Raw genomic sequence first — 71,479 nt, 5'->3', positions numbered from 1 at the left:
CTCGGATCCCAAGTTACTGTGGCTGTGGCATAGCCAGCAGCTGCAGCTCCAGTTCGACCCCTAGCCTGAGAACTACCATTACCACAGGTGCAGACCTAAAAAGAAAAAGGAAAGAAAAGAGATAAACAACAAGGTCTTACTGTGTAACACAGATATTCAATTATCCTGTAATAAACCATAATGTAAAAGACTATGAAAAAGAGCACATGTATATATGTACAACTGAATCAATTTTCTGTACACCTGAAACTAAAACAACATTGTAAATCAACTATACTTCAATAAATAAATAAATGGGAATCTCAAGCTAAATGTAGAGATTAGGAAAATTTATCTCATGAAAATTGTATATTTTAAAAATGTAGAGATTAGGAAAATGTATTTTATGCAAGGCCTCTGAGCCAGTACCAGATGTCTAACTATACTGGGCTGAACAGTTTGAAGTCTGAATGAAGGCATTTTGTTATTATGTGGAGAGCCTGCCCTTACTATTCTCAGAATAGCCAGCAGAGGGCGTCCAAGGTAAGCTCTCTAACAGATGAGGCAGTAACGGGCTTTCTAGAGTCAAGTCAATCAAATCAAATCAGTCCCAAAAGTGAATTTTTAAACATTAGAATTAAAAGTGAATATATGGTCCAATAACCCCATTTCGCAGTTGAGAAAACCTCAGGTCGGTGGGTATACCCGTCTCAGCTACAAGGAGATTTCCTGACTTAACCCTCTTTACATTTAAGTGATGTCACATTTAAAAAAAAAATTTATTAGAGTATAGTTGATTTACATTGTTGTGTCAGTTTCTGATGTACAGTATATTGACCCAGTCATACATATATATACATTCTTTTTCTCATACTATTTTCCATCACTTTCTATCCCAAGAGATTGGATATAACTCCTTGTGCTGTACAGTAGGACCTCATTGCTTATCCATTCTAAATGTAAAAGTTTGCATCTACCAACCCCAAACTCCCCGCCTATCCCACTCCCTCCCCTTTCCCCTTAGCAACCACAAGTCTTTTCTTCATGTTGTGAGCCTGATTCTATTTTGTAGATGGGTTCATATTTTAGGTTTCACATGTAAGCGATAACATAGTATTTGTCTTTCTGTTTCTGACTTAGTTCACTTAGTATAAGAATCTCTAGTTGCATCCATGTTGCCGCAAGTGGCATTATTTTGTTCTTTTTTAATGGCCAAGTCGTATTCCATTGCATATATGTACCACGTCTTCTTTTAATCCATTCCTCTGTTAATGGATATTTAGGTTGCTTAGGTTGCTTCTATGTCTTGACTATTGTGAATAGTGATTCAGTATATCTTTTCAACAGTTTTGTCATGATATGTGCCCAGGAGTAGGATTGCTGGATCATATGGTAGTTTTATATTTAGTTTTCTGAGAAACCTCCATGCTGTTTTCCATAGTGGTTATACCAATTTACATTCCCATCAATAGTGAAGAGTGTTTCTCCACACTCTCTCCAGCACATTTTTTAAAAAAGAAAATAACTTTATCTTAATTCTTATTACCAAACGGTACATGAATTATTAAAAGCTCAAAGAAAAGCTAGGAAATAGGAAGTAAATCCCACTCCCAGAGAAACAATTGCATGACTAATTTATAGACATCTTTCTGTGCATGTGTGTATGTGTCGTGTGTTTGTACAATTTTATATAAAGAGTCATGTAGTTCTGTAGTCTGGTTTTGTCCCCAGACATGGAATGCTTGTAATGAGACTCCTTCCACTCACCCAACTTTTAAAAAGTTTTGATTCTTTCCTTAGTATAAATTCAGATACACAGGGTTGTAACTTCATAGAATATGCATGTTGTCACATTGTCACTCTCAGCTAAAATTCCCTCCTAATGGGCTGTACTTTGTGTTCCTTCTACTGCTAGTGCACAGGAATACTGGTTTCTCAAACCCTACCTGGGCACCTGTTTTTTAAGTTTTTTTCTTGCCAATTTTGGTATATTAAAGAAAAACTTCTTTTTAAAAATACTAATGAAATTGAATGTCTTTTTATATAATGATTAATGTTTTAAATTTCTTTTGTGACTATTTGGTTTACAGTTTTGCGTGGTTTTCTGTTTGATTATCTTTTTTCTCAGGAATATGGAGGGCTTTTTCTGTATATTTACTGTCTTTAATATATCACTATGAATAGTTCCCAGTTTGTATTTTCTCTTGTTTATATTTTGCCATAATAAAAATTTCAAAAATTGTCATAGTTATTATCTCCTTTATAACTTCCAGAATTTATATTAAAAAAACCAGCCATTGCCAGCCACATAAGATGAAAATATATACCCCTATTCTCTGTTTTCGTCCATCAGGCAAATTACATTAGTGTATGCATTGGACTGGGTCCAAGATTGTCTCCCCAATGGTTATTAAGATGCGTAATTCATTGATTTCTGATTTGAGCATGCATTATGATCCCCTAATCAGGATACATGTTCTAACTCTCAAATAACAGATTGCTTGATGGAAATAATGAAACAGAATATTTGAAATGGAAACTTTCCTGGGAAAATCTAAAGATTAGATCCATGCTAAGTTTTCTTTGGACACCCTAACACAGTGTTCATAAAGAGAGAAAATAAAGAAAGTTTCTTTTTTGTTTTTATTATGGTAAAAACTTTCCAATTAACTCCTCTGAGGGGCCCCTCTTCTAAAATCGATAGAGTTATTTTCAATGTCCTGCACCCCATCCCCTCAAAATGCAAATAGTAAAAACTTCTGTCAAGCCAACTGTCTGAGGGAAGGTGGGTACAGCATCCTTTTTAATGCATTAGTCATAGTCACTCTTAGCTGCAGAGGATAAGTTCCAAGAGCCCCAGTAGATGCCTTGAAACTGTGGGTAGTACAGAACCCTATTTTTACTGGTTTATTTATTTATTTATTTATTTATTGCCTCACTAAGAGTGGGGTTTTGTTTTGGGTGGGGGGGATAGGCTGGACCAAGGTCTGACAGCTCCAGGGTGGGAAGAAGCAAGACTGCACTAGATTTCATCATGCTGCACAGAACAGAGCCTGGCACAATTTATAACTTTCAGTTTTGGAGTTTTCTGTTGAATATTTTCTGCTCCCTGTTGGCTCATAGTAACAACCTTTGGAGAGTGACTGAGGATAAGGGGGAACTACTGTAATCTCTAACTGAATCTTCATGAATGCACGTTCACTGAGGGCTCCCACGTCATCCAATTTAATCCTCATAACGAGGCTGGACTGCAGGTATCCTTATCTTATTTTATACAGGAAGACACTGACATTCATGGAGATCAAGTTTCCATCCTACAGTTTCACAGCTGCTAGATTGCAGAGCCATGATTTAACCCAACATTATTTGACATTAAAGCCAATTTATATATATATATGGAATATATATATATATATATATACATATATATATATATATATATATGGAAGGAAGAAAATAAGTAATTATATATATATATATATATGGAAGGAAGAAAATAAGTAATTCAAATTAAACAAACAGCAATACAAGGATGACTGACATCATGAGAGCTATAACTTGTTCTTTCTGGCCCAGTTAATAGCTGGCAAAGGAAAAGATATGTTCAAAGAAAGCCCTCTGCCCTTAATTGCATGGAGGATTACCTGGTTGGTATTCAAGGCTCTGAGGATCCCTGCCTTCTTCAGTGTCCTTAGATGTCCTAGGCAATTTCCAAAGCTCTTATATCTTATTTCCTCAGGAGTTATATGACGTTTGTTTTAATCACACAGCGGCAATGTTCACAAATAATAATCATCCATAAAATCTTATCTACAAAGAGAACTGCATAAGAGATGAAGCGAGAACATATCTGTGTTGTGTTTTATTAGCCCAAAGAGCCTCTCCCTATTTGCAAATAGAATCTTTTCTTTACATCTCATGTTAGCAGGGTTAGCAATATCCTGTTATTTATGATGGAAGACATTTTCAGGTACTGAGGTATAGAAAAGTCATTCTGGCTTATACATGATTTAACTTGAACTTTATGCTAACTAGAACAGCTTGTTTGTGGCCTATGAAACATTGTGCATCTGCCTTCACCATTAAAGAGAAGAATGGTGGTTCAGGCATCTAAAATGGAGCTGGGTAGCCATCACGGATGTGGTTTCAGACGCATTCCTGTATTACCATGAACTTGAATTTTCTGCACCATATCAGAATCAAGGACAGCACCAGCTGCTCTCGAAACCATATCTGCTGGCAGCCGCCAGCTGCAACGTTATGGTCTCAAAGTCTTCCCTTGGAACTATGCAACCATTTAGGACCCCAGCCAATTTTTGCATAACAAATATCCATACTTCTTGGGGTTTTTTTGTTTCTTTTTTTTTTTTTTTTTTTTTGCTTTTTAGGGCTGCACCCTCGACGTATGGAGGTTCCCAGGCTAGGGGTCCAGTTGGAGCTACAGATGCCAGCCTATACCACAGCCACAGCAACGCAAGATCCAAGTCGTGTCTGTGACCTACATCACAGCCCACGGCAATACCAGATCCTTAACCCACTGCGCGAGGCTAGGGATCGAACCCTGCCGGGGCCAGCTCAGCAGGATGGGGCTGAAGAACGGGTACTGTGGAACTTAAGGAAAAATAGTTAACATAAAACAAGACACAGAGACATTTATCTTAGGTAAAGGTGGGAGCCCGGGGACTCAAGGTCTCAGGGACCAAGAGCTGGGACTCAAGGTCTCAGGGACCAAGAGCGCCCTGCCTCAAGAAACCACAATGCTTTTACTGTGAGATCAAGTGAGGAGTGGCTATGGGTGGATGATACAGGGTTTGTTTACTATTATATAAGTTCTTTTACTATTTAAAAAGCCACTTAGGTGGTAAAGGGTTAAGCTCTTACTCTGACCTCTAGGCACATAACAGTTCTTAAGCTTAAGTCACTTATGCCTTTAGGTCTTTGTTCTTAAGCTTAAGTCATTTACCAGCACTGTGACTGTTTTTCCAAGCAGGAAGATGGGATAAAGTAAGACAAGAAGATGGGATAAAGTAAAGAAGGACAAGATGGAGTTTTCAAGGAAACATGTCTTGCAACAGAACCCAAAGCCTCATGGTTCCTAGTCAGATTCATTTCCCCTGTGCCATGACAGGAACTCCAAATATCCATACTTCTTACAAGCTCTGATTATAATTCTGGAAAAACAACTTATGTAATTTTGTAATATTTTCCTTTACAAGCTCCCCCCTTTGGTAGTCCACAAGGACATATTCAAGTGCTTCTTGAATCTGTCCCTTGGGCTATAGTCCTAAAATTGGCTCAAATAAAACTCTTTTCTATTCTTACTGTAGGTTACTTATTGAGGGTTTCCATTAAAATCTATTATAAGCCCATCTTCCTCTCCCTTTATTTATTTTTTCTTTTGTCTCCATTTTTATCTTTTTGTATTGTTGATTTCCTTTATTTCTCCTTTTTCTTCTTGTCTTCTTTTTTTTTTTTTTTCCCCCTGTAAAGATGCCCTGCTTCAGTTCCTGTCATGGCTTGGCAGAAACAAATCTGACTAGCATCCATGAGGAGGGTTCAATCCCTGGCCTTGCTCAGTGGGTTAAGGATCCAGCATTGCCATGAGCTATGTGTAGGATGCAGATGCAGCTTGGATCTGCCACTGCTGTGGCTGTGGTGTAGGCCAGCAGCTACAGCTCTAATTCCACCCCTAGCCTGGGAACTTCCATATGCCAAAGGTGGGCATTAAAAAAAAAAAAAAAAAAAAAAAAAAGATGCCCTGCTTCAACTCTGGAGAATCATGGTGTTTCTAATCCTTGCAGAAAGTTTTTGTCATTAGAGCTGGACCTAAGTTATGTGCCCTTGAATTGTGCTTGAGGAGTATTTTAACTCTCTAAAGCACCAACCCCATCCCCCTCAGCATGCACTTTGTTCCTCAAATATGTACTTGAGCTCCTCTTCCTTGTTCCTAAAGAACAAGGCACCGGAATCTTATTCTAATGCAGAGCAGTTCTATCAAAATAGCTTGCATCAATACAACATTTTACAATACATTGTTTTCACCTAAGTCATCAAATGAAATCCTAACAGAATCCCTGGGAGTGATGTAGGGCACACACCCCGTTTTATTTCACACCCAAGAAGCCCATCAGGAGAGATTAGGAAGCCTGCCCAGATTCAAAATGATACTCAGTGGGAGAGTTGGACATTGACCCCAAGCCTTCTGACTCCCAATCTAGCTTTCCATTTGTCGAATCACAGTCTTTTTTTTTTTTTTTTAATAGCCTATTTGGAAAGTGTCACAAGATTTGCTCTTCTGGTGTAAACAGCTAAAGGACTAGACTATGTTGTAGGTGTCAGTGATTATTCAAACTCAACTAGACTAGAACTTTGATAGACTAGAACTTTAAGGCTGGAAAGGATAGTGGTGGTTATCAGGTCTCTTACTCTTTTGCGCTACTGATGAGGATCCAGAGGCCCAGGGAAGCTCTATGACTGGTTCAATACACAGATAGTTGGAGTGAAGCTGATAGCAGAAACCAGACTTCCTTGTTCTCAGGCCCCAACCTGCTTTTTATGATGCTACTCAGCCTTTGTCACTGGGTTTCTTCCAGCCTGTGTATAAATCCATGGTAGGACAAAAGAAAGTAATGCTTTCATGGTTCCCAAAGTATGTTTTAGAGAATCTCTGCCATTCTGATGATGCTCTGGGGAAAGAACACAAAGTTTGGCTTCCAAAGGATCTTGGTTCAGGTCCTAATTCTGTTCTCTACTAGCTGGGTAACTCTGGGCTTGCTCTTGAACCTCCTTGAGCCTGAGTTTATAACTATAAATGGTAGGATAGTACCAGATGAATTTTTTTAATTTTTAATTTTTGAATTTTATGGCCACATTCACAGCATATGGAAGTTCCAGGGCCAGAAATTGGATATGAGCCACAGCCGTGACCTACTCCACAGCTGTGGCGGTGCTGGATTCTTTAACCCACTGTGCCTGGCCGGGGATCGAACCCATGCCTCCACAGCGACCAGAGCCACTTCAGTCAGATTCTTAACCCCACAGCTGGAACTCCAGACGAATTTTATTTTTTACATCACCCCTTCTCCTTTAGACAGCTGAGTGGGAATCAACATCATTTCATGGCACAACAGAGAACGAAGATATTAATCCAAGGATTTAAAGTTCAAAAGCACTGGTCCTGATATAAGAGAAAAAAGTTTAGACAAAATATATGTTTAGATCGGGAGTTCCCATCATGGCTCAGTGGAAATGAATCTGACTAGCATCCACGAGGATTCACTTTCAATCCCTGGCCTCGCTCAGTGGGCTAAGAATACGGTGTTGCTGTGAGCTGTGGTGTAGGCCAGTGGCTATAGCTCCAATTCAACCCCTAGCCTGGGAACCTCCATATGCCACAGGTGTGCCCTCCCTTAATCCTCACTTCGCTATATCCATGTCACTGAGTAAAGATTTTAAGTGTTGAGAGAGGAAAGAAAAGGAGATTAGATAAGAGAATTCTATGCTCATAGGCCTTTAAGAGGTCTTTCACCTAGCCACCCCCCAGTTAGTTAACTCCAAAAGTGGTTATTGAAGGACCCCAGAGAAAAGTCTGAGATGTAAGAAAATAGAGAACTGGAGAAAAATCTGAATTGGAAAGGTCCACTGAATAGTGAGTATAATTATTTGAAAATTTTCTATGGTTCGACATCCATTTTCTACATGAAATTTAGAAAGAGATAACTCTAGCCATGCAGAAGAAATAAAAATGGGAGGTAATTTTCTTTTTAAATTTTTTAATTTTATTACATTTATAGTTGTACAACGATCATCACAACCAAATTTTATAGCATTTCCATCCCAAACCCTCAGCCCACTCTCCTACCCCCCAACCTGTCTCATTTGGAAACCATAAGTTTTTAAAAGTCTGTGAGTCAGTATCTGTTCTGCAAAGAAGGTCATTGTGTCCTTTTTTTAGATTCCACATGTAAGTGATAGCATATGATATTGGTGTCTCACTGTCTGACTGAATTCACTTAGCATGATACTTTCTAGGTCCATCCATGTTGCTGCAAACGCCTTTATTTCTTTCCTTTTAATGGCTAATATTCCACTGTATATATGTACCACATCTTCTTTATCCACTCCTCTGTCGATGGACATCTAGTTTGCTTCCACATCTTTGCTATTGTGTATAGTGCTGCAATGAACCTTGGAGTACATGTATCTTTTCGAGTCATGATTTTCTCTGGATAGATGCCCAGGAGTGGGATTGCTGGATCAAATGGTAGTTCTATTTTTAGTTTTCTGAGGAATCTCCACACCGTTTTCCTCAGTGGCTGCACCAATTTACATTCCTACAAACAGTGTAATAGGGTTCCCTTTTCTCCACACCCTCTCCAGCATTTATTGTTTGTAGACTTTTTGTTGATGGCCATTCTGGCTGATGTAAGGTGGTGCCTCAGAGTGGTTTTGATTTGCACTTCTCTAATAATGAGTGATGTTGAACATCTTTTCATGAGTTTTCTGGCGATCTGTATGTCTTCTTTGGAGAATTGTCTGTTTAGATCTTCTGCCCATTTTTTGATGGCGTTTGTTGATTTGGCATTGAGCTGCAGAAGGTGTTTATAAATTTTGGAGGTTAATCCCTTGTCAGTCGATTCATTTGAAAATATTTTCTCCAATTCTGTGGGTTGTCTTTTTATTTTATTTAGGGTTTCCTTTGCTGTACAGAAACTTTTAAGTTTAATTAAGCCCAATTTGTTTATTTTTGTTTTTATTGTCATTACTCCAGGAGGTGGATCTAAGAAGATATTACTGTGATTTATGTTGGAGAGTGTTTGGCCTATGTTTTCCTCTAAGAGTTTTATAGTGTCTGGTCTTATATCTAGGTCTTTAATCCATTTTGAGTTTATTTTTGTGTATGGTGTTAGGGAGTGTTCTAATTTCATTCTTTTCCATGTGTCTGTCCAGTTTTCCAGCACCACTTAGGTAATTTTATCTTTAAAGTGTGAAAGGGATCAACCTGCAACCTGGAATGTGTAACCCAGGCAATCAACTCCTAAGGGGGAGCTTGAAAAAAAAGACATGTTAAAAATCATAAGAATTTAGAAAAGTATTGTCCATGATACTTACTGAAATTACTCTTCAAGCATGTCCTTTGGCAGAAAATGAAATGATTCCCAAAGAGGAGGATGTGATATGATAATGAAAGATGTGTTGGCTGTAAATAATAATAATGTTTAGAATATGATTAATGACTATTATTATTATTATTGTTATTATTATTATTTGTCTTTTCTAGGGCCGAACCTGCGGCATATGGAGGTTCCCAGGCTAGGGGTCTAATCGGAGCTGTAGCTGCCAGCCTACATCACAGCCACAGCAACATGGGAATCCAAGCTGCATCTGTGACCTACACCACAGCTCATGGCAACACCAGATCCTTAACCTACTGAGCGACGCCAGGGATCAAACCCGAAACCTCATGGTTCCTAGTTGGATTCGTTAACCACTGAGCCACAGTGGGAACTCCTGATTATTTTATTGATTAAATGCAAACACTAAAACACAAGGTAATAGCAACTAGAGTTAGAGATTTAAAAGAAGTTAAACTGTCCTAAGATCTGATTCTGATTAAATTTAGACATTATTAGAGAATTTTAATTTGAGTATATGTATTTCCAGAGAACCATTTGTATAATGTAAACTTGATGCGACATTTATAATGGTTAAACATGACCAAGTCTAAGCTTTTAGTAGGTTAGGAAAAACCTTCTAAATCTTAGATTCCTTCTGTTACCCTAGCCTCCGGCACTGACGCTCCATCCACCCAAATTCGTGCTGCATCTGCATCACGTGCTGATATTTCCTGGACTACGCTGTACAAGGTCATGCTTCTATGACCTTTTCTCATGTCACTTCTACTTGTGCAATGTTCTTCTCTTTCTTTGCTTGGTTATGTTTAGTCATCTTCTAGTGAATTAATTCCATAAATATTGAAGGCTGTTAAGTGCAAAATGTGTGTGTGTGTGGGGGGGTGTACAGTAGGAAAAGGAACAAGAGGTAAGAAAAAGTCACAGAGGATCAGTTTGGTCCCCATTCCAACAATGACTCAGCTTGGTTTGGTTCACGACCTCCTTTGGGAAGTGTTCCTTATTCTCTTTGACAGCAGAGATGCCTCTCCTCGTCCTCACGCACCACATGCTTGTATTTAAGTCCTGTTTTCTGCCTGTCCTCCTAATAAATCTCTCGGCTAATTCAGGTCTAGGATCACACATATCTCATCTCTGCAACTTTATGCTCAGGAAGTTTTTGTGGGAATCTGACCAGCAACCTAAGGGAGTGTAGTTGCTTCCAGACCTGCTGGTTTTCTTATTAGGTATTTCTTTTAGGGAACAAGTAAGCTCCCTCATATCTTTCTTTTTCCCACATAAAACCTTCATTTAGCTTTTTTTTTTTTTTTTGAGAAGATATTCACTTCTTTCTTGGGGAGAAACATTTTATTTCCTCTCTTGGAAGAATTTATGCTCCAAACCCACTTGAAGCATCTTATCATCACCTATATGATGTTTCTATTTGGCTTCCTGAAAAACTCCTCCAAGTGGAAATATGTGCATTCATATATCTCTGTAGATGGATGGCACATTTCTGAAAGGAGAAGTGTGGTTAAAAATGCTTAGATTCAAGTGGATTTTCTTTTCTCCCCCCCCCCTTTTTTGGTCTTTTTAGGGCTGTACCTGTGGCATATGGAAGTTCCAAGGCTAGGGGTTGAATCAGAGCTATGCCACAGCCACAGCAACGTGGGATCCAAGCCGGGTCTTCGAACTACATCACAGCTCAGGGCAACACCGGATTCTTAATCCACTGAGCAAGGCCAGGGATCAAACCCGCATCCTCATGGATACTCATTGGTTTCATTACCACTGAGCCACTATGGGAACTCCCCAAGTGGATTTTCTGATGGAAGGTAAAAATACAACCTCTTGACATATATCCACATATATTCTGAGAGCTCTCATCAATGCATGACACACTAGCACAAGTACCCAATAAAATTTTCTTTGATGATAGACATGTTCTAATCTGTGTTATCAATGTAGTAGTCACTAACCACATATGGCAATCAAGCACTTGAAATATCACTTGTGAGAATGAGGAGTTGAATTTTAAATTTAATTTAATTTTTGTCAATTAAATTTAAATTTAAGCCACTACATGTGGTTAGTGGCTACCATACTGGACAGGAAAGACAAAGAAGATGGGGGTGGATTTCTTATAGAAGCAGATTGATAGGAAACAAATGTGCATTTGTTCTTATTTTTGAGGGACCTTAGAAACACAGAGAAACTTTGTAGAAGTTAAGTCCTGAGAACTTGAAGGAACTGTGAGTAGTTTTGGAGGAAAGCTGTTGAATTTGGATTTGAGTCAAACTTAATTAGACTGCCAAGCTGACACCTAGGTTACACATCAGTAAGCCATCTTTGTCATATCTGCTGGATGTTTTCTGATTCCACTTTCCCTGACTGAATTTTGGATGGCAGCGAATCCTTTGCCTTCCCCTTCAAATGACCAATGACCTCTATTTTTCATCAGATAGTAGAGCTTTTCACTGCTTCATCATTTGTGGTCAAGCATGAATTATCTCCAGATTTAGTATGGTAGCAACTCGCTTGGTATCCATTTTAACTGGTGAGTAGTTTTATATTTTACTCTTGGTGCCTATTGAAAGTTTTTTGAAAGGATCAATGACTTTTTGACTGCTAAACATACCAATACTATCATATAGGCATGAACAAAGAACCTCAGTCAGGCAGGGGCAAGGTGGGGTGGGGGGGTAGCACAGGGGGAAAGCACCTAATGGAATGGTGAGAGAAAGAGATCAAAGGAAGGTGCTTAAGAAGAATGTGAAAAAGAAAGTCTGGTAGAGGGATTGGGGAAAACCCCGAAAGGACCATGTAATGAGAAAGTGAGTCTTGCAATGTTTTCCAAAGCTAAATCCTAAGAAAATAGTATAAACCACTCATTAATTTAAAAATCTATCAAAGAGTTCCTCCTTGCCTCCCAGGGTAGAAATTTTTATAGTCCTGGACTTCATCCTGTTATATGTGATGGAGATATTGGCCATGAGTACTGCTGCAAGCAAGCCCTATAATATCCCGTGATACTGAAACCATATCAGTGGGCAGAGGAAATGAGTCACTGAGGAGGTGTTCATTAACTTTTATAGCCAGGAGAAACTCTTGTCTTGAGGTCAATAGAGTTTATGGCCACTCACTCAGCCCCAGTGTAGGGGACAGGTGGCATAGAGCAACCTCCCCCTCGCCACATTTCCTGATGTCAAGTATCCATATTTGTGAAAAGCTCTGCCAGCCAAAAAGTATCAGTTGATTTGCTCAAGAAGCACCATGAACGTTATGCCACCAAATTGTAAGCTGAAGAGTCTATACATGGTTACCTAACTGTCTTCATCCTTCTATATGCTCAATCCAGGCTTTATCTCCGCCACAAACCCTGCCCTAAACCAGCCCCTCCTTTGTAATAACATCCCCCTCATTATATGGAAATTATTTGTTTGTGGGCCAGGCTGCCAGCTCTCAAGAACAGGGATGTGACTTCATCTCTATATACGTGTCTGGCATTGGGTAATGCTCAAAATGTGTTTGCTAGGACCAAACTCAATATATTAAAATCTCCAGGACAGTGCTCGACATACAAAAAACACACATTATATGTTAGCTTCCATTTTCTATATTTTATTCTAAAGATTTTCACTAATGTCATTGGGCTTATTATGTGAATAACCTATGCATATGTAGAAGTGTGAAAAGTAGGTATTCTAATTCATTTTTGAGGGGGTTATCTTCAAAGGCAGTACCCTAATAAGTAAATTGGGGTGGAAAAGAAGAACTAAGAACACTGATTAGTAGGATGGAAGCATAAAACCTGTTAAAGCACTGGGGAAAGAAAGACAGGTGACTGGAGCAGTGAGATCTCAAGCAAGATTTACTTTTTTTTTTTTTTTTTGTCTTTTGTCTTTTTAGGGCAGCACCTGCAGCATATGGAGATTCCCAGGCTAGGGGTCCAATCAGGGCTGTAGACACCAGTCTACGCCACAGCCACAGCAACACAGGATCCGAGCTGCGTCTGTGACCTACGCCACAGCTCATGGCAATGCCAGATCCCAAACCCACTGAGCAAGGCCAGGGATCGAACCCACATCCTCGTGGATACTTGTCGGATTCATTAACCACTGAGCCACGATGGAAACTCTCTTCAATCAAGATTTACTGATCAGCAGAGTGGCCAGGAGCCCTGAGCAAGAGGAACTCAGAGCCCCCCACCATTGGGAGAGAATCAGGTTTTATAGGCAGGAGGTCAGGTGCTGAGTTCTATAGGTCCAGGATGGTGGTTGAGATCATGGTATAAAAATTTAACTTTCTCCTTATGGCTGTCTTTGTTCTTGGGAAGTCAACAACTTCATGGCCTTGGCTGTTCTGCCTATGGAGGTCCAAAAAAGTGGACACTGCCAGTCTGGGTCTGGATGGGTCAATGAGTCATGCGGACTTAATCTTTAGACCTTCATTTTAGTGTTCATCTACAGGCATACCTTGGAGATACTGTGTGTTCAGTTCCAGACCACCACAATAAAGTGAATATCACAATAAAGTTGCAAGAATGTTTCATTACGCAGTGCATATAAAAGTTATGTTTACACTATGCTGTAGTCTATCAAGTGTGCAAAAGCATAATGTCTGAAAACCAATGTACATACCTTAATCAAAAATGCTTTGTTGCTTTAAAAATGCTAACCAGTACTTGAGCATTTAGCAAGTCATAATCTTTTTGCTGGTGGAGGGTCAATATTGACGGCTGTTGACTGAGCAAGGTAGTGGTTGCTGAAAGCTAAGTCCACTGTAGCAAGTTTCTTAAAATAAGGAAGAATGAAGTTTGCCACACTGACTGACTCTTTCACCAAGCATTTCTCTTATAGCATGTAGTCCTATTTGATAGTATTTTAACCTCAGTAAAACTTCTTTCGAAATTGGAATCAATTGTCTTAAACTCTGCCACTGCCTTATCAACTAAGTCTATGTAATATTCTAAACCATTTGCTGTCATTTCAACAATCTTCATAGCATCTTCTCCAAGAAGAGTTTCCATCTCAAGCAACCACTTTCTCTGCTCATCCGTAAGAAGCAACTCCTCATCCATTAAAGGTTTATCATGAAATTGCAGCAATTCAGTCACATCTTCAGGCTTCACTTTTAATTCTGGTTCTCTTGCTCTTTCCATCACATTTGCACTTATTTCCTTCACTGAAATTTTGAACTCTTCAAAGTCACTCATAAGTGTTGGAATCAATTTCTTTCAAACTTCTGTTAATGTTAGTATTTTGACTTCTTCCCATGAATCATGTATGTCCTTAATGGCATCTAGAATGGTGAATCCTTTCCAGAAGATTTTAAATTTACTTTGCCCAGACGCATCAGAGGAATCACTATTTATGGCAGCTAGAGCTTTACAAAATGTGTTTCTTGAGTATAAGACTTGAATATTAAAATTACTTCTTGATCAATGGGCTACAGAATGGATTTTGTGTTGGCAGGCATGAAAACATCGTTTATCTCCCTGTACCATTCTATCAGAGCTCTTGGGTGACCAGGTGCCTTGTCAGTAAGCAGTAATATTTTGACAGGAATCCTTTTTTCTGAACAGCAAGTCTCAATAGTGAGTTTAGAATATTAACTATATTGTAAATAAATGCGTTGTCATTCAAGTGTTGTTTAATTTATAGAGGAGAGGCAGAGTAGATTTAACATCATTCTTAAGGGCCCTAGGATATTTGGAATGATAAATGAGCCTTAGCTTTAACTTAAAGTCATCAGCTGCCTTAGCCTGGAACAAGAGTCAGCCTGTTCTTTGAAGATTTGAGGGTAGGCATTGACTTTTCTGTAGCTAAGGAAGTCCTAGCTGGCATCTCCTTCCAATAAAAGGCTGTTTCATATACATTGAAAATTTGTTGTTTAGAGTGGCCAACTTTATCAGTTATCTTACCTACATCTTCTGGATAATTTTCTGCAGCTTATACATCAGCACTTGCTGCTTCACCTTGTACTTTTATGTTTTACAAAGAGCTTCTTTCCTTAAACCTCATGAACAAATCTCAGCTAGATTCAAACTCTTCTTAGGCAGCTTCCTCACTCTCTCAGCCTTCAGACAATTGAAGAGAATTAGGGTTTTGTCTGGGTTAAGTTTTTTTTTTTTTATTTATAATGATTTTTTATTTTTTCCATTATAGCTGGTTTACAGTATTCTGTCAATTTTATACTGTACAGCAAGGTGACTCAGTTACACATACATGTACACATTCTATTTTCACAAATTATCATGCTCCATCACAAGTGACTAGACATAGTTCCCAGTGCTACACAGCAGGATCTCATTCCTCATCCATTCCAAAGGCAATAGTTTGTATCTATTAACCCCAAGCTCCCCAACCACCCCACTCTCTCCCCCTCCCCCTTGGCAACCACAAGTCTGTTCTCCATGTCCATGATTTTCTTTTCTGTGGAAAGGTTCATTTGTGCCATGTATTAGATTCCAGATATAAGTGATATCATATGGTATTTGTCTTTCTCTTTCTGACTTAACTTCACTTAGTGTGAGAGTCTTTGGTTCCATCCATGATGATGCAAATGGTATTATTTCATTCTTTTTTATGGCTGAGGAGTATTCCATTGTGTATATATACCACATCTTCCTAATCCAATCATCTGTCGATGGACATTTGGGTTGTTTCCATGTCTTGGCTATTGTGAATAGAGCTGCAATGAACATTGGGTGGTATGCCTGCATCTTAATGTTTCTGTTTGTGAGCAATAAATATGAAATTTAGTGGAGGGGAGCAGAAAAGAGAAGGGACGAACCTATATCTCTGTGTAATAATAACCCAAATCAATACACACAGCATTTCCATTCCCTCAGAGAATCCCCTATGCCCCTTCCCCATTTAATCCCCCCACCAGCTATTCTGCTTCTATTACTATAGATCGGTTTCATCTTTTCAAAAAAACTTTGTATGAATGAAATTATATGGCATGTACTCTGTTGTGTCTCTATTTTTTCACTTGACATGATTTGTGGTTCTTCAATATTGTTGCCTACATTAATAATTTGTTCTTTTGTAATGGTGAGCAGCATTCCACTGCATGAATAGAGCACAGGTTATTTGTTACTATGATTACTCTGACTAAAAAGCTGCTATGAGAATTCTTTGTCTCTTGGGGGACAATTTTCATTCTGTTGCTAGGAGTAGGATTGCTGGGTCATGGAATGGGTATATGGTTAAATTCCTTAGGAAGCATCAGTCTTTTAATACTTTCTTCTTCTTCTTTTTTTTTTTTTTTTTTGTCTTTTCTATGGCCACACCCATGGCATATGGAGTTTCCCTGGTTAGGGTTCTAATTGGAGCTGTATTCACCAGCCTACGCCACAGCCACAGCAACTTGGGATCCAAGCCGAATCTGCAACCTACACCACAGCTCATGGCAAGGCCAGATCCTTAACTCACTGAGCAAGGCCAGGGATCAAACCCGCAAGCTCATGGTTCCTAGTCGGATTTGTAAACCACTGAGCCACGATGGGAACTCCAATACTTTCTTCTTAATTCACAAGGCAAGATATTCATTTCCTGTGCTGTGACTTATCATGCAGGAGAAAGAGATTAAAAACTATCCAGAGAAAATGACCCAGACTTTAATGAAAGGAGAATTCATCTGGGAGAGAATCGTTATTACTACTTTCCTGGGATCATTATTATCTCTAAAGTAATGGCATTGGAATGAATGATTTGTCTTTTTTTTTTTTTTTTTTTTAGGGCCACATTCTTGGCTTATGGAGGTTCCCAGGGTAGGGGTTGAATTGGAGGTGTAACTGCTGATCTACGTCACAGTCATAACAATGCCAGATCCAAGTCGCGTCTGTGACCTACACCACAGCTCTTGGCAATGCCAGATCCTTAACCCACTGAGCAAGGCCAGGGATTGAATCTGCGTCCTCATGGATAGGAATAGCCAGGTTCATTAACCACTGAGCCATGATGGGAGCTCCATTTTTTTTTTTTGTCCCTTTATTTATTTTATTTATTTTGATTTTTAAAATTTATTTTATTTTATTTTTTGGAGTGACTGATTTCTTTTTTCTTTTCTTTTTTTTCTTCCTTTTTTTTGCCATTTCTAGATCCCTTTCTATGGCATATGGAGGTTCCCAGCTAGGGGTCCAATTGGAGCTGTAGGCACTGGCCTACACCAGAGCCACAGCAACTCGGGATCCAAGCCGCGTCTGCAACCTACACCACAGCTCTTGGCAACGCCAGATCGTTAACCCACTGAGCAAGGCCAGGGATCGAACCCACAACCTCATGGTTCCTAGTGGGATTCATTAACCACTGAGCCATGACAGGAACTCCCGGAGTGAATAATTTCTAAGGCAGATAATGGCTTTGGAGGGAGACAGGTGTAATAGTCTAAGCACAGCCTTGGCTCTGCTTTTTATTATCGAGGGGATTGGGGTAGATCCTTAGCCTCAAGGTGCTCTTTTCTTACTAATAAAATCACAAATGAATTGTACATCTACCATAAGGAGGTTTTGAACATTACATGAGATAAAGAATCCAAAGAGTTTTACACAGTGCTTGGTACATGGTAAGAACTTAATAAATACCAGATTTTTTTTTTAAAGAGCACTTTTTAAAGTGTATTCTGGGTGAGAATGTGGTGTTCTAATGACAATAGTCAATCTTTCGTGAGGCTGACATGATGTGGGTGGCATTTTCCCTCCTTGTGGGATCTCCAAACAGTTAAAATATTTCACCATGACGAAAAATTTCAAATGTAAAACAAAGTGAAAGACTTTTACAAAGGGGTGTACTTCTACCTGTATGCTCATTACTTAGATTCTATCATTAGCGTTTTACTCTCTTCATTTTTTGTTTTTTGTTTTTGTTTTTATCTTTTTGCCTTTTCTAGGGCCTCTCCCGCGGCATATGGAGGTTCCCAGGCTAGGGGTCTAATCAGAGCTGTAGTCGCTGGCCTACGCCAGAGCCACAGCAACGCAGGATCTGAGCCACATCTTCGACCTACACCACAGCTCACGGCAATGCTGGATCCTTAACCCGCTGAGCAAGGCCGGGGATCAAACCTGTAACCTCATGGTTCCTAGTCGGATTCGTTAACCACTGCGCCACGACGGGAACTCCTACTCTCTTCGTTTTATCATGTAGCTATATATTTACACATCTCCCATTTTACAACAATCCATGGGATTTTTTGGATGCTTTTCAAAGTAGTTTGCAGATATTGCTACATTTCCCTCTAAATACTTCAACATACATATCACTTACTAAAGTTTAATATTTATTTACATTTTTTAAAAATTTGGGAGTTCTGGTTGTGCTGCAGTGGAAACAAATCTGACTAGTATCCATGAGGATACTTCCATATGCCGTGGGTGTGGCCCCCCAAAGTAAATAAATAAATAAAGGTAAAATTTACATACAAGGATGTGCACAAATATCTATGGTAATTTGCAGAATTTTGGCAAGTGCATGCAAATGTGTAAATCAAACCCCTATGAAGATATAGAACATTTCCATCTCCCCAGACAGTTCCTGTGCCCCTTCCCAATCAATTCCTACCCTATCCATAGGCAAGTTCTGTTCTGATTTTTTTCCATCAAAGATTAATTTCAAATTCCAGAATTTCTATCAATGGAATTAAAGAGTATTTATTCTTTTGTGCATGGTTTCTTTCACTTAATAAAATCCAGATCCAACGAAATCCAACCATGTTGTTTTGTATATCGGTAATTTATTTTTCATTGTTCCCTTTTAGTATTCCATAAAATGGAATGTCACAGTGTATACACTCTACTAATAGATATGTGGATGTTTTCAGTTTTCATTGTAATAATAAACCTGCTATGAACATTCTCATGTAAATCATTTTGTGGACATATGTTTTCTCTTGGATAAATATCTGGGAATTTCTGAGTCTGAATACATAGTTGTTTAGTTTTATAAGACTCATCCAAACTTCTTCTCAAAGAGCTTAAATCATTTTACATTCCCACCAATCATGTATGAGAGGGAGACAGCGTTTGCTACTTCCATGAGGGTTTTTCTATCCGGAGACATAGCTGATGCCTTCAGGGGCATGAGTATGATAAATACGGTGACATCCACCACCATCATCCAGGGCTTCAAGGAGTAGGTCAGTGGTGTAAGGAATCCTAGGACGAGCATGGATTCCTGTCAAACTGTACAGGGTACCCAAGTGATTATGACACAGGAGGCCCTGAGGTCACTGGTAGGAAAGTGTCTCATGGTGAATCATGATATCTGTGGCCATGGGACAGGTACTTGGTAATCCTTGAAGATAAGGATGGTCAAACAAAACAATATCATGCCTGGAGAAACTTGGGTCTTGGGAGGTTTAATAAAGAGGAATGCAGGAAAAATGCCAAGAAGCAGCCAATGGGTATCAAATTTAAGCCTCTGGGTCAAGGCATAGAGTCAAATAGGGGAGTTTTTGGGAAAGGGCCATCAATTGTTTTTCAAGAGGAAACATAGGCTCTTTGTTTATTTTTTTCTAATAAAGCCCATATGCTTGGCTGAGAAAGCTTCCTCAAACGTCTTTGAATGATGTCCCTTGTTCAACAATTCCCTCTACATTCTTTGATAAGAACTTTATGGCCATCCTTCCTGAGATTCGGCCTTAAAGTTGATAAATTTATAGTTTTATTGCAATGTCTTGCCTTTGTGTCCTTTGTAGATGACGAGATTTATAATACGCAGGTTGGCTGTCTGTCTCCTCCCTGTATACACACATCAAATGAGCAAACATTTGACCACGACACAGATGGTCATAGAGCTGGTTCAATGTTTGTGAGTGCAGCAGCCTGAGAGCCTCTTATCTGAAATAGCTCTAGGAATGTCTGGACATGGTGGACAGAAGGTGTTCCACTGGTTACTTTAGGATCTAAGCTTCCAAAGGCAAAGCGGTTGAAAAGGAACCAGAATTACAGACCATCAGTGTCAGAGAATTTAGAGGTCATTGCCACCTCCTCATTTTACAAGGGAGATGATGGGATCAGAGCAGGGCTAAGGTCTGACTTCTGTGTTCAGTGAAGACTATTACAGTTGATATTTTGTTGATGATGAAGGAACAATACTCTCAGCCAGTTCCAGTTCAAGTGGGCTTATTGAAAGGACAGAGAAGCACCTTGCAGAAACAAAGCATGACTAGGCCTTAGGGGATGAAGGGGAAAATGAGAGGCCATTAGTGGTTGATGCAGCCACTGACTCTGGGGTTCCATGATCTGTGGTTTTCTTTGGGCATCTTTTGCATCTTCCTTTAGCTTGGCATTCTTTGTATAGTTCTCAGCACAAAACTGAACATAGCTGCCCCAGCCCCAAGGCTACCTGACCCTTTAGGATCAAATTAAAAGGCCTGAATTGACTTGCCCTTTATAACACATTTGTTGGAATGACCACTGAAAACCCCAACCCCAACACCCTGACTCCTGGTTTAGTGATTTATGCTGAATTTTCTTTCCTGAACATGAGCCTAGACCATGGGAGGGCCTAGATTCAGTTCCCTCATCACTAAGTCAGGGAAAGTAATAGTTTTACCCTGCAGGGGTTTGTGATGATTAATACATATAAAATGCATAGAGCAATGCCTAGAAAGTATGATATTGTGTTACCTAACATATTGGATGCTATTTTTCTGCTCCCCTCTCCCCACCATCCCCTCCACTTGCCCCCAGCTCCACTCTCCACTTAGCTCTGTCCTGCCTTGTGCCACTGGAGACTTGTCCCGTTCAGAATATGTGCCCTGGGCTCTCTTGCTTGCAGGTTCTCAGTTAGACTTGGCCAATGGGAGGCACCAGAGGGAGCCTGGAAGAAGGGAATAGAGTGGGGTCGGTATTTCTCTGCTCTTCCTCCCGGCCTTGGTACTGAGTATCTGGCAGTAGCTACATCCTTCCATTTTTTCAGTGGCCCTCTTTGGCACGCCAGTTCTCAGTAGGTCTGCAGAGCAGTATTTCTTTGTTCCTTTGCCTCCTACCAAGGAAGGTCCAGAAGACATTCTCTTCACCAAGGCATTAAGAAATGCGTGGAAGAGAAGAGCAATGGCATCCAGGAAAAGGCTCTGGATCCTTTGTAGTCTGGGTGATGGTGAGGGACTAGATTTGGCTTCTTGATGTTGGTGCAAAAAACAGGATTCTGGAGGAATACAGAACAGGTGGTGGCACTTAACCATCTAGAGACAAGGTGGGATCACTACCTTGAGGGGCACAATAGGCAAGTGATTAGTCATCATGGGGTCCCTAGGAGTGAAATATATAAGAAGACCATTGCAAAATAGTCTGATTTACATAATACCCAAGAAAAAATCCAGTTTGGGGCATCAGAGACCTGATGTGAGATGTAAGCCAAAGGATACCAACTTTGGGTATAATCAAAGTAAGTTCTGAAGATCTAATGTCCAGCACAGTAAACATACTTCATAATAGTGTATTGCATACCTGAAATTTGCTAAGAGTTACTTGTAAGCATTCAGACTCCCTTAAAACAACTTAAATATGTGAAGTGATGGATGGGTTAATTATTTGTTCTTGGTAGTCATTTCAAAACACATATATATTATATGTACATGTATATTATATATATTATATGTATATGTATGTATATATACACACACATACACACATATCTATCACATATATATAAAAACACCACATTGTACAATATGTGTGTACACAATGTATAAAAATATAATCATACTTTTCAATTATTACTCCATATGGCAAGAGAAAAATGGTTAAGACAATATATATTGTGTACACATAACCACAATTACATTTTTCAAAAAATTATTAGTACGTAAATATCCTTATAATTTAAAAATAAATCCTCCTCTCTAAATTCAATTTCCTGATATTCATATAATGCTTCCTTGAATAAAGTCATTACATATTAGTTATATAATCTAGAGCAAGTTATTTAACCACATTGTCCTCAATTTTTTTTCTGGAAAACAGGAAAATAACAATACCTACCACACAATTATTTTCGGGAATCTGCACAGTAACACTTGTGAAGAGGTTAGAACATTGCCTGGAACACAATGAACACACAATAGATGGTAACTACCATTATCAGTACTGCAGCTATAACTAAACGTCCTGGTTTTTAAAGAACATTTTCTGATGATCAAGCTTGATAAATGTTACAATTATGATTCTTAAGTGGAAAATGAAACAAAGCCTAAAAGGACAAAAAATCAGCATAACCCAGCCGAATCCAGACTTGCAGACTTCATTATCTAACAGGTCCGTGTATTGGATTGAGTTCCCTGGAACAAGGATAGCACCAAGGCCGCAGACTACATGGCTCAACAAAACTGACCCCTGTCAATAAAAAACCAAGCGCTGCCTTGGGGGTTGGGGGCTGAGTCTTCCTTATCAGAGCTCCCGACCACTCTGTTGGTAAATAAACCCTGCTTGCAATCTCATTGCTCCAGTCTCTGCCTCCTTCTTCCCTGCCCTTCTAACAATGATCATCACAAAGAAGGGGGTATCTTGAGTAAGAACAATCGTCAAATAGTCCAAGGGTACCACTCTTTGCACAAGTCGCCCACAACGTCTTCAGTTAGAAAATCCATGTGGCTAAGAAAAGAGGAGACTGGAGTGGCATACAGGGGACCTGCAGGGCTCCCTGGGGAGCAGGAGCCCTGGGAAGGGGAGGGCTCAGCAGGAGGGCTCCGCCCAGAACAAGACCAAAAGCACCTGGGCTGACCCAGGTCTGGGAGGACGACACCCTCCCTGGCCAAGAGGTGGGCACTGACTCCTCTAAAGGGGCTGCTGGATCCTGCTCTCCTCCCAGCCAAGGCACCAGGCAAAGGGGGAGGATATTTGGAGGCAGATATGGGTGCACTTGGGATGGAAGGCGTTCCTCACTCCCCTCTGCCCTACTTAAGGCTATAACCAATCTAGGGCCAGATGCCCCCAGCACGCTTCACACAAGACTTGCCCCTGCAAGCAGAGACCCAGAGCACAGAATTCTGTGAAGATTCTTCCCCCAGGACACTGCCAGCTCTTGTCATTACTTGAAGCGCAATGCAGGAGTTAGGGGAGGTTCGAGTCCTTCACCCAACTGAGCTCAACCCAGACAAACTGAGGCAGAGATCACAAGTCTAGGCAGCCATAGAGAACCACAGTGACCAGAACAGGGGACACTACTTAACTGAGGGACACCCCTTGGAAACTATCACCTTCTATGTATAAAATGTGGTGGTCCCCACGGTTTGGCATGGGGCAGAAGCACAGATGATTTCATTGACGATGTTGAGGGAGGCAGTCAATGGCTCCATGTGCTGGGAACTGAGAGATAGGACTCTCCCCTGAAATCCACTGTAATTCTGTAAAACTCATAACGTTCTGAGCTTCAGTGTCTGGAAAGCCACTGGGGCATTCTTTTCAGGCTCCCTAAAATTTGAACAGAAAGTGAGGGGCAAGTAAACTAAGAAAGTAACAGACACTGGTTTGTTTCCAAACTAAGAATATCTTTTATTTGATGATCAAAATCTCAAAGAAAATCAGGTTAAAGAAATTGAAGAACAAAGAACTGTTAGGATAAATGAGAAGCTTGTTTAATTTATGACCCTGTGTTATAGAGAGATTGCTTGATTACTTTTGTGTCTTCTTGACCTTTTTTTTTTGCCTTGAATTGCTCCAGATTTAAGTGGTGGGGTTACTTTCTCTTTGGGTTTTAAAGTTTCCTATGATTTTCTTGAAAAACACAACAATCACTGAGATAATTAAGAAAATAAGGCGTACAAACATAAGGGACACAACCTGAACCGAGGTGGGTACCCCCTCTTTTAGTGGTCCTGGTGGTCCACTATCAATGCTTCCTCCATACCCTAACTCCTCACACAATGGAGGGGACCAGCCATACATGCAGTGGCAGTTTTTGTTATTGTTACAAACGCCTCGGTGGTTGCACTTCTCAGGAAAACAGTCAAACTTCAGGACTGAGCTATTCACACAATTTCTATTAAAACATACGTTGTTCCTACCACAGGAAGTACCATCGCTTACCACACCCAGGTCAGGCAACCCCATAGGTACCATGGCTGGATGGTAGCCTATGCCCCAGCACTTGAGATTTTCATCGTGGAGATGAGTGGAAATTAAAATAGTATGATCTGGCATATCGGGGATAGTATTGACATTTATACACTGTATCCTGCCACATAATGCATTTCTCCTGTTACACTTTCTATATTCACGAACTCCTGAAATACCACAGTTCCCATACTGGTCACCTATTACATTAATAGCAACATAGCACTGAAGAGGAGCCTCTGTGGCATCAGGTCCAAAGATTTTTTGGCACTGCATAAATCTGGATCGGCAAGCCTTGTTGAAACATTGGGCTTCATCCTTGCAAGGAGTTCCATCCTGCTTATAAGTGTCACTTGGGCAGAGTGCTGAGGTCCCATTGCAGTACTCTGCAAGGTCACATTCATTTTCTTCCAGCCTACATTTATATCCAGATGGACGAAATTGGCATTTATGACAGCAAAGCCCAATGCTACACTTAGCACCATGTTTGAATTTACAATCTGGTTGACAACAGTGGTCATTTTTACAGTCCTCTATTGAGCCACAATCACATTCTTCGTCTTCTTCCACAATTTTGTTTCCACATCTCTTAACTACATAACTTAGTTCTGGGATATTAGTTAGACACTTTGCTCCTGAATATACGTGTGCAAAAAAATGGGCATAACTACAATTACTAAACCCATATTGTCCACTGCCCATGATGCAACTATGCCTGCCCTTACATTGGCAATATTCTTCATCATGGCGCATTCCCACACCATGGCCCAGTGCATGAGTGGACCAAGTGGCAGGTCCAAGAATATTTACATCTGGAAAAACACTTGTAGATCCAGCATGAAACTTAGTACATACATTTCCCAAGTACAGTGCGAGTGAATCAGAATAATTTCTTTTAAGGTACAGATGTATCCAGTCTACTGGAAACCGAGCATTTAGTACACTTGTTCTGTATACCATAAACTGGCCTAAAACTTGTTCTAACTTTGGATACGTAAGTCTTATTTTGTCTTCATCTGTCCATACTTCAACACCTGTTAGATGTATTCTCATACGGACATCTTGAAAGTAAGTATCCATAATGGAAGTCAGAAGAATGGCATCATTTATGACTCGCGAAAGATTGGAGTTTAAAAATATATATCTACTGTGATCAAAGACCAAGGCTAATTCCAAATATTTTTGGTGCATATACGACTGAGAAAAGTCACTTATCCGGGCCACGTTCTTATGCTGGGCCATCTGCTTTAATGTTTCATCATCCGTTAAGCCGCAGATCTGATGGGGAAATTCCTCCTCTTTCTTCAGGAGATATATGACATGTTCAAAACTGGAAGAAGCCTTGAGGGGTTCGATTTGGTAATGGCTGGCATCAATTTTCAATATGCCCCGCAGAACCCCCATGCAGGTACTTAAAGTAGCTTCAGAATCCTGATTTCCTTCAACCAAGCCCATATAGTTGCAGTTGCTGGGTATGTAAGGGTGATCCTCCCAGAGTCTCCCCAGTTCTGTGAAGGAGAAAACTTGCAGATTCCGGGGCAGTAGAAATCTCTTGGGCCACAGGTGGAGAACATGGCTCTTGCCTTTTACTTTCAGGAGGTAGGACACGTGCTTGGCTACACCCTGGACCCCTCCCCGGAAGCTCAGCTTCTTGGGGATGGTGATTTCATAGGAGTCAAAGTCCCACCCAGGGGGGAGATTTAAATCCTTGCCAAGGGAGTCAACAAGGAGCACCACCAGGACTAATGTGGGGAGCAAAGGGCCTTGGGAGAGGAAGGTCCTCACTGACCTCATGGCACAGCCTGTTCCCTAGGGAGTAGATCCCTGCAGCTGTGGCCCCGCGAGTCAGACTTGCAGGGACCGCCGCTAGAGGCGCGGGAGCAGGAAGGGAGGAGCTCCCTGAGGCCCTACGAGGGAGCGCCAGCCCTGTCCCAGATGGGTCAGGCTCAGCGTAGCTGATTTCCAAGGCAGGTGCACGCCCTGTCCAGCGCACCGGGTTCGTTTTCTGGGCGGAGCCGTTGGGCGCATGGGGAAGCATCCGGGGAAGGTGCGCGAGCAGAGAATGAAAAGGCAGGCGATTTGCATGAGGGATGAAGAAGGGCAGAGAGCAGCTTGGGAGAAGGGAAAGGAATAAGGAATAAGAGGGACAAAAGAGAACTTGTGAAAGGCTCACTATTTCTTGTGCCCTTTCTTCTGTTTCTGTAGGCCTTAGGACCTTCAATGGGTTGAATCGGATCTTCCAAAGCCTACTGTGCCCACGTCGCCATTTCTCCTTTCCCAGTTTTCACCTGAGCTCGCTTGCAGCCAAAGGAAAGAGCTCCTGAGCCAGCAAGAGCAGCCCTGCAGACTGAAAATCCTAGGAGACTCATGTCCCCACTCCCACCGAGGGCAGCACCTGTATGCCACAAGTGAAACAGTGAGCCGAGTTGGGGACACACTGAATTTAGCAAAAGGAGGTCATAGTCACTTTAGTGGGAACTGCTGGAGGAACTGTTGTGGAGCCACATACCAGAAAGTTGTGATGTGGGTGGGGATTAGGAAGGGAGACCTCAAATCTTGAACACATCTTCAAGTAATTGGTTGCAAAAGAGAGAAGAAACAGGAAAGTTGCTGGACGGTCCACGAGTAGAAAGAGGGGTTGTCTGCTGGAAGGTTCCTGGCCATTCTCAAGCACTGGTTGGATAGCCCCAGGAGAGAGCTCTGCTAAGTCTCCAGGAGAGGATGGGGGATCCCTTCAAAGGGGCCCCCCTTAAAATCAGGCAAAGGAGGAGGCCTGTGGACAGTGCAGATGACCTGGTGGGCAGGTAGGAGAAGATGTGAACTAGTTAGTGGACAGGAAGGGAGGGCCAGTCTGAAGGTTCAGGCTCCCAGGAAAGTCAGCTGCTTGAAGTGAGGGGCACTGGAGGTGAAAGAGGTGAAGAAGAGGGGAATTCAGGAGAGAACTGTCTGGTGACAAATGAAAAGTATCACCAAGTGTGTTGACATCACCAAGTTCAGGCCAGACCCAGAAATTACACTTTCCCCAGTCTGTAAATCAGTCTGATTTTTCTGCATGTGACCAGCAGCCTAAATTGGGAGGGCACTTGGAATCCATCTACTACTGTAACCATTCTATTTTATTGTCATTTTCATTTCTACATGTTCTTCCTTTAGGCCATTGCATATTTCTTGATTAAAACACGAATTCAGCAACTCCTAATGCTATAATATTATCTCTGGGCTAAACTTTGTGGCATGTGTATTAACTAAGAGCTTTATGGAAATAACCTGCTTTGACATATTTCCCCTTTTTTACAAAAATTGTGCATATATAGTGTAAAAGCTGGAAGTAACCCTGAGTTACATAGAGTAGAAAATGCAGGCCTCTTTTATCCACAGCCTGTGTATGTCTCCAATAAACTCCTCCCAACACTCAGACAGAAATCTGAGTGTTCTTTCTCCATTGTAGGATATGCCATTAAAATATAGAAAGTATGTCATATTTTAAAATTGTACATACTATTCCTATATTTCTGACAGTGCCATTTTTTTCAGTACACAATATACTGTAAATATTTTTCTAGGTTGTTGAAAATACTAGATATAGATCACTGCTATTATGTATGTGATACCTAATAATAGTATTCACAAAATTATTTATTAAACCATTTCCTTTATGTATGGATGATATAACCATTGTTTCAATTTTTTACATTTTTTGTTTTGATGTGTTTATATTATGACAATTAATATAAGTATGCATTAAAATTATATTATTTATTTATATGGAAATATACACATGTACACATACATGAACACACTGACCTTTTTTTTACTACTTCTGAAGGATTCCTAGAATTGTAATTGTTAGATCAAAGAAAAAGCAAGTGCTCAACTCAAAATCAAAAAAATGAAACATACACTATAATTCTTAACTTTGTTTTCAAACTGTCTGTAAAGCAGCTTGTTCAAGAACACTTATTTTAAACATTGGAGTTAAAACAGCATACCATTAAATTTACCATCTTAACCATTTTAAATACACATTTCTGCAGTGTGAAGTATATTCATATTTTTTGTGCAACATATTATCTAGAACTTTTCCCTCTTATAATACTGAAGCTTTATACCTAAAAATCACGAATTCTACCTCTTAACCCCTACTCGTGGAAACCATCTTTTGACATCCTATTTCTCTGATTTTTATTACTTAAATATATAGACTATGAGTAGAATCACACAGTATTTGTCCTTTTGAGACTAGCTTATTTCACTTGGCATAGTATTCTTAAAATTTGTTCATGTTGGAACATGTGAAAAGTACTTTCTTCTTTTTTCACATGCATGCTCTTCTGTGTATGTATATACCACACTTCCTTCGTCATCTCTCTGTTAGTGGACATTTGGGTTGCTTCAACCTCTTGACTGTAGTGAAAATGAGTGTGCAAATATCTCTTGGAGGTCCTCTTTAGGACATATACTCAGAAGTTCAATGGCTAGATATACGGTAATTCTGTTTTTCTCTTTCTGAGGACCTCCATATTCTTTTCCTTAGAGGCTGCATGATTTTACATTCCCACCAACAATGCCCACAGGTTTCCACCTTCTCTGCATCCTCACCAACACTTATTTTGTGTACTTTGAATAGTAGCCATCCTGATGGGTTGAGGTGGTGTTTGATTTGCATTTCCCTGTTGATTATATTAAGAATCTTTCATATGCTTATTGGCCATTTGTATATCTTCTTTGGAGATAATTCTGTTATTAGTAATTCTGAATAGTAGCTATTCAGCTCATTTGCCAATTTTTAAATCAAATTATGTAGTTTTTAATTGCTGAGTTGAAGAAGTGCCTTGTATATTCTGAATGTTACCCTCTATCAGATATATGATTTGCAATTATTTTCTCCCATTCTGTATATTGCCTTTTCACTCTCGACTATATCTTTTGGTGAGCAGATTTAAAATTTGTTGTCTTTTTTTTAATCTCTGTTAAAATTTTGTCACCTCTGCTTTTGGTGTTCTATCCAAGAAGTCATTCCCAAATCCAGTGTCCTGAAGCTTTACCCCTATGTTTTATTCCAGAAATTTAATTGATTTTGTTCTTACAATTAGCTCTCTAATCCATTTTGAGTTAATTTTTGTATACGTGTAATGTAATAGTCCAGCCTTTCTCTTTTGTGTGTGGATATCCAGTTTCCCCACAACATTTGTTAGAGACTGCCTTCTCCTCACTGTGCAGTCTTGACATTCATTTTGAACATCATTTAACTCTATGTGAAAGGGTTTATCTCTGGGCTCTCAGTTGGATACCATTGGTCTAATATATGTATCTTTATGCCAGTAGTAAACCATAATGACTATCAGTTATTACGTTTTAGCAATATTACGTCATCCATTCCGTGAACTTGGGCTGTCTTTCCATTCATTTGAAGCATCTTTGGGCCTTTTTTTTTTTTTTTAGCAATGTTTGGTAGTTTTCTAAGTCTTTCACCTCCTTGGTTAAGGATATTCCTAAGTATTTTATAATTTTTAAGGTTATCATATGATTGGATTTTATTTTTTTCCTTTTTTTTCTATGAATTTTATTGTATTTTTAGTTGTACTAACCATCATCATAATCTAATTTTAAAACATTTCTATCCCAAACCCCCATTCTACCCGCCTCAACCTGCAACCTGTCTCCTTTGGTAACCATAAATTTTTCAGAGTCTGTGATTCTGTTTCTGTTCTGCAAATAAGTTCATTTGTATCCTTTTTTTTTTTTAGATTCTACATGTAAGTGATAGCATATGATGTTTGTGTCTCACAGTCTGAATAACCTCACTTAGCATGACAATTTCTAGGTCCATTCGTGTTGATGCAAATGCCATTATTTCATTCTTTTCTATGCCTGAACAATATTCCATTGTATATAGGTACCACATCTTTATCTACTCCTCTGTGGATGGACGTTTAGGTTTCTTCCATGTCTTGGCTATTGTATACAGTGCTGCAACAAACACTGGGGTACACATATCATTTAGAGTCATGTTTTTTTTTTTCTGGATACATGCCCAGGAGTAGGACTGCTGGGTCATAAAGTAGTTCTATTTTTAGTTTTTTTGAGGAATCTCAAGTTTTCCATAGTGGTTGCACCAATTTACATTCCCACCAATGGTGTAAAAAGGGTTCCCTTTTCTCTACACCCTCTCCAGCATTTATTGTTTGTAGACTTTTGATGTTGGTCATTCTGGCTGGTGTAAGATTGTACCTCATAGTAGGTTTGATTTGCATTTCTCTAATAAGTAGTGATGTTGAACATCTTTTCGTGTATGTTTTGGCCATCTGTATGTCTTCTTTGAAGAAATGTTTGTTTAGATCTTTTGCCCACTTTTTGATGGTTTGTTTTTTTTTTATATTGAGCTGCAGAAGTGTTTATGTATTTTGGAGATTAATCCCTTGTCAGTTGCTTCATTTGCAAAGATTTTCTCCCATTTTGTGGGTTGTCTTTTCATTTTGTTTAGGGTTTCCTTTGTTGTGCAAAATCTTTTATGTTTAAATAGTTCCTATTTGTTTATTTTTGTTTTTATTGTCATTACTCTAGGCGATGGATCTGAGAAGACACTGCTGCGGTTTATGTCGGAGAGTGTTGGACCCATGTTTTCCTCGAACAGTTTCATAGTATCTGGTCTTATACTTAGGTCTTTAATCCATTTTGAGTTTATTTTTGTGTATGGTATTAGAGAATGTTCTAATTTCATTCTTTTACATGTAGCTATCCATTTTTCCCCCGCACCATTTACTGAAGGGACTGTCTTTTCTCTGTTGTGTATTATTGCCTTCTTTGTCATAGATTAGTTGACCATAGGTATGTGGTTTTAATTCTGAGCTTTCTGTCCTGTTCAACCGATTTATATTTCTGTTCTTGTACCAGTGCCACACTCTTTTGATGACACTCCATCTTCCTAAGCCAATCATCTGCTGATTGGAACTTGGGTTGCTTCCATGCCTTAGCTATTATTAATAGTGAAGTTATCAACATTAGGCTCATGCATCTCTTTGAACTCTTGTTTCATTTATTCCAAACATATACCCAGGAATGGAATTGCTGGATCATACGGTAGGTCTATTTTTAGTTTACTGAGGAACCTCCATACTATTTTCCATAGATGCTGCACCAATTTATCTTCCCACCAATATTGCACAAGTGTTTCCTTTTTTCCACATCCTTTCCAACATTTGTTATTTGTAGATTTTTTGATGATAACCCTTCTGATAGATGTGAAGTGATAGCTTATTGTGTTTCTTTTTTCTTTTAAAGTCCACACCTGTGTCATATGGAATTTCCCAAGCTAGAGGTTGAAATCGGAGCTGCATCTGAGGCCTACACCACAGTCATGGGAATACCAGATCCAAGCCACATCTGCGATATATGTCATAGCTTGCAGCAATGCTGGGTCCTTAATCCACTGAATGAGGCCAGGGATCAAACCCATATCCTCACAGAGACATATCATGTCCTTAATCTGCTGAGATACAATGGGAACTCCTCATATTGTTTTAATTTGCATTTCTCTAATAATTAGCAGTGTTGGGCATCTTTTCATTAGTCAACTGTATATATGCTTTGAAGAAATTTCTATTCAGGTTTTCTGCCAATTTTTTTATTGTGTTGTTTATTCTTTGACACTGAGTTGTATAAGCTGTTTGTATATCTTGGGGTTTTTTTTTGCATTTTTTTAGAGTATAGTTGATTTACAGTGTTGTGTCAATTGCTGCTGTATAGCATAGTGACTGAGTCATACATGTATGTACATTCTTTTGGCAGCATCATTACAAATATTTTTCTCATTTTGTAGACTGTCTTCTTGTGAACTGTGCAGAAGGCTGTAAGTTTAATTAGATTCTATTTGGTTATTTTTGCTTTCATTTCTTTTGCCTTAGGAGAAAAATTTCCCCCCAGATTGCTAAGATTTATATCAAAGAGTGATCTGCTTATGTTTTCTTCTAGGAGTTTTATGGTTTCAGTTCCTACCATAAAGACATCAGGGGGGCTCTTTCATTTTTTTTTTTATTGGATTATAGTTTTAAAGAGTCATATATTAAAAAATATATTGAGGAGTTCCCATCGTGGCGCAGTGGTTAACGAATCCGACTAGGAACCATGAGGTTGCAGGTTCGGTCCCTGCCCTTGCTCAGTGGGTTAACGATCCGGCGTTGCCGTGAGCTGTGGTGTAGGTTGCAGACGCAGCTCAGATCCTGCGTTGCTGTGGCTCTGGCGTAGGCTGGCAGCTACAGCTCTGATTCGACCCCTAGGCTGGGAACCTCCATATGCTGCGGGAGCAGCCCAAAGAAATAGCAAAAAGACAAAAAAAAAATATATATATATATATAGAGTCATTTAGATATAGCTATTATAATAATACTACCTCCATATGCTATGTATATGATAATGTTTATAAGTCCACATTTGGGTCTTTAATCCTTTTTGAGTTTGTTTTTATATATGGTATAGGGTAATGTTCTAATCTTACTGTTTTGTGTGTAGCTGTTCATTTTGATTAATAACTTCAGATAGTTTGATTATGATGTGCCTCAGTGTAGGTCTATTTAGGTTAATCCTCATTAGAGGTTATTAAGCTACTTGAATTTGTATGTCTATTTCTCTCCTCAGATTTGGGACATCTTTGGCTTTGTTTCTTCAAATAGTTTCTCTCACCCGTCCTCTATTCCTCACCTCCTGGTAGTCCCATTTGTGTATGTTGTTTCAGTGCATCATATCCCCCAAGTATTTTAGACTCTCTTTGTTTTTCTTCATTCTTTTGTCTTTTTCTTCTTCTATTTTACTAGCTATGAAAGTCTTATCTTCGAATTTTCTGATTCTTTCTTCTGCCCAGTTGAATTCTTCCCATGAATTTTCAGTTCAGGTATTATAAACTTCATTTCAAGAATTTCTTTTTCATGGTTTCTATCTCTTTGTTGATATTCTCATTCATTCATGCAAAAGTTTCTTGATTTTATCTCTCCATGCTCTCTGTTAATTTATTGACCATTAATTTGCATTCTTAATCTGGCAATTTCAATAGCTCCACTTCCTTAGGTTTACTTTCTAAAAATGTAATTGGTTCCTTTAAACATGTAATGATTGCCTGCCTCTATGTATGTCTTATTTCTGTTGTTGTTGTTTTTCCATTTGAGATTTTGGCATACAAAGAATCAGCCAGCTCTCCCAGATTGGTTTCATACAGGTCAGACTTTCTTCACTCAGTCAGACAAGACATTCTGGAGACCTCTCAAGTCTTTCTGTGTGTGTGTGTGTATGTGTGTGCGTGCACGTGCACGCACATGTGTGCATGTGTGGACACGTGCACTTAGTGTACAATGTCTCTGTGTCCTTTCTGGGCTTTTATATGCAATCTTTTTGAAGAGAATTGCCAGTTTCTACACAGGAGCTCCCACTGCAACATTGAAGTCTGTCTGGTGTTGTAGTAAATCACCATACTGGGGCTCCACCCAGTTTCTGTCCATAGCGCTGCACACCCTGATGCATGGTTTATATCTTTGTTCTGAAACCCCTCAACCTGGCACCCTTAATACTGTACTGGAGTATAGGCAAGGCAGACACTTGTCCCTTGGACTGCCTCCTGAAAGTCACTGGTACTTATGTTCTGCTCCTTTCCTTTCCCAAGGTGAGGGTGGGAGCTAAGGGTTTCCTCCCAAGTGTGCTGCATCATGTGTGTTTGTGTATCAGGGGTGGTGGAGAGAACCTCTGTTGAGAGAAAGTGGGTAGAATTGCAAATTCCATATCCAAGTTTCAAAAGATGGCTTCCTTCTCATGCGGGATGTGATAATGGTTTCATTGGTTTCTGAATTTCTCACAGAGGTATTTTGTTGGCTTGTAGTCAAAGAAGGAGTGTCAGGACTTCCTATTCCACCATTTTGCTGATGTCTTTATTCTGTTCAATGGAAGGTTTTGCAAGACAGAAATGTTAATATAGTCCAATACTGTAGCCACTCACCATCTGTAGTTACTGACCTATCAAATGTGGCTATTGTGACAAGGCAACTGATTATCAAACTTATTTTAGTTAATTGTAATTAAATTCAAATAGCCTCATGTTGCTACAAGCTGACCTATTAGCCAGCACAGCTATAAAAAGTGCAGTTTCCTACAACTTTCCTAGCAGTATTTACTATCATCTCTTTAATATAGACTCATTAGAAAAAGAAGATGGCTCATTTTTAAAAATTAACTTCTCTAAAGGAAATAATAAAGATCAGAGATGAAATCAATAACATAGAGATGCAAAAAAAAAAGCAATAGAAAAAAATCAATGAAACCAAGAGCTGGTTCTTTGAAAGGGTAAAAATATTGACAAATCTCTGGACAGACTCACCAAGAAGAGAGAGGGAGGACCCAAATAAAATAAGAAATGAAAAAGGAGAAATCTCAACTGATAATGCTAAAATACAAAAAACCATAAGGGAATACTCTGAACAATATGCCAACAAATTTGACAAAATGGAAGAAATGGACAACTTTCTAGAAACATACAGCCCAATACAAATGAATCAAGAAGAAATAATTTGAACAGACTGATAACTGGAAATGAAATTAAATATGTTATAAAAAAAATCCTTACAAACAAAAGTCCTAAACCAGATGGCTTCAGAGTTATACCAAACATTACTTATACTTATACTCATACTCATTCTTCTTAAGCTTTTCCAAAATATTGAAGAAGGAACACTCCCAAAGACATTCTGGGAAGCCATCACCCTAAGACCAAAACCAGACAAATATACTACCAAAAAAGAAAATTATAGGTCAATATTTCTGATGAATATAGGCACAAAAATTCTCAACAAAATTTTAGCAAACAGAATACTACAATACATAAAAAAGATCATACACCACAACCAAGTGGTATTCATCCCAAGTTCACAAGGATGGCTCAACATACACAAATCAATCAATGTAATATATCACATCAACAAAAAAAAGTCAAAAACTATATGATCCTCTCAAGAGATACATAAAAATTATTTGACAAAATTCAACATCCATTAATGATAAAAACTCTTACCAAAGTGGCTATAGAGGGAATATATTTCAACATAATAAAAGTCACTTATGACAAACCCACAGTGAATATAAAACTCAACAGAGAAGCTGAAAGTCTTCTTGCTAAAATCTGGAACAAAACATGGATGCCCACTTTTCCCACTTTTTTCAACATAATACTTGAAAGTTCTAGTCACAGTAATCAGACAATGAAAAAATATAAAAGGTATCCAAATTGGAAGAGAAGAGGTAAAACTGTCACTATATGCAGATGACATGATACTATATATAGAAAACCTTAAAAACGCTACACAAAAACTACTCAAGCTGATCAATGAATTCAGCAAAGTAGCAGGATACAAACTAAACATTCAGGAATAGGTTGCATTTCTGTACACTTACAATGAAATATTAGAAAAGGAATATTGAAAAATACCTTTTAAAATCACAACAAAAAAATTAAATACCTGGAATATACCTGACCAAGGAGGAGAAAGACTTGTATGCTGAGAACTATAAAACATTAATCAAGGAAATTAAAGAGGATTCAAAGAAATGGAAAGATATTCCATGCTCTTGGATTGGAAGAATTAATATCATTAAAAAGGCCATACTACTCAAAGCAATCTATAGATTTAATGTGATCTCTATCAAATTACCCATGACATTTTTCACAGAACTAGAACAAATAATCCAAAAATTTATATGGAACCATGAAAGACCCAGAACTGCCAAAGGAATCCTGAGGGAAAAAAAAATAAAGCAGGAGGCACAACTCTCCCAGACTTCAGACAATACTACAAAGCTACAGTAATCAAGACAGTGTGGTGCTGGTATAAAAACAGACATATAGATCAGTGGAAAAGAATAGAGAGCCCAGAAGTAAATGCAGATACCTATGGTCGGTTAATTTTTGACAAAGGAGTCACGAATATAAAATGGGAAAAAGAGAGTCTTTTCAGAAAGTGATGCTTGCAAAACTGGACAGCTGCATGTAAATCAATGAGACTAGAACAGACCCTCACACCATGCACAAAAATAAACTCAAAATGGCTTAAAGACTTAAACAGAAGACATGACACTCTAAAACTCCTAGAAGAGAATATAGGCAAAACATGCTCTGACATCAACCATACAAATGTTTTCTTAGGTCAATCTCCCAAGGCAATAGAAATAAAAACAAAAATAAATGAATGGGACCTGAGCAAACCTACAAGTTTTGCACAGCTAAGGAAATCATTAAAAAAAATTAAAAAACAACCTATAGAATGGGAGAAAATAGTTTCAAATGATGCAGCCAACAAGAGTTTAATCTCCAAAATATACAAACAATTCATACAACTCAACCACAACAAAAACCCCAAACAATCAAAAAAAATGGGCAGAAGACCTAAATAGACATTTCTGCAAAGAAGACATATGGAAAAAAAAAAGAGAACATATGGATGGCCAGTAGGCACATGAAAAAATGCTCAACATCACTGATTATTAGAGAAACGCAAATCAAACTACAATGAGGTACTATCTCACACTGGTCAGAATGGCCATCATTGATAAGTCTATAACTAACAAATGCTGGAGAAGGTGTGGAGAAAAGGGAATCCTACTTGGGTCACTTCTGTGGCATGGATTCAGTCTCTGGCCTGAGAATTTCTGCATGCTGTGGGTGAGGCCAAATAGAAAAAAAGTTATATTAGACTCATATACTGAGTTGAAGAGTGTTTTATTTTTAATTGTTGCAGGTTTATAATTGCCACTACTTGTTCTTTTTAAAGTTCAGCGTATTGTTATGGCATCTAGGCCTGATTTTTTTCAAACTTATTAGAATAAATTTGTTTATATTCATCATTTTTAATCTACTGTATCTACCAAAACACCCTAATTTCCCTAATACTTGTTAGTTGTGCCTTCTCTATAATTTAATTTAACTGTCTTCATTACCTTCTTTTAGTTATTTCATTAATTTCTGCTTGTCTTGATTATTTCCTACCTTTTATTTCTTTGGATTTAGCCTATAGTTTTTTGTCTAATTTCTTTAAAAAAAATGCTTATGCCAAAGCAATCTAGAGAACGAAAAACAGTGCTGGAGGATTCAGGCTCCTTGGCTTCAGACTATACTGAGAATGTAGAGTAATCAAAACAATATGGTACTGGCACAAAAAACATATATATAGATCAATGGAACAAGATAGAAGTACCAGAAATAGACCCACACACTTATGATCAATCAATATACAACAAAGGAGGCAAGAATATACAATGGAAAAAAGACAGTCTTTTCAGTAAGTAGTGCTGGAAAAACTGGACAGCTACATATAAAAGAATGAAATCAGAATGTTCTCTAACACCATATACAAAACTAAGTTCAAAATGGATTACAGACTTAAATGTAAGACAAGATACTATGAAACTCCTCAAGGAAAATTGGCAGAATACTCTTTGACATATATTGCAGCAATATCTTTTTTTTTTCTTTTTAACTGGTTTTCCAGCAGCCTTTATTTAGAAAGCTTTCAGATACACCGCAGAGATCTCCTGTAAGATGAACTTAATTTTATTTTTGCTTTAGATATGGGAAATCTTTAGAAATATGTGAAAGCTAACCATTTTATTTTATAAAATTCTAACTACAGTTGACCCTTGAACAACATGGGTTTGAACTGCCTGGGTCCAAATATTATGATATTTTCAGTGGTAAATACTGCATGATCCTCACCAGAACTGAATATTCAGAGGGCAGATCAGAAATTATGCTCGAGTTTTCAACTGTGTGGAGGGTCAGTGCCCCTAAGGTCGTGTTGTTCAAGGGTCAGCTGGATATCCTGTTCTTTTTTTTTGGGGGGGGGGTTCCCACTGTACAGCAAGGGGGTCAGGTTATCCTTACATGTGTACATTACAATTACATTTTTCCCCCGCCCTTTCTTCCGTTGCAACATGAGTATCTAGACATATCTTTTTTGATCCAACCTCCTAATGGAAATAAAAATAAACAAATGGGCCTAATTAAACTTAAAAGCTTTTTGCACAGCAAAGGAAATCATAAAAAAAATGAAAAGATAACCTATAGAATAGGAGAAAATATTTGCAAACAATGTGACCAACAAGGGATTAATTTCCAAAATATACAAAGAGTTCATATAGCTTAATATTAAAAGAAACCACCCAATCAAAAAATGGGCAGAAGATCTAAATAGACATTGCTTCAAAGAATACATACACGTGGCCAATAGACACATGAAAAATGCTCAACATCACTAATTATAGAGAAATGTAATGAGCTATCTCCTCACTCTGGTCAGAATGGTCATCATCAAAAAGTCCTCAAATATTAAATGCTGGAGAGAGTGTGGAGAAAAAGGAACCCTCCTACTCTATTGGTGAGGATGTAAATTGGAAGAGCCACTATGGAGGGGTGTTCCTTTAAAAACTAAAAATACAGATATCATATGATCCGGAAGTCCCACTCTTGGGCATGTATCTGGAGAAAACTCTAATTTGAAAAGATACATGCACCCAATGTTCATAGTAGCACTATTTACAGTAGCCAAGATATGGAAGCAACTTAAATGTGTATTGACATATGAATGGATTAAGAAGATGCATATAAAAACACACACAACTCACACACACAGTGGAATATTACTGAGCCATAAAAAGAATGAAATAATTCCATTTGTAGCAACATGGATGCAACTAGAGATTATCATACTAAGTGAGGTCAGCCAGGTAAAGACAAATATCAAGATATCACTTGCATGTAGAATCTAAAAAAATTATACAAATGAACTAATTCATGAAATAGAAATAGACTCACAGACATAGAAAACAAACTTATGGTTACTAAAGGGGATAGCCAGGGTGGGGAATGGATAAATTAGGAGTTTGTGATTAACATAAACACACTACTATATATAAAATAAACAATGAGGACCTACTGCATAGCACAGTTAAATAAATTTTTTATCTTGTGATAACCTGTAATTGAAAAGAATCTGAAAAAATATATGTGCATATGTATAACTGAATCACTTTGCTGCACACCTGAAACTAGCACAACATAGTAAATTAACCATACTTCAATAAAATTTTTTTAATGCTTAGGTTATTGATTCTGCTGCAATTTAAGCCTTTAACTTTTTCTCCCTGTGGCATGTGGAATTTCCTGGACCAGGTATCAAACCTGCACTACATAGATTAGATTTTAATTTTTGTTTCTAATATGATAGTGCTGTGTTCAGAGATAACTCTCAATATGACACTGATTCTTTGAAACTACACTAAGATTTTATGATGGCTTCATATATGTAGAAATTTTATGGGTGTTCTAGATATCTTGAAAAATGTATTACCTGTCATTATGACAGTCAATGCTCTGTATATAAGAGGGTGGTTGTTGTTTTTTTTTTAGTACAACCATTTTATTGTTGTTGTTATTATTATTGTTATTATTATTATTATTATTTGCTTTTTAGGGCCGCACCTACAGCATGTGGAAGTTCCCAGGCTAGGCATCGAATTGCAGTTACAGCTGCCAGGCTACACTACAGCCACAGCAACACGGGATCTGAGCCACATCTGCGAACTACACCACAGCTCAGGCAACGCTGGATCCCTGACGCACTGAGAGAGGCCAGGGATTGCCTTTAAAGCTTCCTTGCATGTGCTAAATTCTCTTAGCTTTTGTTTCTCTGTAAAGCTTTTCATTTTTTCCCCTTCAATTGCCTTTAAAATGACATGGTCTGTGAAGTAATGATTTGTCTCAACATTGGTTGAAAGAACACAGAGAAAGGGACCCTCCTGCATCTTTCCAATTCAGTGACATGCAAGAATAAACAAAACTCATCTGTGGGGAGAGGATTCCGGCCCTGTTTGTCTGTGGAAGATGGGAATTGACTGGCAAGTAGCACGGAAGCAGTTTGGGAATGGTGGAGGTGTAGCCTCTCGATCTGGGTGGTGATGCCACAATGTATACAGCATGTTGAGTGTACTGAGCTGTGCTCATAAGTTGTGTGTGTTTTTGTTCTAGTAACTTATATGTCAGTATAGAACGGATGGCATTAAGAAAGGGGGGTGACAAAGACAAAAAGAGTGACAGATGGCAGCAAACGGGTAACAAAGATTCACCGTGTAAATAATAAGGATGCTTTGAGAAGAAAGCCAAAGTGACTGAGCAGAACAAACACTACAGAGTATGCTTAAGAGAAAAGATAAGGAACTTTAAAAGTTCAACTCATATTAAATGAGAGACTGCCCTGTTGGGAAAATCACCCTGGAACGACCATCACAGACCTCATCGCCATTAAACGTACTGTCATTCTGTTGGCTATAATGGGAGAAGGTGGGTTTTAATGCCCAGTAGAAATGGTTTCTAATGCACAATCCTTTCCTCACCAAATGTGTGGTCTGGGGAAATTTTATAACCGCTTGAGATTTTCTTCATAAGGAAAATAACTTCTGATTATTCAGATAGTTCATAGGATTAGATACGATCCCTTTAACTCTACTAGGTGCTAGGAACATACCTGACTTTGTCCCTCCTTTGTCCACCGTGTAGTTGTGGACAGAATACAGTTGGCAGGGAACAGATAAGATGCTCTCAAATAAATATTCCCCACCCACCATTTCTAGAAAGAAGTCATGTGAATAATTGAAGGAGTAGGAGAGGAGCAAGAGTCTTTTGAACAGCCATCCCCAAACCTTGACCTTGGCTAGTTTGCGTCTAAAAGCAGCCTTGACAACATTTAGACCAGGACCAGCCCCTGCAGTGTTCCCTGTCTGGAATGGAATGAGGAGGTACAGTAGAGCTTAGAACAGCCTTTTCCCACAGGTTTGATCCCTGGCCTGGGATCTTCGAAGTTTGGGATGTTAGGATTATCCAGAGGCCAACAGGCTGCCCCAGTGAAGAGAAGAATCTGACATAACACAGAGATGCAGCAAAAAGAGCACTGAATCAGGACAGAATACTTCTTCTAATTATTCCTTCCCTTAGCATTATACTCTGCTTTTGTCCTACACGTTTATGTCCCAGATCACATTGGGAACCCCAAAGAAGAACTTCATGACAGTCTAAACGTTTGACATCTTTCACTGGTGGAAGAGATTTAGAATGTGTTAACATTTCCAGAGAAGGTGGGGGGACTTCGTGACAGCCCTTAAGACAATAGGACATGTTGGGAAACTACTTGTGTCTTGATTTCTTGGTAAACAGAGGAGAGTGAAGATGAGAGCTCTGCGCAGATGTGTTTTGGAGGGAGGGAGCTAGCGCAGTGGTATTAGCACAAGTGCAGACACCTATGAAGTGTGGCTGCTGAGGAGGTGTCCTCATGGCTGGCGACCTTCCCAAGGCACCAGGCAGCCTTGTGTATCAGCACGGCCTAGGCCCCTGGATCCAGGGGCCCCCAAGATTCCATCAACCCTCCCCCCACCTTCCAGTTCTGTTGTGGCAACTCCAAACAGTTCCCTGGCACCCTGGGTCCCCCTTCCTCACGCCAGTCCCCATCTGAGCTACAGGCAGGGCCCTGGGCTCTGAGCTCTAGCATCTTGAACTTGGTTTCTGTGGATACAGACCCTCCAGTGTTGTGGGGTGTTGATTCGGGTGTGCCCAATGGTAAGTTAAGAATTCCAGTTTTCCTCATCCCTCATTCCCGCTTCAGCCTCTGGGATTCCACGTGCTTTAATCCACCCTGTGTTGGGTGTCTTCTCCCCAGGCCCTGGCTGTCCTGCCACGGGTCACCATGGCAGTGTCTCTTGGCCCTTTATCAGACTTGAGGGCCCAACACAAACTCATGCGAGAGAACCAGGAGCTTCAGCGGCAGCTGGCCCAGAGCAAGCAGGACTTCCGAGACCTCAGGGAGAAATTCCTTGTATCCGAAGCTACTGCCTACTCCCTGGCCAACCAGCTGCAGAAATACCGTACGTCCTAGGGGTCGGGGGCAACCAAGCGATGAGTGGTCACTGGCTTCCTTCTAGGAAACGAAACACTCTCCAGACTTGATCTTCTCTCCCCTTTGTCAAAATGAATTTCGTTCTGACCACAATCCAGGGCAGGCAGAGGTGGCTCTTTCTCCCTCAGTTGGCAGAGGGTGGGAGAACTGAGGCACCAAGGAACCGCCCCCTCAGGCCCCTGGTCCGTGTCTCACCTCAGAGGGTACAAGTCCTGGGAACGTGGCCCTTGATTGAGGGTCAGTCTGGGGGGGTGTGAATTCTGACCTTGCCAGACAGCAGTTAATCTTGTCTCGTTCCTTTCTGTGCCTTGGAGCTTGTCTTTCCTCAGCTCTAAAATGGGGAGGACTGGAAGGCCGTGCAGTTGGGAGCCCGAGGAATCAGGTGTGGAAATCCCTGCGTAGAGCCTGGTAACGGGCTTACGCCTGCCCTTGGGATGGACTCTGCCTCCTCCCTTGAAGGCAGTGACCTCAGCCGCGTGTCCAGCTTCCCCCTGAGGCAGGGTCTCTGTTTTTGCAGAGTGTGAAGGGGACAGAGACATCATTGAATCCGTGCTGGGGGAGAAGCTAGAGTTTAAGGTGGTGAAGCTGGCAGAGAGGCTGGCAGAGGATCCAGCGCTGGCCAAGAGGTTCCGGTAAGGAGGGTTCTGTGCAGGGAGGCCGGTGGAAGGTCTAGGCCTCTGTGAAGTGGGGCCAGGAGTGACACTGGGCCAGGAGAGGACAGAACTGCTCATGGCAGGCACCCGGGCACAGATAGCTCATGACATAATCAGAGAACAGCCACTGGTGAAGTATGGAGTACAGTTGTTATTCAGAGCCTCATTTAACATGGTGTTTGGTTTTGTTTTTTTTTTCCTTGACTTTTAGGGCAATGCCTGTGGCATCTGGAGGTTCCTAGGCTAGGGGAGTTGAATCAGAGCTGTAGCCGCCAGCCTACGCCAGAGCCATAGCAACCCTGGATCTGAGCCACGTCTGCAACCTACACCATAGCTCAGGGAAATGCCAAATCCTTACCAAGCTGATCGAGGCCAAGGATCGAACCCACATCCTCATGTATGCTTGTTGGGTTCGTTAATGACTGAGCCATGTCGGTCACTCCCTATGCTTTTTTTTGTCTTTAATTTTTCTTCTTTTGGTCATGCTCAAGGCATAGAGAAGTTCCCATCCCAGGAATCAAACCAGCACCAAATGTGAATCAATTATACTTTACTTTAAAAATGTTTTAAAATAAAATATATGAAAGTGGATATACCCCAGGATCCTGCCGTATAGCACAGCGTATACAATGACTATGAAAAGGAATCTTAATATATGTATAACTGAGTGACATTGCTGTTCAGCACACACTCACACAACATTGTAAAACAAATCCACATCCATCATTGTTCTTTTTTGAAAAAGCATGTAATCCCAGCACAGCAGCAGAAATTTGAGCCACAAAAGTGACAATGCCGGAGACTTAACCACAGGCTATCAGGAAACTCCAGTTGTTAATTCAAAGCCTCATTTGCCATGTCTTTTTTTTTTTTTTTTTTGGCTTTTAGGGCCACACCTGCGGCATATATGACCTTCCCAGGCTAGGGGTCAAATCAGACCATAGTTCACGGCAACGCCAGATCCTTAACCCAGAGCAAGGCCAAGGATCGCACTTGCATCTGCATGTATGCCCATTGGGTTTGATAATCACTGAGCCACGATGGGAACTCTGCATGCTTTTTTAAAAATTTTCATTTTTTGGTCATGCTCAAGGCATAGGGAAGTTCCCATCCCAGGAATCAAACCAGCACCATGTGTAAATCAATCATACTTTACTTTAAAAATGTTTTAAAATAAAATATATGAAAGCGGATATACCCCAGGATCCTACTGTATAGCACAGCATATGCAAAGACTATGAAAAGGAATCTTAATATATGTATAACTGAGTGACATTGCTGTTCAGCACACACTCACACAATATTGTAAAACGACTACACAGCCAACACTGTTATTTTTAACAAAAGAAAAGTAATCCCAGCACAGCAGCAGAAATTTGAGCCACAAAAGTGACAATTCCGGAGACTTAACCACAGGCTATCTGGAAACTCCAACTCTGCTATTTAAACAAATTATTGATTTGAAATCACAGCACGTGAAATTCACCTAATTCAAATCAAATCAAGGGCTCAGGAGCAAATTGTCCATTTGCAGTGTTTTGTGATCCCAACCTCCTTTCCCTTCCCTCACAATCCCCTCCTGACTGACTCGAGCTTGGCCTCCATCCTGGACCCTGGCATTCCCTTGGTCTTTCAAATTCACACCAGCCGGACTGTCCACAGCAGGTGTCTGGCTTTGTGTCAGTGCCTGCCGGTGCCTGATGTGTATTTTCGTGTGGAAACAGGCATGGCTGAGGGAAGACATGGAGCGCCCTCTCCATGAAGCAGGTGTAGGAGGACACTGGGGTTGTTCCCAGAAGAACACGAGGAGTGGGATGTCGAGGACTCTCAGGGGAGCTCTGGCTGTTCCAGAGGCCGCCTTTGTTGTCCGTCCCCCTTTCTCTCTGCCCCAGAAAGGTCACCCCCTAGGTGTCAGACTTGTGCATCGAGAGCTCCTTGGGGATGCCAGGGAGCATCAAACGCCCTAAGAGTGTGTGGTCCATGTCTCTGGGATTTCAAATTGTACCTGTGTGCCCCCTCAGGGAATTGGATGTCCTGATTCACGCTCAGGCAAGAGAGCTGACCCAGTTACGGCAGAAGGTGAAGGAAGGGAGGGATGACTGTGTCCTGCTCGTTCAGCACCTCACCGACCTCCTCACCCACAAAGACCTTGGCAAGGACCAGGGGCAGGGCTTGCGAGAGCAGCTGACTGAGGGACACAGGCTGGCAGAGCGCCTCGCCCGCAAGTTCAGCCCAGGTAAGGGGGCCACGGACCCCGATGGCACTGGGCAGCTCCATGGTCCCCAAGAGTCTTCACACCTCACTAGGCATGTTGTGGGGATTTGTAGGCTGTGCTTGCAGACTATGGTATTCCTGGGCCCGGAACTGAACCCGTGCCACAGCAGTGACAACAGCAGATCCTTAACCCACTGGGCCCCCAGGGAGCTGCTCACTAGGAATGTTTCTTAGAGCTGTTCGGTTTTCATGGCCCATTTGGGGCTGTGGTAGGACTAGGACGGGCTGAGGGTGAGGACAGAGGGGAAACAAACGCATAGGGTAGGGGAAACGAGTATTCCGACGCTTCTGCCTCCTCCTTGATGGACGAGGGCCTTCGTGCAGGAGGCAGCATGCACCCAGGGATGAAGCACAGAAAGGAGGCTGCGACAGGAGGCAGCCTGTAGAGGGAAAGGAGCCCTGGCCTACGTGTGACAGTTGCCTGGTTCCAGCCTGAGTGCTGCCTTTAGAACTGGGACTGAGTGACGGACTGTTCCTATCCGGATACCTGTTTCCTCATCTGTATAATGGATCAATCACTCGATGATGGCCTTAGTGATGAAATGTGGGGATGTGAACACATGTAGTTGAGAAAAATGAAGGCCCCTCCGTGTGAGGGGTTGGAGGAGGTCCTTGATGTACTTGATGAACTTGGTGCTGGGAAGGCTGTCTAGGGTGGAGCACTTTCCATGGAGAGAATTTCCCTTGACACCACACACACAAGCCCACTTGATGAGCCCGTGAAGTCCCCAGATGGAGGGATGTGGGGTTGGGTGGTTCTTCCTCTCCTTGCAGAAAGGAGAGGATCTTGTGAGAGCTGCCAAAAAATACAGAGCAGGAGTTTATGGTGAATTTGTGGCGGGAGGGATGATACCGTTGTACAGGTTGAGATGGAAGCTGGACGCCAGTGCCGTGACATAAGGAAGAAGAGACAACTGCAGTGTTGGCCTGATGACGTGGTGATCCAGCCCTTTGGAGGCAAGGAAATTGCTAAGAGACAATGCGTTAGAGCATCACCACTATCCTAACTCTCACATAGATATGTGTGGCTCCATGGCCACATGAGTGCTTGTGTTTGTCATGGGTGAAGTGGGCAGAAGCTGACTGGGGAGTTCTGAATTTGTTTGCAGAGAGCCATGAAGATGAGGAGGACGACGACGAAGAAGCAGCACTCACCCCCAGGTAACAGCACCTGTCAGGATGTGGTCATGGGGAGATAAAATATGGAGAGGTCCCAGGAAGAAGAGTAAGTGAGGTCAAGAGAGTCACAGAGCCAGATGCAAGGAGAAGCAGAGTGCAGACTGAATTTTCTTCCTTCCCTCCTCCCATGTGGAGATGGCCGGTTGGCTCGGTTGTGTCTTGTCTCTGTGGCACCTGTGTGTGTGACCCAAGGCAATGCACTGCCCTTAGGATCTCCTGTGCACACAGGGAATATCTAGCCTCTCCTACATGAACTCCAAGGTGAGATATTTTTGGTTATTCGGAAGAAGGTAACTTCAAAGAAATAAAGACCAAGTAATTAAGTAGTAAATCCAAGACTTAAAGACCAAGAAAATTGTCTAGAAGTCCCAAATGTACTTGTCATGTGACAATCATTCTAATAAGGCGCCTTAGAGGGCTTTCTGTTCCTAAAAGAAGGCATAACATCTCTGGGAGTCTATGATGCCTTGTAGGTGAATTCCCTTGGCTGCTTTATGTTGAATATTATGCGACTCAGGCACATGGTGCTAGCGCCTGGTGTGGCAGTTCATGTGTGGCTCATGTTCCGGAAAGCACCACACTGGGATGGCTGAGTGTCCTTCCTCATCAGACGATGTGTGGCCAGGGCAGGGAGCGTGTGCTGGTCTCTCTGCCTCCCAACCTGTGGAGCCACACTGCACTTCACACACAGCAGCACAGTTACCTTCTTCTTTACGGATATTGCCCTTTTGCTTTCTGTGACCACTCCCTGTGCCTCCCCTGCGACCACCCGGGACAGCTTGGTGTCTGTCCCTCTCAGTTTAATGTTCCGTCATTCGTTTCCCACCTGGCACAGCGTGGAAGTGCAGGAGGTTGCAAAGGAGGAGGTGCTACAGGACTCCCAGGATGAATGCATTTCGACCCCTTCAATGGTCCAGGAAAGGTCTGACTGCACCCAGCCTTCCGGTGATGGCACATGTGCATCTGATGAGCCAAAAGTTGGCCCTGCTGCAGATGGAGCCTGTGCTGGCTCCCGCGCCAAAGAGGATGACGTTCCCACCCCTCCGCCAGGTAGCCTGCTTATTCTTTGTTCCCCACAACCCGTCTAGACTGAGCAAGGTCTTCTTCGAAGGTAGGCCCTGTAGATATATGTCGGTGCAAGTCAGGGGAAAAGATGGATTATGAGACCCAAACACCAGGTTAGGTCAGGGAGCCTTCATCCCTTCCTAGGTCGAGGTCATGCCTCTGTCCACCTGGACCCACTTTCAGGCCAATGGACCCCAGTCAGGTGTGACAAAGTCTCACTCACCCCAGCTGGACATCCTCAGGAAGTGACTGTCAGACCTAGTTTGGGGCACATGTGTGTTGTCCCCTGTAATGATCTGAGTTTTCATGCTGTAGGAGGTCCTGGCCTTCCTATCCCTGTGAAGGCCCAAGGGCAGACCTGACTGTGTGTGAGGAGACGAGGTTTCCCTGCTTTCCCTGCTCTGAGCCCCGTCTCCACGGTCTCTGTGTTGGTGTGTCTTAGCTAAGCAGTCATCTGAAATGCAGACAGAGTCCCGTCTCCCCCGGCCTTCCTTGAATGTTTCCATGGAGGTAGTGCGTCCAGCCTTGCATGGCCATTGTTTCTGTGTAGCACCAAGTACTCCTTTCCATTGGAGAGTTGACGCAATCCATCCATCCCTCTAGTCTCACGCATAAGTTCCTCTAAGCCATCAACAACTACATTATCCATTGGGACGAACGAGTAGTGTAGAAACAATTCTAGATCATACCTCAGCTCATTTTCTAAGATCTCTGGGGGAAATCCACTCTCTTAGCCATCTATAGAGCCTCAGCAGAGAGGATGCTGGGAGAAGGTTCTTCCAGATCAGGAGGCGATTCCCTAATGGGTCTGGCCGCAGTGCTAATTCTCCTAAGCCTTCACTGAAGTGTCCCGGATCATCTCTGCCGAGGTCCTCTGTTCTGACACTGAGAATACTAATGTCGTTGTGGTCGGTGTGTGCACTGAGTTGCCAAGTGTGAGCAGTGATTAACTCGTGTGACATATTGTCTCTGAATTTCTTAGCAGAAAATCAGAATGGTCATGAGGAAGTGGATGGACAAGAGCCACTGCCCCCCAGGTAACTCTGAAGCTTTGAGGGCTGTGAATGTCGGTATTGATACCAGGAGACCTCAGACGCAGGGAACACCAGAAATTGCTCAGCGTAAAATAACTCTTTCATCCCTTCAGGCAACAGTCAGATATCTCCTTTGGTAACAAAGTTGTCTATTTCCCTTGGGATAGTGGTACGGGTTTCAATTTCTTTATTTTATTTTATTTTCAGTCTTTTGAGGGCCGCACCCATGGCATTTGGAGCTTCCCAGGCTAGGGGGTCTAATGGGAGCTGTAGCTGTAGCTGTAGTCCATAGCCTATGCCACAGCCACAGCAACGCAAGATCCCAGCCGTGTCTGTGACCTACACCACAGCTCAGGGCAACACCAGATCCTTAACCCACTGAGCAAGGCCAGGGATCCAACCCACAACCTCATGGTTCCTAGTCAGATTGGATTCTGCCGCACCACGACAGGAGCTCCCATGGGTTTCCGTTTCTTAATCCCTCAAGGTCAGCGATGCACAGTGAGTAGCCGCAGGTGAAAGAGTCAAACACAAGAAATCCTGCAATCACCAGTCCTCTCCTGGGTGGTTAAAAGCCGGGGGAGACGCACATCTGCTTTGAGTCCTTTTGGCATCAGCATGTTAGTCGGTGTTGGGAGGCTGGGGAAGAACCTGGAAAACCTTTCATATCTATATCATCCTCTGGATGAAATAGTCCCTGCAGTCTGTATTTCCTCCAGAGCCGTACTCACTCGGACAGTGTACACTCAGTTCCACACAGGGTCTGCAAAACCGGGGGAGCCAGGATTTCAGTCCTCTGTGTGTGCTGGGGTCCTGACTGTGGCCTGAGGGAGAGGTCATTCTCCTCCAGCAGCTGGTTGTGGGGCCAGAACCCCGAGCCTGTGCTGTTCTCTCTCCCTCCCCATGGCAGCCACACTCCGCCTCACATCTAGGAGAGTGATTTCTCCCTTCTGGAAGAAGACTGCCGCTTTGCTCTCTGTGTCTGCTCCCTATGCCTCCCCTGAACAGGAGCGAGAAAACCTCCTCTGAGTTTACTTTTCTGTCTTCCCCTCCACATCTGGCACAGCGCGGAGGTGCAGGAGGTTGCAAAGGAGGAAGTGCTCCAGGCGTTCCCAGATGAAGCTGTTTTGGCTCCTTGCATTCAGCAGGAAGGTTCTGACTGCTACCCGCCTTGCAGTGATGGAAAACTGGCATTTGATGAACAGAAAAAGGGGTCTGCTCTGCATGGAGCCTGTGGTTGCTCTCCTGCTGCAGAGGGTGAAATTCCAGCTGGTCCCCCAGGTAGCCTGCATGTTCTTTGTTCGCCTAGTCTGATAGGAATAATCCCCTCGGGTAGACTGTATGCTGACATAATGTTTGGAGCCTGGCACTGCAGTTGCCTTTAAAGCTTGCTTGCTGGTGCTAAAATCTCTTAGCTTTTGTTCCTCTGTAAAGCTTTTCAGTTTTTTCCCCTTCAATTGCCTTTAAAATGACATAGTCCATGAAGTAATGATTTTGTCCAAGTTCTAGTCATGTTCGCCCCACTGCCAGTTAATTAGCCCCAAGGCAGTCCTGCCAGACTCACATGTACCTCTGCCACCATGGCCAGGAACTAACGTTCAAGCCTCCTAATTTGGAGTGAGTCTCTCATCTCCCATGAAATGCTCCCATTGTCATTCCTGAACAATGTGCCTCCTGAGTTTCTACCCCTCTCTGAGGCTGCTGCCAGTCTTGTTTGTATCTTTGGAAATGTCACAAGAGTGTTTCACGTCTGTCAGCCTAGAGTCTGCATGCTTTCATTTGTCTTCTCTTGTCCCGACTCTTCTGGAACCAGAACATAAGCACCACTGTCAACTTTGGTGCATGTCTCTGAAGCAAGGAAGGGCCGTGGAATTGGCAACCTTAGGAATAGAAAGGCCCCTGTTTCTCTGTAGCACTGAAGAGTCTTTGGACTGGCTGGGGTGTAGATTCCACTCTTGCGTCTAAGCTCAGCGTGTCCTTCATCTCATGCATTAACAAGCCTTTCAGCTGGAAGAAGCCTGAATATCATAGCAAGCCCTGAGTTCCTGGTGAGGAAGTTCCCCAGGATCTGCGGGGAAACATTTATGTTTAGCTGTTTGCAGAGACTCGGGACATAAGCTAACTGTGAGGGTGACTCATCCTAACAAGGAGGTTTGTCCGGTGCCTCAAGACGGAAACTCAGTGCCCTCTTTTGACACTCTGTCTAGGGCCTCCGGGAATATTTCTCTCACAATAGACTGTTTTCACATTGTGTGTATTTATGACCCTTGCAAAGCTGAGGCAAAGGATGGAGCAAATTAAGGGGATCTGCCTAAAGTAACTGTGCTGTTAATTTCTTTGCAGAAAGCCAGAATGATCATAATGGGGTGAAAGAACCAGAGCCACCTGTCCCCAGGTAATTTTGACTGTGTGGGGCTCTTCATAGAGTAGTGACATCTGCAGACCTCTGACCCAGGGAGAAGCAGAAGGTGCTGGGTCTATGTGTGTCCTCCACTTTGCCAACCAGCAGTTCTCCTGTTGGGTGACGTTTTCTGCTCTCATTGTGGTGCCCGTGTTGTTTCCCGTCTCTCATTATGCTCTCAAGGGTAGTGACCCCCAGTCAGCTGACGCACGTGAACTATGTCCCAGGGGTCTGTGGCACTCACTTGTTCTCTCACGTCTGCTGTCTGCCTGTTTGGCAACAGCATGTTGGCATAGGTTTCACAGCAAGAAATGGAGACTGACAGTGATAGTATATTATTGCCACCATAATGAGAGACAGAGGCCTTGATGGCCTGAGATGCCTGGGATTCCGAGGCGCCCCCCCCACCCCCCTCCCCATGCTGTAGGCCCATTCCCACCCCTTTCCCACTTTCAGTGCCATTGAAATGAAGGGCTGACGCCACGGTTACGTGACACTCTGTGTTGTGGGTCATGACTGTACCGTATAGAGGTATTCGGTCTCCTCCTCATCAGCTTGTCATTGGCCAGAGCACTGAGGACCGACTGTCCTCGCTATTTCCTGACCCTCTAAAAACACACTCTGCCCCCACCCCAGATACACACCCAGTTTGTCCCTCTCTAATGGGTCAGCCAGCCCCTTGGCTGCCTTCACCACACTCTTAATCATCGGATCCAAACCACATAGACTCTAAGATTCCTGATCACTCTGGGGTGAATCCTCAGGCCTCCGTCCCCCACCAGGCTCCGCGGGGAGCTGCCGCCGATGGCAGAGCGTGGTGTCCCACAGAACTCACTGGATGGAAGCGCTTGGTCTTGCCCAGGTCTTCCCGACCTGTCGGACTCCTTCTGGCCTTACAGGAGTGCTGCCACCCTCTCACTTGAGAACGTGGATGTCCCTGATGCTCAGGATGCAACCAGTGAGTAGTCAGGGCCCAGACCCCCCCGGAGGGGTGTGTGGTCTCAGGACTGTGCACTGCATGACCTCCCTGAAGAGACACAAATTCTGGTTCTGCAACCCTTCTGTGCCTTAGATCCTATCAGGACTCAGGCCTGTACTACACTATTTATACGTGCTAGGACCTTGGCCCTTAGCCGACCCCATGTGGGAACAGAACATACATGTGTGGGGAGGCAGAAGAGCCGCCAACACTTATGAAGAAGGACGTTGAGAAGGCTCCAGAATTGGGGGAGTTCCCGTCGTGGCTCAGTGGTTAATGAATTCGACTAGGAACCATGAGTTTGCGGGTTCGATCCCTGGCCTTTCTCAGTGGGTGAAAGATCCAGCGTTGCCGTGATCTGTGGTGTAGGATGCAGACGTGGCTCAGATCCCGCGTTGCTGTGGCTCTGGTGTAGGCTGGTGGCTGCAGCTCTGACTGGATCCCTAGCCTGGGAACCTCCATATGTCACGAGAGCAGGCCAGGAAATGGCAAAAAGACAAACGAAAAAAAAAAAAAGAATTGGGAAGTTCTCTTCGCTTTGTCCATGTCCTATCGTGGTCCAACTCCCTTTTCTACCAGTACCCGCAGACTCGAGGCCATACTTCTTCCCCTGGTCTTTTAGTCTTGTGGGCAGACATCAACAACTCTTTCTCCCTCAGGCCTTCGCATTAGGCTGAGGGACTGAGGTATGAGTCAGAGAAGAATAGGTGTGACTTTATTGCAGATCAAACCCTCTCGGGTCATGTGGGCAGCTTATTGTCTCAGGGACATCACAGCCTGGCCCCTGGCATCTCCGCATCCCCAGGCATAGCCATAAAGATGGCATCTCCTTCCCGTACGTGATGGCTGCCTGTGTTGTCTGGGTCACTGTGTGGATTCTCTGTTAGGCTGGGTCATCACAAATGGGTGTTCGTGGAGGGCTTAGCGAAGGAAACCTTGGATGGGTCCTACTGAACCCGGTATTCTTTTCAGGTGACACCTGGGGGGATTGTCACAAAGTGCCTTTGAGTTTTGGAAGGCCAGAGATGCAAAGTTCACAAGCTCAGCTGCAGACAAGCACCCAGGTGGCCAATGATCTGCAACTGCGCCTCGACCAGCATTTAGATCGTGGTGATGGCAAAGCCAGGCTCCACCTTTCCCCCACCTTCCGGGGATTTCCTGCCAACACTGATACCGGGGACCAAGGGCCACTCTTCCAAGGTAAGAGAGAAAAGGGGAATAGGGAGTTCAGGCCAAGGAGATGGGCCACAGAGTTGTGTGTTTTTCCCCCTCTTTTGAAAATAAAGAGCCACCTTCATCGGGAAGTGTACCAGTGGGTCTGTTGGATAACACCTCATTTAACTCAGTCTCTTTCCTCTTCTCCATAGCTGTCAGTTTCATTCTCCTCAGGATCCGCTTCTTTGATTTTTTAACTTTGAGCTTTTCCATCCCTCACCTCCGTGTCGATGGGCATGTACCATCCTTACCCTCCAGGAGTCTCAACATCTCCAGCTGGAGCCTCGGGTGCCTGGGGCTCATCCCTCAGATGTTGGCCTCACCTGAGAATGAGGAGGGACCCAGGTTCTCAGGTGGAGGTGAGATGAGAAGGAGCAGCACGGAGCAGCCTGGAGAGGCTCCTCGAAAGTGCTCAGGGAGTGTGGGGAAGCGTAGCCCTGACAGGTGCCATTAGGTCCTGGGGTAGCTAGTTGTCTTCTCTTCACTCCTGCCTCTCTTTTTCTTGGCCTTGGCCTCCCACATTCCCAGCCAAGTCCCAGCCCCTCTGGCTGAGTCACTCTTTCTCCTGCTCACTTTCCACAGAGGCCTGAGCATCAGTCTAGTTTCATAGCAGATTTTGCAACAATGGATAGTTTCCATGCCCTTGATTTTCATACTCCTCGATTCCTCCCCCATATGTCACAGTTCATGCTACCCACCAGACCTTCTCTCTCTCCTTCTTCTTGTTTCCGTTCTTTGTTTCAAATTCAGCTCATCAGGAGGCCGTTAGAATGAACCGTCAGCACTCTCATTGGTTTAATGTACACGCACACTTTGTGTATGTTTTCATTTATCAGCACACCTTCTATACCTCGTGGGGACTGAGTGCGTCTAAACAATATGTGCACGGGATGTGTGTATATGTGTGTGTATCTATATACACATGCCCTATGATACGTATTGATGCACATTTAACATTTTTTCCAGGTTTAGCCTTCCCCAGGGCTTTTCTGCCCTGAGGTTTTCCTTCACCTGTGACTTTGCTTGGTCTCTACACTCTTGTCCCGCCAAATAAGTACAACCCGCGTGTGGCATGGTTTCCTTGTCTTGGTCTTTTCTCCCTGGGAACGTTTTGTTTTTCTCAACGTTATTGTTCTCGACACCTTTTGGGCATTTGGGAGCATGTCTGCCTCATGGTAGTCTCACTAGTATCGGGAGTATCAACAGAAGGAAAGAAGTATCAAATGTCTCCAGTGGCTTCCCTCACCACGCACTTCCCGATGGCCCTTCATGTTCCTGGACGCTGTCTTTACCGGAGGTCCCTGGGGGTGGAGCAGGGAGTCACGGGAAGATCATGAGTAACGATGGATCCTGTTGGCTGTGGTTTTCTCTTCAGAGCTGGGTCTGGATGCTTCCATCGGAATGAAGACCCCTCCCAAGCTGGAGGGTGAGGGCTCAGCTGCCAGCAGGCAGGAGTGTCGCGTGTGTCACCGCCTTCATGCCTTAAGTTTCCTGAAAGAGAAGATTATCCAAAGAAGACTGCAGTTCAGCAAGTGGAGACTGGCCTGCAGATTCCCTGGCCTCCTTGCTTAGGGTACCGAGGTAATCACCTCTCAGGCTCCTCCATGCCCTTTCTCCTTATGCACCACAGCTCAGTCTCCCACTAGGTTTTCGCTTCCTCCTTTGTGGACTCCACAGCTCTGGCTCCCTCTGCGTGGTCTTTCCTGCTTTCCAGGGGCTGCCACCTTGCCAGGTCCTTGCCTCTCAGTCTTTTGCTTGCATCTGACTCTGCTGTGCCCCTGCGACGGCTCTCCTGATATTCCCTCTGTCCTACTTTTAGCCCCAGGAAAGCCTGAGCCTGTGGTCTTTTCATCCCAACAGCATCTCTAAGGCTGCTGAATACATGGTGCTTTGCGGGAAATCACACACATCGTTGGCTTCCTCAGCTTCCTTTCCTTCCCCCTCCAACTCCACTGCCTCTTGCATCCAGGACCCCAGTCTTAACGACTCAGTTGCTTGTGGCTTTCCTTTGGTGATGTGGACCTAGGAAAACCCTTCATGCTCAACTTTTTGCATGAGGAAGGGCTGAAAGTGAGAGAAAGGGTCCTGCTTACAAAAGCTACATAAGAACCGGGTCATAGGTGGGAATGCTAGGCAGGCCTGGAGTCAGGTCCCCTCAGCGCCAGGTGGGCAGTCCTCTGAGGGACTCACTGGAGCTGGCATTCGGTGCAGGACAGTAGATGGCGCCCTCCTGGCACACTGGCCAAACCAAGATGTAGACACCTGGGTGTCACAGTGCTCAGGACATGAGGGGAGCAGGCATTGAGACCTCCTGCCCTTTGACTCACCTGCTCCTGCCACACGTGCAGTAAAATTCCAGAACATGACCTGAGTGGGCATCTGAGACCAGGGAATCTAGGAGAGCGTTGCAGTGAATGAACTTTGGACCAAACTTATGACAACTCAGGGAGAGACAAAGAATACAGGATGAACCTTGCTTCAGACAAACCCAATTGAGAAGGCAGATGGTTTCCATGAGCGTGTCAGAAGGACGACCGGAAACTCTGTGGGGCCAGGCAGAGAGAAGTTCTCGGTGGAAGGGATAGAAAGAAGCAAAATGAACGGTGTGAAGTCGGGTAGGACTCGTGAATAATTCTAAATCATGTGATTTTAAAATTAAAACTGGGTGAGATTTGATCTAATATGAATGTCTTAAATCAATCCATTGAAATTCTGATTTAAATTGAGGTTTGGGCAGTTCCCATTGTGGCTCAGCTGAAGCAAACCCAACTAGTATCCATGAGGACTTGGGTTTGATCCCTGGCCTTACTCAGTGGGGTAACAATCTGGTGTTGCCAGGAGCTGTGGTATAGGTTGCAGATGCTGCTCAGATCAGGCATTGCTGTGGCTATGGTGGAGACCAGCAGCTGCAGCTCTGATTGGACCCCTAGCCTGGGAACTTCCATATGCCTCATCTGTGGCCCTAAAAAGCAGATAATAATAATAACAATAATAATAATAATAATAATAATAATAATAATAATAATAATAATAATGGTAATCAAATGAGGCTTGGGTCCAGTGTTTTTAAAAGCTCTGCTGGTATACACTTTGGGATTAGAAGGACTATGGATCTGGTAGGATATCAGTCATAGTACTGCAGTGTCCATTTGTGGCTAATTTATATAGAAAAGCTGACTATCAGGCACTGATGGAATTAGCATTTTTCAACACAACTCTTTGTGCAGCTGGAGAAGGGAAAAGAGAGAAAAGGTAAATGGATGGTTTAGATATGTAAGCACTCTGCATTCAAGTTTCTCACAATTTCTAGAGTACAAGATACAGTAAACAAAACAAAACAAAATGTTACATAGAAACTTAGAGTATTAAAAAAAAAAAAGCCCTCCCCTTATGAGTTCCCACTGTGGCACAGTGGGTTAAGAACCCGACTGCCGTAGCTTGGGTCACCTTCCAGGTGAGGGTTTGATCCCCGGACTAGTGCGATGGGTTAAAGAATCCAGCATTGCCACAGCTGTGACTGAGGTTGCAGCTACAGCTTGGATTCAGTCCCTGGCTGGGAACTTCCATATGTTGTGTTTGCAGACATCAAAAACAAAAATCCCCTTACTATAATAATGAAATTTAGTGTTTTCTTTTCCAATATTAAGATGAAACCTGCAGTTTGCTAAGTGGATTTCACATCACACTAATTGTTTCAGAATTGCAGATTCAACTCCTTTTTCTTAATTAAATTTTTTCCTTGTGCAAAACCCCTGTGTGAATCTTAGGTCTCGTTCTCCTTCTTTACACCAGCATAAAATACTAAGAGACTATTTCTTCAGGACAAGTTTCCAAAAAACAGTCTTGAGAATCTAGCATTACCAAAACGAATACTTATTTACATTTATCTCAGAGTGTTGTTGGTTTAGATGCTGAGAATACTCCTAGGAATACCTTATAGTGTAGCACCATGAAATCCCCTTCCTAGAATGTTGGTGTCCTTGGGATGCAAATGGTTTGGGCCACAGTGATTCTCGCTGCTGTCTTTTTCCAAGTCCATTTTGTGTTTCTCTCTTTTCCATTCTTTCCTCAGCCCTGTTGTAGCCGCATTTCTCTGTAAAGACTTATTCCTATCCAGGAGGTTGAACAAACAGCCCCTAGTACCTGTAGACCTCTCCAGATTGGAGCCTTTCTTCTCTCTTCCTCCAAAGGTGTGGAAAGGGCCTGTTGCCTGGGTTCTAGGGCCAGGTTTGTCCATAACAGGCCACCTGGGTTTAGTTACTCCTTAGCTCCTTGGCAGCGCAGCTCCTCCTCTATAAAATGCAGAAGTGGCAGTTCCCTTTGTGGCACAGTGGGAGTGAATCCAACTAGGAACCATGAGGTTTTGGGTTTCATTCCCGCCCTCGCTCAGTGGGTTAAGGATCCGGTGTTGCTGTGAGCTGTGGTATAGGTCACAGACGCGGCTTGGATCTCACATTGCCATGGCTCTGATTCGACTGCTAGCCTGGGAACCTCCATATGCCACACGTGTGGCCCTAAAAAGCAAAAAAAAAAAAAAAAAAAAAGGTGGAAGTGGATTAGGATACATTCTGAGGTCCCTGTTGGGTCTCCCATTGCAGGGTGCTCCCTCTGCCTCTCCTCCTCAGAAGACAGGAACACAGAGTTAGGAGAGGGTGTGTTTCTCTACCAAGGACCCTCTGCTCTGGAGCGCAATTTGTTTTGGAATGTGTAAGAGGGATGCTAAGCACATCCATCCCTGGAACAGTGAGAAGGCCATCATTCAGTGCAGAGGAAGGGGCCTCAAGAGTGAAGTGGCTGCGGAGGACTGGGTGGGGGCATCTGGCTAAGGCTCCGCAGCAGGTCTGAGCTGGGTTATCAGCAAGCAGTGGTGGGGTGAGGACAGGGGTCCCTAGATTCCGCCCCACAGGCTGGATGAACGTCTAAGGCATGGCTCTCACGTTCCCCTCCAGCCAGCCTGTGGCTCTGCCTTCAGCTCCTCGTGTCAGCAGGAGCCCAGCCTGCTCCTGGCCTCAGTCACCATGTGGCCATCCCTGCAGGCTCAGCTCTCAGCAGGACCCTGCAAAGACTCTCACTGATTTTTTTCTGTCCTCTCTCACCTCCTCTCCTCTCTCTGTGTTTCACAGGTATCTGTTACTTCCAGAACTAAGAAGAGTTATTGCCCAACCCCAAGAAACCACAGCAGAAAAGATTCCTTTTCCACCTGATGAGAAAAACCTACAACAGCCAATCAAGTTGAAGCCCCAAAGGAACACTGGAGGGATCCTTTCCTGAGAATCAGCATCTCAACCATCACCTCCTCCACCCACCGTTTTTACTCCAAAAGACTGATCTCATGAGAGAAATCGCAGTCATCGGCCTCCTCCCAGGCTTCGGTGTGATCAGTCGATGAGGAGACCAGGGCCCAGGTGGACTACAGTTTGGAGCGACCTTCACCCTTGCTCCTGTCCACATGCATCCTCCTCACACAGGCATCAGGAGCCGCTGGCAGACGGCCCCATGTCCACCTGGACATTCTTTGTCAGCACACGGGCTGTGGTCGGAGCAGACGCCCTTAGCTGTGCAGTGTTCTTGCCGAAAGTGTTCCGCCTGAGTGTCTTCATGAGGTAGTTATCAGACAGCTGCAGAATGTAGGCCAGTGGCCCAGACACCTGGCCTGTCTTTCTTCAAACAGTCCACGTCTCCGCAAGAAAGACAACCAACAGGAGAAGAGAGATTTGGGGTTCCGAAGGACTAAGAAGATTATGTGACTATAATTCTTGAGTCCTTTTGAACCCCAAACCTCTCCTCACCTTTTGTGATTGTCTTTGACTGTGGGGACATTGACTGGTTTGCAGAGGACAAGTCAGTTGTCTGGCTCACAAGTCTGCATCCTTCAGTTGTCTGATGATTTCCTCCTGATGCAATTCAGGGGAACGCTTTCGCCAAGAGCACCACCTAGTGCCTGCTGTGTGCTTCCTAGCACAGCCCCGCAGGAGGCTGAGAGTGTCCACACTGCCTGCCACCACTCTTGTCATTCGAGCATTGGACGCTTTGTTCTGGAGGGCCCTGTGAGATCTGTCCATTGGAAAGACCTGTTTTTCTCTCTCTGATCAGTCATTTGCTTAGTGGTGTATGAATTGGAGTGTATGAATATCTCATCCTGTGATGCTGTTTCTCTAAAAATTTACTATCCCTTATCCATCCCTGATGTGTGTCCATTGTCATATTTGTGTTTGTATATTGGAAACTTTCTCATTCAGTCATTCTTTATACTTGTATTGCTGCCGTTGTGCTGTGGAAAAGACAATCCTTACCTCTTCCATGTTATTAAAATGTTTTTTTTTTTTTGAGTTTCACCGTGGATTCATTCATTTTTTAAATTCAGCGCTATAATCCCTTATTATTTTAGCAATACAATTTCTCATAAATTTGTTCAAGATCTTGGCTATCATAAAATAGTGTTCAAATTTCGCATTATTGTTTTTAAGTTAGTTTCTTTTCTTGGGATTTAAATAAATTCCGCAAACCGTAATCAGTTGGATGTGTGTTTGTTTCTTACATATATGTTTCCCCTCAGATCCTTCCTTCCTCCTTCCCTACTTTGCTCCTTCATTTCTCTCTCACCCTCACTCCCCCTTACTCTATTTCTTTCTTGGTCTCTTTTGTCCTTTTTTAAAAAATCATTTATTTGTCAAAGACACAGAGTTGTTTGTTTTGTAGCATTCCCACAGTCTAAATTGTATACCTGGGTATACTGTAGTAAATTCTTCTGTCCTCCATATTTCCTCTTTGGTAGGAGAATCTAGAGCAGCACTGTCATAGAAAAAATTTGCAAGCCATATATGTAATTTAAATTTTTCCAGTAGCCACACTGAAAACCAAAACCTATCAACCCACAATAATACAAATATAATCTTCTACATAGCTAATTAATGCTATGCATTAAAGGAAATAGAATTGTACCAAAGTTTTAAAGTTGTGTTTAGTAGAAAAATATTTTACATGTCCTCAGTTTTTAAGTTTACATTTACATAAATGATAAATCACATACAATTAAAATCCAGTTCCTCCGTCCTACTAGCCACATTCTGAGTATTCGATAGCCACATGTGTCTAGTGGTCACTATTTCGGACCTGGCCGATGTAGAGACTGATGACATTCACGTTTGATACACTGGCAAGACTATCTCAAAAGTAGTGTTTGCTATGTGATCAGGAGGCACATCAGGTCCTGCGTGGTTCTTCTAAAGACATTAGCAGCCCTTTGACTTCAAGGCCTGGATCCAGTAACTGACGACATGGAGTAAAATGGTGATATTCCATGGTCATATCTTATCACCTGGAACCCTTGCCTAAAGAGAAACTTCCCCTGAATACTAAATAGTATTTAATTACTTAGTGGGACCCTCTACAAAGAAAACTGCAGCTTAATGAGCAATTCGCCAAACATCTTCTGTGGTCACCAATTAGTTTCTTTTATTTCTCTTTCTTCCCCGTGCTAATATGAATTCAAAGTTTCAAACATATTGAAGCGTTCCAACCCATTGCAGTATAGTCCTTCCTGATACTCCAATTACTTCTGTTTCAGTAGTGAATGTGACTCTCATCTGGCTCCTTCATCCTTTGGGTAAGATTTTTTTTGGTCTTTTTGCCATTTCTTGGGCCGCTCCCGCGGCATATGGAGGTTCCCAGGCTAGGGGTCGAATTGGAGCTGTAGCCACCAGCCTACGCCAGGGCCACAGCAACGCGGGATCCGAGCCGCGTCTGCGACCTAGACCACAGCTCACGGCGACGCCGGATCATTAACCCACTGAGCAAGGGCAGGGACGGAACCCGCAACCTCATGGTTCCTAGTCGGATTCGTTAACCACTGCGCCACGACGGGGACTCCTGGGGAAGATTCTAACAGTCTTTGAGACCTTTCCAGATAGCAGTATGTCAAGATGCTTCTGTGTCATCTTGAAAATTTACTGCTCCTGACCTAGACTCAGTCATTTCTCTAAGAATCTGGTTCCTTTTCATGCAAAGCACTATTCGCCTCTCAAATTGTGTAACCTAGAGATACTCACTGAAGTTGGTTTATTTCTAGGCTTTCCAGTGGCCAAAACTAGGAAATACATACTCATATTTGCATGGACTCCTGTATTCACGTATAGTCACAAGCATGAACAATTCGGATTTAGAACTAAGGGTTTTTTTTTTAATTGAAATCTATATTTCATCTGCATCTCTCTTCTCTAATACCAGGATTTTTGTTTTTAAGGACCCTGGGAGTAAGAGGAATACAGCACTCTATAGTCTCTCATGCTTTTTCCCACATTACGTGGACAAAAGAATAATGACATACCAACAATGCCACTAACAACAGAATAGGGGAAAGCATATTACTGTGTTTTAGTTGCTTTACGACTTATCCATCCGGTTGTTCCATAAACAGGACACCCATGTTCGTTTTTACATTGTGGTTTCAACCTTTAGAGGGGATTTTTAAAATTTAATTTTATGACTAAATAAAATTTAATTTTTTGATTAAAAAAATGAATGTGGTTTCCAATTCAAATCTAACCAAACAAGGTATATCCAATACAGTCCAGCCTTGATTGTGAGACCTGCAAAATGTCTCAAAAGCCTGGGTAGAGGTGAACCAGGGACCCCTGGTCTCCACAGACGCTTGACTCTGTGGCCCAGGCTCCTCTTTCTGGCTGAGCTTGGAACAAAAGGACGAGATTTCCTGGAGTCAAGGCTAAAATCTTCGCCTAACGGTGGCTTTTCGTGTCCAAGAGAGCTTTAGGAGGGAGACATTGTGAATAAAATCTGAATAAAGTGGTATTGGATCAATTAAAAATCGCAGTAAAACAAGGCACCAGAATAGAATACAGTACTTCCAATTCAGGTCTGAACCACCAACACGAAAGCTTAGAGGCAGTCACCCTGGCTGATCAGGGACATCACAGCCCCTCATACCGACCATTTACTCAGAGGGACAACCCTGCAGGTGCAAGACGCGCGGTGTGAAGTGGTGCTGGATTCAGTGGATGCAGCCTCTGCCTTTTACTCCAGGGTCCCAGGGTAACCTGACCGGCGGCGGGGCCTTAAATGCCACGGACAGGCAGAGCCGCCCTGGTCCAGCGGGGACACCGCATTCCCCTTCACTTGCCCGCCAGGTCCGTGGGGCCCGTGCAGCTAAAAGAAGCCGGTTTCAGGGACCCAGAGTCCTGGTTCCGACTTCCTGAGGAGGAGGTAGCCCAATGCTAGGGACGCGGCTGTGCGGCGCCCACGGCTGCAGGAGCGGGGCGGGGGGCGGGCAGAGCCCGGGTCCTGCCTCCAGGGATCCAGACCTTGGGATCAGAGAGCAGGACTGAGGGAAATGAGTAAAAGCGTCGCCCAACGGGCGAGGTCCCACCGAGACTCGAACTCGGATCGCTGGATTCAGAGTCCAGAGTGCTCACCATTACACCATGGAACCGCCCACCGGCCTTCACCTTGCAGCCGCTGAGCCAGGCCGCGCGCAGCCCCGCCGGCCCAGGCCCCGCCTCCCGCCCGGCGCGCTCCTCACCCCGCAGCCCCCAGCCCGCTTCCGCCTCGACGCCAGGAGGCTCCGGACTCGCCCGCCCGCGGCCTCCGGGCAGGTTTGTACCAGAGGACGATAAAATCCGTTGAGGTCAGCGACAGGGCAGGGCCCACCCCAACCCCTCTGTTCTGCCAGCATTTGTAGAGTTTTCTGCGCTGAAGTAGAACTCCTGCCAGAAAAAGAGTTACTTTCCTCTTTGTGTCTGTCATCTTCCCGCTCCCCTGGGAGCTCTGAACATCTTCAGAACAGCCTCTGGGACTTCCTGGGATGTCCCCTCCCTGGGACCCTAGGGTCGCAGGGCGCTGCGGGCTTTACTGGGGGAGTGTCCGCTCTGTTAGGAATCAGGTGGAAAGACGACACGTAATCTAATCTCTTATCCTAATGAGTCACTGAGCTTGTTTTCCCTTTTTCCCTTTCAAAACTGTCAAGGCCGAGCAGAACCCGCAAAGCTGGTCTCTCTCTGGACAAGAATCCACCTTCTCCCCCAGATTGCCGGCTTTTCTGACTAAAGCATCTTTCTTTTCAGCAGACACACGCACCTCCACTATTGGCTCTTGGAGGGAAAAGCCCAGAAGAAACTCTCACCTACTCACACCCGACCACGCTGCTCAGGGCGCCGGCGGTATGGGTGCTCTGGGTAAGTTGTGTGGGGCCCGGGCCCATTTGGGTCCAACCTGATTCCTAACAGAATGGACTGTGTCCCCCGGTGAAGCCCGCAACGTCCTGCGACTCTAATCTAACCTTGGCCCTGGGGTCCCAGGGAGAAGACTTCCTGGGAAGTCCCAGGGGCTGTTCTGAGGATGCTCAGAGCTCCCAGGGCAGCGGGAAGAGGACACTTAACAAAGAGGAAAGGAACTTGTTTTTTCTGGTGGGACTTCTACCTCAGCGTAGAAAACTCCACAAATGCTGGCAGAGCAGGTGGACTTGGGGGAGGCCTGAAAGCCCTGCCCTGTCGCTGACCCCAGTGGATTTCATGTCCTCCTGGACGTTCTAACCTGCAGGGAGGCCGAGGGCAGGCAAGGCCGGCGCCCCCTGGCGTCGCGGAGGACGCGGGCTGCGCGCGGCTGAGGAGGAGCGCGCCCGGCGGGAAGCGGGTCCTGGGCCGGCGGGGCTGCGCGCGCCTGGCTCAACTGCTGGCAGGGACGGGCTGCGGGAGGGTCTGCGTTAGGGTGAGCACTCTGGACTCTGAATTCAGTGATCCCAGCCGAAGGGTCCCGGGTGGTTCCATGGTGTAATGGCGAGCACTCTGGACTCTGAATCCAGCGTGAACCCGAGTTCGAGTCTCGGTGGAAGCTCGTCTTTGGGGCGGCGCTCAGCAGTTTTTACTCACTCCTGTTCTGCGTCGGACCCACGCGCTGCCCCGGAACCGCGAGGGCCACACGGACGTGGCAGCACCCGAGTCTTGAAGGGCTCTGATGTCCGTGACCAGCCAGGGTGACTGCCTCTGAGCTTTCGTGTTAATGGTTCAAGACCTGAATTCCAGGCAGTGTTGTATGCCGGTACTATTTTATTAAGAATTTTAATTGGTCTTATTCCAGTTTATTCTGATTTTGTTCAGAATTTCTCGCCCCTAAATCTCCACTGGACACGAAAGCCGCTGTTAGGTTAAGACTGGAACCTCGACTCCAGGAAATCTCGTCCTTCCGCCCCAGAAGAGGAGCCTGGGCCTCAGATTCCAGCGTCTGAGGAGACCCCCCAGGTCCTCACCCTTTGTCGCCGGCCAGGCTCCTCCGGGTCGAAGGTGAGACTCGCAGCAGCAACTCCGAGTCCGGACCCTTGGTCTCCCCTTGGACCTGCGCCAACGAGGAGATGCCCCCCCGCCCCCCCACCCCGGACGTGACCGGATGGAAACACGTTCATTCCCTTCTGCTCCGGAGAAATATTTCGTCAGGAGTCCCAAGGACGTCTTACATAGTGAAAATATTCGCCGCCAAATCATAGTTTGGGAACTTATAAAATACAACTTATGAAAAAAAAAATGTGGGGAGGTCCACTTGAAGGCGGCTGAGGAAAGGAGGGAAGAAAGAGGACGCGGTAGTAGAAGGAGACAGGAAGGAACAAGGAGACAGACTCTTAAGAGGACAAGGAGCCCAGAGTTGGTGGGATGCCGGGGTAGTGGGTTTGGGAGAGCGAGGCTGCACTTGTGGAACGTTCCCAGGCATGATTTGACTGTCTTTTTGATCCCACGAGCATTCTGGCTCTACCAAGAAGGCCCGAAATAGGTTTGTCTGGAGTTTATCCTTGAAATTTTTCTTTTTATCATTTGGGGGTGGGGGTGGGGGTGGGATGAGGGGGGTGCAGGGTAGGCCGGTAAATAGACTTGCAAATTCTTAGGAATAAAGGCAGGACCTTGTTGAACTCTTTGGGGTTAACTGGCATGTAGCATTCTTTGGGAAATGTTTCATATTCTTGAGCGCCCATGCCCTTTTCCAGTGTTGCCATGAGCTGTGGTGTAGGTCACAGATGCGGCTCAGATCCCGCGCTGCTGTGGCTGTGGCGTAGGCCCGCGGCTACAGCTCCGATTAGACCCCCAGCCAGGGAACCTCCATATGCCATGGGTGCAGCCCTAAAATAGCAAAAATCAAACAGTTAATGTAATAATCGACCTACCAAACTATAATACAAATATATTGGAGGATAAGGCAAGGGGAGGGGTGTGTGTGTGTGTGTGTGTGTGTGTGTGTGTATGTTAGTGATGTAAGGAGTAAATGAAAGAAACAATGCCTAACATTTGAAAATCAAGGATTAGAAATAATTAGGAATAAGAGCATAAACAAGTCATTGGTTACATGTGATGAAAATTTGTGGGAGTACATCAGGGGATTGCTGTTTTTCTAAACAAATTTATGAGCATATATAACTGATAAACATATACCCTAAATCAAAATAATTCCTTTGCCATATATATGTATGTGTGTGTTTATTTAAAGTTCATTATTTTCATCTTGAATATATATTTTTATGTAATCATATTAATCACTCTTTCATTTCTTTTTTTTTTTTTTTGTCTCTTGCTGCTGGCCTACACTGGCACCATAGCCCACAGCAACACCAGATCTTTAACCCACTGAGCAAGACCAGGGATCGAACCCTCAACCTCATGGTTCCTAGTTGGATTCGTTTCCACTGTGCCAAGATGGGAACTCCTTAATCACTCTTTTAGTTTAAGGATTCTGGGTTTGGTATTATGTACGGAACATCTTCCCACTGTTGGTCCATAAAAATTCTGGCAAAAATAAGTTCAAGGAAATGGTAGGTAAGTACTATCCAGCTTTGGCGAAATGGTGGAGAAAAGAATATTCTTGTAAAACATTGGGAATATGACCTGCTGCATCTTCTTTTCAGGGTAATTAGGTGAGAACTAGCAAATTAGAAATGAGCAAGTATTTTAAAAAAAAAATTTTTTTAGGGCCACAACCACAGCATATGGAAGTTCCCAGGTTAGGGGTCAAATCGGAGCTGAAGCTGCCAGCCTACACCACAGCCACGGCAACTCCAGATCCAAGTCACAGGTCACAGCAATGCCGGATCCCTAACCCACTGAGTAAGGCCGGGGATCAAACCCACATCCTCATGGATACTAGTCAGGCTCGTTACCACTGAGCCACAACGGGAACTCCCCTCAATTTTTAAAGGCTATACTCCATTTATAGTTATAAAATATTAGGTATATTCCCTGTGTTGTACAATGTATTCTTGTAGCTTATTTATTTTATACATAATAGTTTATACCTCTTAATTCCCTACCCTTATCTTTCCCCTCCTCCTTCTCTCTCCTACTGGTAACCACTAGTTTTTTCTCTATATCTGTGAGTCTGTTTCCTTTTTGTTATATTCCCTAGTTTATTGTATTTTTTAGATTCCACATGTAAGTGATATCATACAGTATTTGTCCTTCTCTGTCTGACTTATTCATTTATCATAATACCCTCCAAGTCAATCCTGTTGTTGCAAATGACAAAATTTCATTCTTTTTAATGGCCAAGTAGTAGTCCAGAGTGTATGCATGTGTGTGTGTGTGTGTGTGTACACCACATCCTCTTTATCCATTCATCTGTTGAGGGACACTTAGGTTGCTTTCATATCTTGGCATTTGTAAATAATGCTGCTATGAATTTTGGGTGCATCTATCTTTTGAATTAGTGGGGTTTTGTTGTTGTTGGTGGTGGTTTGTCTATATACTTAGGAGTGACATTGCTGGGTCATGTGGTAGTTCTATTTTAGTTTTTTTAGTTTGAGAAACAGTGGCTGCACCATTTTCTTTCCATCCACAGTGTCCTTTTCTCCACATCCTTGCCAACATTTGTTATTTGTGTTCTTTTTGATGATAGCCATTCTGACAGGTGTGGGGTGATACATCATGATTTTGATTTGCGTTTCCCTGATGATTAACAATGCTGAGCATTTTTTTATATGCCTGTCGGCCATCTGCTTGTCCTCTTTGAAAAAATGTTTATTCAGGTCTTCTGCCCATTTTTAAATTTTTGTTCATTGTTTTGATGTTGAGTTGAATGAGCTGTTTATATATTTTGGATATTAACACCTTGTTGGTCGTATCATTAGCAAATATTTTCTCCCATTCAGTAGGCTGTCTTTTCATTTCGTTGATGGTTTCCTTTCTGTGCAAAAGCTTTGACGTCTACTTTGGTCCTATATGTTTATTTTTGCATTTGTTTCCTTTGCTCTAGGAGACAGATCCAAGAAATATTGCTATGATTTATGTCAAGGAGTGTTCTACCTACGTTTTCTTCGAGGCGTTTTATGATTTCTGGTCTTACATTTACTTTTTAGTACAGTTCGAGTTTATTTTTGTATATAGTGGAGAAAATGTCCTAACTTTATCCTTTTACATGTAATTGTTCGTTTTCCCAGCACCGCTACTTAAGAGGCAGTATTTTCTCCCTTGAACATTCTTGCCTTCTAGTAGATCAATTGACCATAAGTGTGCGGGATTATTTCTGGGTTCTCTATTATGTTCCATTGATCTCTGTATGTGTCTGTTTTGTGCCATACCGTTTTGATTACTATAGCTTTTTAGTGTCGTCCGAAGTCAAGGAGAGTGATTCTTCCCGCCCTATTATTCCTCTCAGGATTGCTTTGGCTATCTGGGGTCTTTTGTGTTTTCATACAAAATTGAAATTATTTGTTCTAGTTCTGTGAAAAATTCCCTTGATATTTTGATAGGGACTGCATTGAGTCTGTAGATTATCTTGGGTAGTATGGTCATTTTAACAGTAGTAATTCTTCCAATCCCTTAACGCATATACCTTTCCATCTGTTTGTGTTGTCCTCAGAAATGAGCAAATATTTTGATCTGGCAATTCCATTTCCAGGAATCTACGGAGAAACAGACAAGTGATGGCTGATTATGTATAAGGCAGTTCCCTGCAGTAGTTTTTGCAGTAGTAAATACTAGAGCCAGTTTCATGACCATCAGTTAGAAAATGTTTGAATAATGATCTATTTATATCAAGAAGGATGATAGATTTTTTTTTCACTTTTTAGAGCAGCGTCTGTGGCATATGTAAGTCCCCAGGCTAGGGGTTGAATAGGAGCCAAAGCTGCCAGTCTATGCCACAGCCACAGCAATGTGGGATTCAGGTCACATCTGTGACCTACACCACAGCTCACAGCAATGCCGGATCCTTAACCCACTGAGCAAGGCCAGGGATTGAACCCACATCCTCATGGATATTTGTTGGGTTTGTAACCTGCTGAGCCACAACAGAAACTCCAAGAAGGATACCAATTAAACAAAGCAGATAATGAAAATGCTGATGGCAGTGGCAGTGATAACAGCCAATGTGTACTGAACATTTACTATGGGCGAAGCACTAGGCTCAGGGCTTTACCTACACATCTCATTTAAGACCGCATTTAAACTTTGGACAACCCAAGTACTCCATTTGGTTCATTTTACATTAGAAATGAAGGTACAGAAGTCAAGTAACTTGTTCTACCGATCTGGTTTCCCACCCAGAGCCTGTGGCTTCACCACAGGTGTGACCTGAGTTCTCTTGTTCTCCATTTTCGGGATTCCCAGTGTTCCAACCATGCTAAGGTATAAAAACCTAGCCTCTGGAAAAGTAGGGGAAGATATTTGGTGAGTGTGGGTTAGATAGGCTCTGGAGTTCTAAAATGGACTTTTTGCCCAAGACAGCATGCTTTGCTAGACGTACCTGAGGAAGGCTAGAGCCTTGAGAGGAGAAACTTGAGGGTAAGGAGCAGGTATCCCAAGGAAAGGTGGAAAAAATAGCTTTCCCATAAATATAACCATCGCCAGGTGGGCTCAAATCACCAAGCTTTTGGCCAACTGCTCAACACTCTAACCAGTTACACCACAGAGACACCTGCTTGGGGTACCAATGGGCTGCCAATCAATCATAGCATACATAGTCAAAGCGTTCATAAGGCGCAAACTGGTTATAAAATAGGTACTGGGGATGTCAGGTGTAACACGATGACTTTGGTTAACATTGCATTGGAAAGTTATTAAGAGAGTAGGTCTTAAGAAGTCTCATCACAAGGGAAAAAACCCCATCTTTTTCTATCTGTATCAGATGACGGATGTTAACTAAACTTATTGTGGTAATTTCATAATGTGTGTAAGTCAATTCCTGATGATAAACACCTTAAACTTATACAATGCTCTATGTCAATGACATCTCAATAAATCTGGAAAAATGTATTACACGTAATCAGCTAATTGTACAGCGGCACCTGAAGTGTTCTCTACCCACATCAACTCCTTTGTTTTGCTTAGCCTCCATCCCCACTTCAGAAGCTTGGGGACCCGGAGGCATAGAGACCAAGAGTCATATGATTAGGCATGTTTGGGCACTGGCATGGAGCCAGAGTGGAGGACAGTGATGATCAAATGACAAGTCCCCATGTGAAACTGCTGCCTCTTTTATCTGAAGTCATTCATTTTCCAAATCTTTGCTCTGCTTCACCTGCGGTGCTCCTCGCCGGTCCCGCCTCCCCCGCCCCTTCCCAAAGAGCCCAGGGGGCCAGTGCGCAGGCGCGGGGGGGTGGGGGTGGGGAAGCCCAGAAGCTACTGGGCCCCTACCGCACTGCCTGCCTGCCTCCATGCCTCTAGAGGAGGAATCCACCGGGCACCGACCTTGGTTTTGCTCTGGATGCGACGCCTCGCCTGGAACCCTGTCTGGCAACTGTTAGGCACCCAGTAAATGTTCGGTGAAAGAATGCCTTCGCTGCAGGGGTCTGGAGGAGAGGCGAGAGGCACCAAGAACTCCACGGTGGCCTTAGATTTTAATCCCAGAGAATCCCCAGAATGGGAAGACATAAAAGGGTTTTCAAAGGCGGCCGCTCCTTAAAACCTCTATACCTGGCGGCTGGCGCACGGAGAAGTGGTGGCGGGTACCCGGGCTGCAGGGCCTAAGCGGCAGAGCGTGCAAGGCTGCCTCCCCCGAAGCCGGATTCCACCCGTACCTCCAGGCCCGAGCGATGCAGCGCCGCTTCTGGGGCGTGTTCAACTGCTCTTGCGCTGAGGCCTTTGGAGTCCTGGCTGCTGCCTCCGTCAGGCTGGCCCTTGGCAGTTCGATGAATGCGGGCTTCTGCGTCTTGGGCGTTATTATGATGGTTACCACCAGTCCTCAGATGTGGACGTTCTTTAGCCTGGGCCTCACTTTCTCTGTGTCTCCAGGCTTGCATCTGTCACGTGACTTTTTCCAAATATCCTCAGCTCCATGTGCTTATAGGAGACCACGGGATGCAAGAGATGTTTCTCTAAGTGGAAGATCAGTCGTTTTTCAAAAAGCAGAGAGATGCATCTCCAGCTAGGATGCGGAAGCGTTCACTCTATCTCCGTCCTCATTTCAGAGCTATGTTACCCTGATAAGAGAATGAACTATGTATCCATATTTGTCTTTGTGGTGTGCACGCTAGATGATGGATTGGACCTTATTTGTTTGCTCTGGAGCTGCCAATTTGACAGGCAATGGCCTGATAGGTCAGTGTTCTTATTTTTTCCCGGTTTTAAAATTTTACTTATTTCTTTTTTATTAGGTATAATTCAGTGGTTTGTTATTATTTGCAAAGTTTTCAACCATCACCACTGTCTAATTATAGAACATTAAACAAAATTTTATTGAAGTAGGATTGATTTACAATGTTGTGTAGGTTTCTGCTGTACAGCAGAGTGATTCAGTTATACATATATACATTCTCTTTCATATTCTTTTCCATTATTTCCATTCTGGGTTATTGCTGGATGTTAAGTATAGTTAACATCCTGTGCTATACAGTAGGACCTTGTTGTTTGTTCATTCTATATATAATAGTTTGCATTTGCTAATCCCAAACTCCCCATCCTTCCCTCCCCTATCTCCTTCTGCCTTGGCAACCACAAGTCTGTTTTTCTGTATCTATGAGTCTGTGTTCATGGCTAAGTTCATTTATGCCATGTTTTAGATTACACATATAAGTGATATCATAACGTATGTCTTTCTCTTTCTGGCTTGCTTAGCTTAGTATGATGGTTTCTAGTTTCCATGTTGCTGCAAGTGGCATTCCATTGTGTGTGTGTGTGTGTATGTATGTGTGTACATATATCTATATCTATATATACACATCTATCTATCTATCTATATATATCACATCTTCTTTGTCCATTCATCTGTCCATGGACATTTGGGTTATTCCCATGTCTTGGCTATTGTAGATAGGGCTGCTTATGAACATGGGGTGCATGTATCTTTTCATAATTCCAGAACATTTTATCACCACAAAAAGAAACTCCCACACCCATTACCAGTCACTCTCCATTCCACACTCCCCCCCCCCCCGCCCCCCCCCCCCCCCGGCCCCTTGGCAATCAAATCTACTTTCTGTCTCTGTGGATTTGCCTATTCTGGACATTTCTTAAATGATCGGACAATATATGGCAAAAAACAAATAAAATCTTTATACTCACAGCTGACTTAGAACTAGGCCAAGGTCCTGACCACAGAAATGTTCAGAGGATGCCGCCCAGGATGTCACTCCCCACCTG

The 71,479-nt window shown here is 42.9% G+C and overlaps 3 protein-coding genes and 2 non-coding genes across 7 annotated transcripts in view; 2 read left to right on the top strand and 3 right to left on the bottom strand.

Moving 5' to 3' along the window:
* The window catches only part of REG4 (regenerating family member 4), a 16,874-nt gene extending 13,211 nt beyond the window's left edge, over positions 1-3,663 (bottom strand). Inside the window, exon 1 of the mRNA XM_047766018.1 lies at positions 3,624-3,663. The gene's annotated coding sequence lies outside the window, so the exon portion shown is untranslated. The remainder of the gene's footprint in view (positions 1-3,623) is intronic.
* Positions 3,664-23,757: 20,094 nt separating this feature from the next.
* ADAM30 (ADAM metallopeptidase domain 30) lies at positions 23,758-25,941 on the bottom strand. The gene has a single exon (XM_047766019.1). The coding sequence runs from the start codon at positions 25,939-25,941 to the stop codon at positions 23,758-23,760; it is 2,184 nt and encodes a 727-aa protein (XP_047621975.1).
* A 14,008-nt stretch (positions 25,942-39,949) lies between these two features.
* On the top strand, positions 39,950-59,237 carry LOC125119166 (neuroblastoma breakpoint family member 6-like). 3 transcript variants are annotated; one of them, XM_047766016.1, is made up of 12 exons: positions 39,950-42,084; positions 42,634-42,748; positions 44,791-45,005; positions 46,153-46,204; positions 47,058-47,272; positions 48,273-48,324; positions 49,388-49,602; positions 50,665-50,716; positions 51,487-51,680; positions 52,674-52,901; positions 54,292-54,497; positions 58,040-59,237. In XM_047766016.1, the coding sequence occupies exons 1-11, from the start codon at positions 41,907-41,909 to the stop codon at positions 54,486-54,488; spliced, it is 1,713 nt and encodes a 570-aa protein (XP_047621972.1). In that variant the 5' UTR covers positions 39,950-41,906; the 3' UTR covers positions 54,489-54,497; positions 58,040-59,237. The 3 variants fall into 3 exon arrangements, with proteins under 3 accessions (XP_047621972.1, XP_047621971.1, XP_047621973.1); XM_047766015.1 differs by having other exon boundaries at positions 48,270-48,324; XM_047766017.1 differs by having other exon boundaries at positions 48,270-48,324; positions 51,505-51,680; positions 58,040-59,236.
* Positions 59,238-62,289: 3,052 nt separating this feature from the next.
* TRNAQ-CUG (transfer RNA glutamine (anticodon CUG)) lies at positions 62,290-62,361 on the bottom strand. Its single transcript has one exon. It is a non-coding gene; the product is annotated as a tRNA-Gln (tRNA).
* A 1,325-nt stretch (positions 62,362-63,686) lies between these two features.
* On the top strand, positions 63,687-63,761 carry TRNAQ-CUG (transfer RNA glutamine (anticodon CUG)). Its single transcript has one exon. It is a non-coding gene; the product is annotated as a tRNA-Gln (tRNA).
* Positions 63,762-71,479: the final 7,718 nt, after the last annotated feature.

This window comes from Phacochoerus africanus, unplaced genomic scaffold (assembly GCF_016906955.1).
Source record: "Phacochoerus africanus isolate WHEZ1 unplaced genomic scaffold, ROS_Pafr_v1 Scaffold_17, whole genome shotgun sequence".
Lineage (NCBI taxonomy): Eukaryota > Metazoa > Chordata > Mammalia > Artiodactyla > Suidae > Phacochoerus > Phacochoerus africanus.
The sequence above is the reverse complement of the archived record's forward strand: the minus strand, read 5'-3'. Positions and strand labels throughout refer to the sequence as shown.

What these genes read in the sequence shown, in the direction of transcription:
- ADAM30 (XM_047766019.1), bottom strand. Translation starts at nt 25,941, where the DNA reads ATGAGGTCAGTGAGGACCTTCCTCTCCCAAGGCCCTTTGCTCCCCACA.
- LOC125119166 (XM_047766015.1), top strand. Translation starts at nt 41,907, where the DNA reads ATGGCAGTGTCTCTTGGCCCTTTATCAGACTTGAGGGCCCAACACAAA. An exon ending in CAACCAGCTGCAGAAATACC is followed by an intron (nt 42,085 to 42,633) that starts GTACGTCCTAGG and finishes CTGTTTTTGCAG; the next exon opens with AGTGTGAAGGGGACAGAGAC. An exon ending in GAAGCAGCACTCACCCCCAG is followed by an intron (nt 46,205 to 47,057) that starts GTAACAGCACCT and finishes CACCTGGCACAG; the next exon opens with CGTGGAAGTGCAGGAGGTTG.